Source organism: Cryptomeria japonica, chromosome 4, assembly GCF_030272615.1.
Source record: "Cryptomeria japonica chromosome 4, Sugi_1.0, whole genome shotgun sequence".
Taxonomy (NCBI): domain Eukaryota; kingdom Viridiplantae; phylum Streptophyta; class Pinopsida; order Cupressales; family Cupressaceae; genus Cryptomeria; species Cryptomeria japonica.
In genome coordinates, this window is record NC_081408.1 from 48,590,562 (window position 1) to 48,662,650 (window position 72,089).

A 72,089-nucleotide genomic window follows, 5' to 3' on the forward strand; every position below is an offset into this window, starting at 1 on the left:
TGAGATTGCCCTTTTTACCTGTTCTGCCTCGTAAGCTTATGTTGTAATTATACTACCGATCTACCAAAATGGATTGCAAAATCATTTAAGGGATTAAATGATTCACTTAAAATCTACAGCTCCTATTTTTTCTTCTCCAAATCATCACCAAACAATGAAAAATTTGCAATTGTGGAGAGGATTTTACCTCCGGTTAGAAATGCATCTTTAATTAGGTCCTTATTGATAGTAAGACCAACCTTGTCCTTATCAATATCCTTCATCAATTGCTCTATTCTCTTCTTTCTGTATTCCTTTTCCACATTTAGATAAGCAGCCTCTTGAAAACTTTTCATCTTCTCTTCTACTGCTGTGACAAGTTGCTCCAGTTTGTCAATCAATGTAGGAAGACTGTCTATATCAATCTTAGGTAATAGACTGGACAAAATATCAATAGTAGCCTAAATTGTTTGTGCTTCTTTTCTCTGAGCCTTCATTATTTTCTTTTGTGCCTTAGATTCAATGGCAGATGCAATCTCCATTAGCTCAATTGGACTCAACATGTCCATATTAATCGGTCCTTGGATTCTTACGGTGTCATCCTCCACGTCATCATCAATTATCTTCTTGGATGTAAGTGATTGGGGAGTCTCTTTCTATTCTTTCTCTTCCTATTGCTTCTCTTCTTCCTTTTGCTTCTCTACATCTCTCTCTAGTGACTTCTTTTATGCATTTTCTTTTGTTTTCTCTTCATCTTTCTCCTCTTCCTGCTCCTTGTCCTTCACCGGTGGGGCAATAGTTTGCACATTTTTAGTTTGTGCAATCACCGGTGGCTCTTGTGCTTCAGACTTTTCTGGTTGCTTAGTAGATTGTGCATGACCTATTTTCTCATTCACCGATTGCTCTGTCATTTCTTCATCTTTCTTTTATGCTTTTGTTCTTTCTTCACCTATACCGGTTGAAGTAGCTCCCGATAATACATTCTCTTCATCGGGAATAATGATTGGATCTTCCTTATTTCTTGTATCAAAAACAATCTCATCTGGTATAATATCATTAATGTTCATATTGTCAGGGAAATCTTCTCCTTTAAGTTTCTCCGGTTGTTCTTCTTCTTCAGAAATAAGGCCCAAAAACTTCTTCAAAATTTGCTCAGTTTCAGCATGTACCGACTAAGATTCACCAATTAATAATCTTGTCAACCTTTTCTTTGTAAGAAATAATGGCCTTGTTTTAGAAATAATTACTTGAATGTCTTCCCTAGAGGTTTCCAGTTGTAGATGCATCAATACAAATCCAATCAATTCTTTGTCCTATTTAATAGCAATTTTCCATCTTGCCTCCAATTTATTGTACAAAGAATCAGGATTCAAACCTTGCATTTCTATTAATGCTTTACTATACTTATTCATGAACCAAACAATAGTATATTCTATTTGCATTTTCTCATCTTCATCAAAATTGTTATAATGTCTCTTTACATCAATCAAAATACCATATTTTCTTGTTTTCTCCAAAATCCTTTCAAGTGAAGTGAGTTGGCTTAGCGGTTGCTTGACAGATTTCATAGTAGGAGATCCAACCACTTTGGATATCTTCCTACTGGCACTTAATTCTTTCTTCTCACCTTCAGAATCAGTATCTTCTTCTTCAATAGTTTCAAGTGTCCTCTATGATTGTCGTTTCTTTCTTTTCCTGTACACTTCTTTCACCTTTGGTGCTTCAGGTTTTTCTTCCTTAGGTTCTTCTAATTTGAATCTTAGGAGTAGGAGGGGGCTTCTCCTTTACAACTGCACTCTTTGTTTGTCTACTGGTACTAGTATCGGTCGAGGCACTGGAGAATTCAACCTTCCTCGCTTCAGTTTTTTCTCTGGCCTCAGCAATCGTCTCTTTTGTAAATCCTTGTTGAACATCAAATTGTTCCACTTCTTTTCTTACCTTCTTTGCAATCACCAGTTTTGCCAATTCAGAGTGTACTTCTATTGATTTCTCCTTATATGTCCCAAACCTTGTTGCATTGGGATCTACCAGTTGTGCTAGGAGATGATCAGCATAAGCAATTAGAATATTTGCTTCCACTTCATAACCCATGGGCATCACCCATGATGTCCTAGGGTATGTTGTCTCCATCTGACATGTGTCAATATCCACCATGAAGCAAATACTATCTTCATACCTTTTAACAACCTATTTTGGAATCCTTTCTCTTTCATGCATCCTCTTCTGAAAATATTTAAAATATCCCCAAATTACCTTTGTAAACTCATTACCGATCATCTTGATATTGTTCTTGATCTGTAACATTGTCGGTGTACCTTTTGACCATTGTATAACACTGGTACTGGGAAATGAGTTCTGAAACTAGAAGAAAAAAACCTATCATCAACTATCCAAATTTGAATTTCTATCTTTTATCCTTATTAATAGATTCAAGATTTAGTATCAACTGGGTTCTCAAGGCTTCTGAAAGATCATAGTCTGCATTTTCTTTTATCATCTGATAGGCAGTATGGATTGCAGCTCCGGGAATGCTATTTGTTCTTCTTGAATGATAAACCCTATATCCGATCACCATAGATGCAAATTTCACCTCAGGGTTTTCAATCTCATTAATAGTCATAGCTTGACCATCCCATTTAGACTTTGTCAGTTTAGTTACATCATCCTTAGGAATTGATATTAACATAGGAAATTCACCGGTGGTAGACAATCTGGTGATAGCATGAATAGCTTCCTTTATAATCTTATGCAGTCAATCAAGCCACATAAACTGATCATGTATTTGTCTCAAGACATATATGATATGGTCTTCTTTGAATTCATCAAGAAAGTTCAATGGATGGTGAAAACCCTTGTCAGCAACCCTTCTAAATTGATCCTTTAATATACCCTGTTTATCACACAGTGTTCAGAATTGGTTAAAGATTGCAAGTGTTCCCAAATCCTCCAGTTTGTAGTGAATGTGGGATCTAACATCTTTAACATGCAACACACCATGCAGTATGCTAGATAGGGCTCCAGTTGGGTCGGTTTCAATCGATTTATGTGGATGCCTCTTGAATTCAAGTCAAGGCCTTTCAGTAACATCTACAAAATGTGGTGTATCCATGGTGAAAACTCAAACACGGGATTGAATTCTAGATAAACACCTTTTTCCTCCTTTGCAGCTAGGGTTTATATACCGAAATGCACTTCCCGGTCTGAATGCACTTCACTGATTCACAAATACATAAATCTCTTCAATCCGCAATCAATTTTGCCAATGCAGCAATCAAAAGCTCTTCTCTGCTTGAGTCGCTCTCCAAATGCTCTCAAAAAATGCAAGGTTGTAATGCCCCTACCCTAGTCGGCCTTGTAAAACCCATTTGACCTTGGTTGACTTCCTATGGCATTCTTGAATGGTTGGTTAACCGTGATGCAATGTCGTAGATTAGATAATATAAATAATTGTGCATACCTATTATTGTGCTTTTGCATCGATTCTTGTGTAAATGTAATTGTTTCCTAATTCTTGTTATAAATCTCGAGCTAACGCCTTCATTGAATACGTATATATATATATGTATGCTTGCGTGACTCATGGTTGCAGGAGATTGTAGGTACTATATCGCCTTGATGCGGGGTTCATTTCCTTCAGGATTCGCAGGGTTGAGTATACCTCCTTTATCCTTAGAATTCGGATTAGGTGGTCATAAAACTCTCATCTTGCCTTAGCCTTGATCAGGTGAGCGTTGTGTGTGGTCTGTAGGGTTCCTTTGCCGTTTGGGTTGCGTGTCATGTGATTGGAGGACTTTCTTGGTTTGCGTGCCTTGCATATGGTGAATGGAGTATTTTAACCTAAGTATTTAATTCAATTTAATGTGTTGATTTATGCAATAGTAATTGAGAAATTAAAATAGATAGGTTTCTTTAATATGATTAATCGTTAATTTAAGAGATCGCCTTAATTATATTTGTAGCAAGCTTAAGTATTTAATTTGAATTAATGTGTTCATTTACTCATTATTAGTTGAGAAATTAAAATAAATAGGTTACTTTCATGAGATTAGTCAGTTATCAAAAAAGAGCGCTTTATTTATGTGTAGCGAGTTTAATTTAATAGTTAATTTTAAATAACGAATTTAATTAGTTTATGCGTTTTTAAAAAGGAAGATTTAAAGTCATTTGGAAATAGAAATAACTTAACCACTTTTGCTTTTTGGAAATGAAAGGGTAAATTTTAGTATTTAAAGAAAATCATTTTAATTTGTTAAGTTGATATAGTGTAAAAGGTTGATTTTGGAAATTAATTTAATTTAAATACTTTACCATTGTCAATAGTTCGAAATATAAATGTTGGCTTAATTAATATTGAGAAATTAAAATTAAGATCAAAATAAGAGAGAAGTATATTAATTAGAAATTCAAATGAAATCAATTTAATAGTTGAAAAGAATTATCATTTCTTTTTATTTTAAAAAGGGCTTAATTTTCGAAATTAGAAATTAGGTCAAAAGGGGCTTTCCATTTAACCTAAGCTGAAAAATATTTTTGGGGGTTTTTTTTTTGAATTTTTGGAAAAGAAAGAAAAAAAAAATATGGGGGATGGAGACTTGGAAAAAAAAAGAAAGATGGATTTCTACAGCTGCAGATTTGGGGGCCCATCTTCAAATTCTTCCAGGAATGCTTATAGAGGTAGGATTTTGTTCTTCCCTTTTGTTTTTGACTAAATAAAAAAAAGGGGGGGTATATATATGATTGTTCTTCATGAAATGCTGGTTTTCAAATGACCATGAATACTCTTAGATTCAAGTTCAGTTTTGAGAACATTGTTGTTTTGGGGCAAGATTGTTAAAAGGAGTAGATAAATGAGATTAGATCCATTTGGGTATTTGAAAATTTATGATCTAGTTGAGAATATCTTCCCCATATTATTGTTTTAACATTCTGGAAAAAATAAAAAATAACAATATGTGATTGTGGCTGTGAATGAGATTTGGGTTTTTCTTTTAGCTGGAATTTATTTTAGTTTATATTTTGGGTTTTGATTTTTAATAAGATCTAGGGTTTTTATTTTTTTTATAAAAGAAAAAACGAAGTTTAAAAGAAAAAAAAAATTGTTTATGGGGTTAGGGTTTGATGGCGAAGGAGCCGAAGCCCAACTCGCGCCGCCGCCCCCTTCCCCTCCCTCTCCGCAGGCACACAGCGACCTACGCCAGCAACGGCCGCAGGGACCTGCGCCCACAAGGGACCGTAGGGGCCTGCGCCTGCGGTGGCCGCAGGGAGCTGCGTCACGAAGGCCGCTCGCGGTGACCTCAGTGAGCGGTGTCGCAGGGCAGCCACAAGGGGAAGCTGCGGGCCTCTCCCATGATGGGAGGTGGGTCCCACAGTGGGTCCCCCCATTTCCTTCTTTTTTAATCATTTTATTTTATTTTTAATGTATTTTTTTTATTATTTAAAAATAATAATAATAATAATAGTTTTCCTTTTCTCATCGAAAAAAAACTTCCAATATGCATAATGTATTTTTTTTTTAAAAGAAGCAAAGATCATTTTATTTTTAATGTTAAATATTATTAATATATATTTTATTAACAAGGGTTAATAAATATATATATTAATTAATGTTAAATTTGAAATATTTGGATTGTTCAATCCGTTATTAAAATGTATATATTATTAACGGGATTAATATATATATATATATATATATATATATATATATATAAAATAACAATTAATTGAAGGATCGTGCATTAATAAGTTATTAACTGTCTATATTTTTATTATCCAGGGGCTAATAATTAGATAATGACTAATATTTAAGTTTGGGAAGTTGAATAGATGAGGGAATACCCTTTGGGAATAGATAGAATAGTTTTCTTTTATTGGAGATTTCTGAAATAAATCTAGATAGAACAACTTCTTTTGTTTGAGATTTTGAATTAAATCATATTTATTATTCGGTGATGTTTTAAATTTTATGTATTCACCTTGTCAAGTAATGGCACGACCTTGAAAGGAGTGGTAGGACCTTGTCGTCTAGTTGCTTGTGTTTGGTCTTAGTCGGTCAAGTCCCTAGTTAGGGAACCGTCAGTTATGAAACCCTTGTAATTGCTTTTGATGTATTCAGTAGGATCCGCTTCAAAAGGGATCATTATGTAATTATCGACCGAGGTGGTTGTTGTCTAGTGGTTGTGCTCGCCTATATGGCAAAGATGTAAAAGACATGAAACTTATGTAATCCTAACTATATTAAATGCTTTTGTCACTCTTATTTCATAGTTTAAGTTATCATGTATGGTTGCATTATGTAAGTGTATAATGGGAATTTTAATGAAGCTAAATCTCAAGTGCATGAATTTAGTCATCTTGTCAAATGTAGTAATTAGGGTCATAGAGATTGTAATTATGATTATGGAAAAGTATTGTGTTAATATTAATTAAAAGAAGTAATAATGGAAAGAATCTCACTAGGTTTCAACTATTGGATTAACGTGACATAAAGTTTGAAATTTGAATGTAACGAATGCATAACAAACCTTGGGTTTATGTCATAATATCTAGATTGATAACTAATGGATGAACCTCATTCGGCTACTTACCGTATTATCTTAATAAATGAATATCGCCATGTTAGCTATATTTCACTATATTGGATAAATTTATTTAATTGTTTACGTTTTATCCTAAAGCAAATAATCCTCACCAACTAGTTTTATAATTGGATGAACTCAAATTGGCTACCCATATTATAACCTCAATAAAAGAACTTCTTCATGATAGCTATAATTGAACTAAATTGGGAGAACTCATTTAGTTGTTTATATCTTAACCATAGCAAATGGATTTCGTTATATTACTTTATTTTAAACTAAAAAGAGTGAACTCATTAAGTTAGTTATATTTTAATCCTAATGGATGATCATCACTATGTGCTTATATTTTTAATCCTGAAAGAATGAATATCATCTTGCTAACTATATTTTAATTAAAGGGATGATCTCAAGTGGCTATAGTACATTTTCACCTTAATGAATTGAGCTCCATCTCTTAGTATTATTTTAACTGCAATGAAAGAACTCTTTGGCTATTTACATTTTATCCCCTATAAATGAACTACGACTTATTGGTTGGTTATGTTTAAAATCCAAATGAAGGAACCTCGTTTTATTATTTTCAACTTAATTCTTAATGAATGAACTTCATCTCATTAGCCTTACTTTTAACCATAAAGGATGATCTCAGTGGTGGTTGATTACTTTTAAACCCAAATGAGTGAACTTCGTTGTATTAGTCGCATTGTATCTAAAATGGATGGACTCGTCAAGTTAACCCTACTTAAACCTTAATGGAATTCTTAAGTTAATTATGTTTTAACTTCATTGAGTAAATATCATCTTGTTAGCCTCATCCCTAATCATAATAGATGAAACGCATCCTAAATTCTAAAATGCCAAATCATCAAACATAACATACCCATGTCTTAAGCGTTAACTCGTAATTAAGATATCCAGCTTAATTGGATCAATTGTCGCGAGTTGGGTTAGGAGTATGGTTACGTAATCACGTTGGGAAACTCCTTAGGTTTGTTTAGTCTTCCACTGTGTTATCTAAGCTTTAGATAACTCTAATGTATCATATTGTTGTGTCTTATTTTTTTAACACTCTTAATTATTATGAAAAAAAAAATATTTACACTTCATTTGAGTGTTTTTAACTTAAACCCTTTGGGGTTTCCTGGCGGGGCATTACACTTGGTATCAGAGCCCATGTTGCAACACTAGGATCTCTGGTTTCGCTTGTGCCCTTAGTTGGTGTGTGTGTGTCTACCTTATGTTGTATGCTTGTCCTCCTTGATGTGAGGGTGTGATTGAACAAACCCTACTTGTGTGTAATGCGTGTGTTCACACCTTGTTTCCACCTTCTTGATGTGGGTGTTTTGGAATGATTATAGGTGCTTTGTCTGCTTATTGCGGTCTTGGTCTACGATTCCTCTTATTCTGAAAGAGAGTCGTATGTACCTTCGTTCTTGAATTGTTTTATTCTTTTGACTAATCCGTCTGGGTTGGTTGGTATTGTCTTGAATCTAAAAGTACGAAATGTGCTTGTTATGGTTATGATCTATCTTAGTGTTGTCCACTTGAAGAACTAGTATGGCAAATATTAATGCTTATTATGTAGTAAATTGAATGATTATGACTCTTCCTCTCTCTCTCTCTAGAGATTAAAATGTTGCTGATATGGGTAATTATCTTTTATTTAAGTTTTCTTATTGCAAGAGAAAGGATGATATTTCTTGAGCCTTGTGTGAGCCTTATAATGCTTATGTGTGTTAGATTGTGAAAAGGATTTGGTGTGAAAGTTAATATTAGTTATTGAGAGAAAAATTGTATGTTTGCATTAAGGTTTCTCCATGTGCTTTGTAAGAGTAATATAATTAAAGTCCATCTTAGGTAAGGTGCAGTAATATGCGCATAGTTGATTTTGTGAAATTGCTTGTTGTGAAAGGAATACCACAAGAGAACATGTTATAGTAGCTTCAGGAGTGTATTAATGTGTTCCTCGAATGATTGTTTTATGTGCTTATCCAACTAGTGTGATTTAGGACCTATTTTAGTGACGCACCATTTAACTTGCTTTGGATATAGATAATTGTCTTATTGTGTTTAGAAAGAGTAAATGAAAGACTTGTTAATTTGTATGCATTAATGTGTAATATTTAGTAGATAGCTCCTCATTTATCTTCTTGTCATAATTCGACTTTCAATGTTAGGTTTGATGTATTATTGTATTGTATTACAAATAGTGAGTGTTCTCAAGAAGACTTGTATTACCGAAAAATTGTTTGTCTTGAATTCTTGTTCGAAAAACTAGAACATTTTAGTGCAACAACAATAATTGGTAATGTCATGCTAGGTTGTTTTGGCACCCTCCTAAAAGATAACGAAATGAAAACTGTGCAACTAAAATGATAGACTTATATCTGAGCATATAGTGTGATCTTGTTGATCTTGTGTATTCGTAGGAAATAGTTGATTTTCCAACTCTCTTCCTCCTCTTGCCTAAATTATAGGATTTGTTGTTTTTGAAATACTATTTAGAATGCAGTGATTTAAGAAGAATTCTTATAACGCATATGAAATTGTATGTTGCTTTTGGCTTCTAATTGAAAGAGGAAAGTTTTTCGACTTGGAAAAAAAAATTGCATAGTTAGTAATGTGAATGAAAATGCTTAGTGGAAATTGAGAAAGATATTGGAATGACATTATTTCCTTGTGTAAGTTTGAATTGTTAAGAATTTTAGAACGTGTATCTAGAGTAAACTTTATTTAGTGATTCATGTGTAAAGCATAATTAAAACTACCCTTAAGTAGATGTTAGCGTGGTGTAAAGTCCTCCCCATAAATGTGACTAAACCAATAATGGTGCTATTCCTTGTGTGTTGTAAGAAACCCGTACTTGCTATGTGTGCCCATGGGTTGGTGAAATAATCAACCATGGAGGGTATGTTTGCTTATGAGTATGGAAAATCATACCTATTTATGTGATGTTGCATATTTGTTCCCTTACTGAGTGCCAACCCACGGGTTGTTGATAAGTCAGTATGTGAAGGGGTAGTATTAGGAGTCACCATTCCTTGAATAGAATGAACAGCGTACGAGTAATGTCGACGCGAAGCAACTTTAGCTTCCCTATCTCAAGGAAAAATATAGTTATATAATGAAACTGTATTATAGGTGTACTCAGTACTTTCCCTTGTGATGAACCGATTTATGAGGTTCATGTGTGCCAGCCTAATTCCTATCCTTTATTTTGAGCATATGGATGATAGTTCTTGAGCATATTGATGTATTTTATTAGAGCATTTTTTGCCTTGTCTTCATGAGAGGCGTGTTATTTTCTTACATGAGTTGCCAATTGACTAGTGTTGGTAGACTTGTGGGTAGACCTTAGCCATGTATACCTCTAGCTTATGGCGAGTATCTTGAGAGGAACATCACTATGCAGGGTGTGACCGATGCGTGCCTTATCTGCGAGGTACACTGCCATGTGGGATACATCCATTGCATGCCCTGTCCGCTTGGAGTATTGCCATGCCGTGCTGAGACACGATGCGGGATGTAGTAGACATTTCCATGCGGCCTACTGATTGATATAGGGTAGAGCCATGCCGCGTGATGATGTGATGCGGGGTGATGTCGAGGTGCACACTGCCATGCCATGTGGATGTGTGACTTGGCTACACCACATGATGAGCTATTGTGATAGCTAGACGATTGTTCCTTCCTTCCTCATTGGTGGCTAGCTGCTAGTCACGTAGTGATGTAATGTGCACTTATGATTTTATTTTATTACTTATTTATTTATTTATTTCCGTGTGGGCCAGCAAATTTATTTTTATTTTGACCTTGAAGGTTTAGCCACGATCTTTCAATCTTGTTTTTACTTGATTTGATGTTGCAATTCCAAAATTATTTTCTTGCCTTACTGTTGGTATTGGCGATTATTATCTTTATTCTTCTATACTTGGATGGCTAAACTGGTTTATCCTTATTGTTTTCATATGCTGGTCTTGTGTTGCAATGTGAATTCCTCTCCAAGAACGTAGGAGACGGTCTTGGATGAGTGTATACGAGGAAGTAGACATAGGGAACCTTGAGGATGGAGGTATGTGAGGTTGTGAGACAGCTAGAATCCACTACCTACCTATGAGTGGTGACTATCTCTTGGAGGCTAAACACCTTACGCAACAAGGGATATTCACGAGGGTATTGTATGGAAGGTAGCACCGCTATGGTGTACCCTAGCACCATCAAGCCCTTGAGTGAGATGTTGGATATTGATGATCATGTATTTGTTCTGAGAGCAGGCATAGAGATGTTGATTGTGCATGTTATCTTTGATCGAGCATTAGACATGCTCGCATGTGGCCTTTTGTGTTGTGCAAACTAGTTATGTGGATGGTTATTATGTGTAATCATGGATTAAATGGTATTAACTTGTCACTATGTTATGGGGCATAGTCATTGGAAAGGTTCTTGTATGTCTGGAAAGTGTAAACAATTGAGTTCTTACATTGCTCTTATTTGTTGAAAGTTAACTTGGTTGTAGAAATTGATATTTGAAGCTAGTTCTATGCGATAAAGTTTTGTGAAAGAGATGAATTGGTGAAAGAATTGGATCTTGATGGCATGTTTCCTTGTCATGTTTGATAGATGAGTATGGTAACTATTGTCTATATCTTGTAATGCATTAATTTGGTGTAATGAAAGGAAGGAAAAATTCTCGTTTCTCTACTATGATTGTGTATAAATTCTAGAATATTTTAAGAAGTGTATGATTTTAGATGCATTTTGTTAATGGATAATGACATTCGTAGAGGATTTATACATAATGTTTTAAATTGTTGACAAAATATTTATTGTGCAAATTGATAATTGTTAATTGAGTTTAAGGGCTAATACGCGTTGTATGACTTCCACTTAGCCTTGCGACTTCCAGGAGTAAGTCGAAGCCTGGGGGGAGAATGTAATGCCCCTACCCTAGTCGGCCTTGTAAAACCCATTTGACCTTGGTTGACTTCCTATGGCATTCTTGAATGCTTGGTTAACCGTGATGCAATGTTGTAGATTAGATAATATAAATAATTGTGCATGCCTATTATTGTGTTTTTGCATCGATTCTTGTGTAAATGTAATTGTTTCCTAATTCTTGTTATAAATCTCAAGCTAACGCCTTCATTGAATATGTATATATATGTATGCTTGCGTGACTCATGGTTGCAGGAGATTGCAGGTACTATATCGCCTTGGTGCGAGGTTCATTTCCTTCAGGATTCGCAGGGTTGAGTATACCTCCTTTATCCTTAGAATTCAGATTAGGTGGTCATAAAACTCTCGTCTTGCCTTAGCCTTGATCAGGTGAGTGTCGTGTGATTGGTGGACTTTCTTGGTTTGCGTGCCTTGCGTATGGTGAATGGAGTATTTTAACCTAAGTATTTAATTCAATTTAATGTGTTTATTTACGCAATAGTAATTGAGAAATTAAAATAGATAGGTTTCTTTAATATGATTAATCGTTAATTTAAGAGATCGCCTTAAATATATTTGTAGCAAGCTTGTATTTAATTTGAATTAATGTGTTCATTTACGCATTATTAGTTGAGAAATTAAAATAAATAGGTTACTTTCATGAGATTAGTCAGTTATCAAAAAAGAGCGCTTTATTTATGTGTAGCGAGTTTAATTTAATAGTTAATTTTAAATAATGAATTTAATTAGTTTATGCGTTTTTAAATAGTTCGAAATATAAATGTTGGCTTAATTAATATTGAGAAATTAAAATTAAGATCAAAATAAGAGAGAAGTATATTAATTAGAAAATCAAGTGAAATCAATTTAATAGTTGAAAAGAATTATCATTTTTTTTAATTTTAAAAAGGGCTTAATTTTCAAAATTAGAAATTAGGTCAAAAGGGACTTTCCATTTAACCTAAGTTGAAAAATATTTTTGGGGGTTTTTTTTTGAATTTTTGGAAAAGAAAGAAAAAAAAAATATGGGGGATGGAGACTTGGAAAAAACAAAAAGATGGATTTCTACAGCTGCAGATTTGGGGGCTCATCTTCAAGATCAATTTTGAGAACATTGTTGTTTTGAGGCAAGATTGTTAAAAAGAATAGATAAATGAGATTAGATCCATTTGGGTATTTGAAAATTTATGATCTAGTTGAGAATATCTTCTCCATATTATTGTTTTAACATTCTAGAAAAAAAAATAAAAAAATATGTGACTATGGCTGTGAATGAGATTTGGGTTTTTCTTTTAGCTGGAATTTATTTTAGTTTATATTTTGGGTTTTGATTTTTAATAGGATCTAGGGTTTTTATTTTTTTTAAAAAGAAAAAAAACGGAAAAAACGAAGTTTAAAAGAAAAAAAAAATTGTTTATGGGGTTAGGGTTTGACGGAGGAGGAGCTGAAGCTCGGCTAGCGTCGCCGCCCCCTTCCCCTCCCTCTCTGCATGCACGCAGCGACCTATGCCTACAGCGGCCGCAGGGACCTGCGCCCGAAAGGGACCGTAGGAGCCTACGCCCACGGTGGCCGTAGGGAGCTGCGTCGTAGAGGCCGCCCGCAATGGCCACAGGGCAGCTGCAAGGGGGAGCTGCGGGCCTCTCCCGTGATGGGAGGTGAGTCCCACAGTGGGTCCCCCCATTTCCTTCTTTTTTTATTATTTTATTTTATTTTTAATGTATTTTTTTCATTATTTAAAAAAATAATAATAATAGTTTTCTTTTTCTCATGGAAAATAAAACTTCCAATATGCATAATGTATTGTTTTTTTTTTAAAGAAGCAAAGATCATTTTATTTTTAATGTTAAATATTATTAATATATATTTTATTAACAAGGGTTAATAAATATATATATTAATTAATGTTAAATTTGAAATATTTGGATTGTTCAATCCGTTATTAAAATGTATATATTATTAACGGGATATATATATATATATATATAACAATTAATTGAAGGATCGTGCATTAATAAGTTATTAACTATCTATATTTTTATTATCCAGGGGCTAATAATTAGATAATGACTAATATTTAAGTTTGGGAAGCTGTATAGATGAGGGAATACCCTTTGGGAATAGATAGTATAATTTTCTTTTATTAGAGATTTTTGAAATTTTTCTAGATAGAACTTCTTTTGTTTGAGATTTTGAATTAAATCATATTTATTATTCGGTGATGTTTTAAATTTTATGTATTCGCCTTGTCAAGTAATGGCACAACCTTGAAAGGAGTGGTAGGACCCTGTCGTCTGGTTGCTTGTGTTTGGTCTTAGTCGGTCAAGTCCCTAGTTAAGGAACCGTCAGTTATGAAACCCTTGTAATTGCTTTTGATGTATTCAGTAGGATCCGCTTCAAAAGGGATCATTATGTAATTATCGAACGAGGTGGTTGTTGTCTAGTGGTTGTGCTCGCCTATATGGCAAAGATGTAAAAGACATGAAACTTATGTAATCCTAACTGTATTAAATGTCAGAGGGATCTTGCGGTTGAGCAGACCTAGAGATGTAGCCCTCTAGGGGTGAACTCCGAGATCATATCTGTGTTATGCGATGCTTTTGTCACTCTTATTTCATAGTTTAAGTTATCATGTATGGTTGCATTATGTAAGTGTATAATGGGAATTTTAATGAAGCTAAATCTCAAGTGCATGAATTTAGTCATCTTGTCGAATGTAGTAATTAGGGTCATAGAGATTGTAATTATGATTATGGAAAAGTATTGTGTTAATATTAATTAAAAGAAGTAATAATGGAAAGAATCTCACTAGGTTTCAACTATTGGATTAACGTGACATAAAGTTTGAAATTTGAATGTAACGAATGCATAACAAACCTTGGGTTTATGTCATAATATCTAGATTGATAACTAATGGATGAACCTCATTCGGCTACTTACCGTATTATCTTAATAAATGAATATCGCCATGTTAGCTATATTTCACTATATTGGATAAATTTATTTAATTGTTTACGTTTTATCCTAAAGCAAATAATCCTCACCAACTAGTTTTATAATTGGATGAACTCAAATTGGCTACCCATATTATAACCTCAATAAAAGAACTTCTTCATGATAGCTATAATTGAACTAAATTGGGAGAACTCATTTAGTTGTTTATATCTTAACCATAGCAAATGGATTTCGTTATATTACTTTATTTTAAACTAAAAAGAGTGAACTCATTAAGTTAGTTATATTTTAATCCTAATGGATGATCGTCACTATGTGCTTATATTTTTAATCCTGAAAGAATGAATATCATCTTGCTAACTATATTTTAATTAAAGGGATGATCTCAAGTGGCTATAGTACATTTTCACCTTAATGAATTGAGCTCCATCTCTTAATATTATTTTAACTACAATGAAAGAATTCTTTGGCTATTTACATTTTATCCCCTATAAATGAACTACGACTTACTAGTTGGTTATGTTTAAAATCCAAATGAAGGAACCTCGTTTTATTATTTTCAACTTAATTCTTAATGAATGAACTTCATCTCATTAGCCTTACTTTTAACCATAAAGGATGATCTCAGTGGTGGTTGATTACTTTTAAACCCAAATGAGTGAACTTCGTTGTATTAGTCGCATTGTATCTAAAATGGATGGACTCGTCAAGTTAACCCTACTTAAACCTTAATGGGTGAATTCTTAAGTTAATTATGTTTTAACTTCATTGAGTAAATATCCTCTTGTTAGCCTCATCCCTAATCATAATAGATGAAACGCATCCTAAATTCTAAAATGCCAAATCATCGAACATAACATACCCATGTCTTAAGCGTTAACTCATAATTAAGATATCCAGCTTAATTGGATCAATTGTCGCGAGTTGGGTTAGGAGTATGGTTACGTAATCATGTTGGGAAACTCCTTATGTTCATTCAGTCTTCCGCTATGTTATCTAAGCTTTAGATAACTCTAATGTATCATATTGTTGTGTCTTATTTTTTTAACACTCTTAATTATTATAAAAAAAAAATATTTACACTCCATTTGAGTGTTTTTAACTAAACCCTTTGGGGTTTCATGGCGGGGCATTACAAAGGTAAAAAATGAAACTAAAAAATGTCCTTTTATTTACTTTTTACCAACATTAAATGTTATACCTAGTTGAACAAACCCTAAACACCTTTCAACCCTAAAACTCACTACCGGTTCTCATAACACATCAAACATATCGATTACAACACAAAATCACTTCTCAATATCGTAATACATCAAAGTATGCAGATTTAACTTACCACACACCGTATAGGGTGTCAAAAAATAGATCTGACAAAAGTTTCCCCTAAGCTTTATAACAACTTAGCTTACCAATGAAGAGTTCTCCACACTAGGTGAAGAATGGGAATCTTCTGATGGTTTCTCATCACTCTTCTTTCTCTAGATCTTGTTCATTTATGCTCTGGTCTCTTCCACGTCAACTTTCTTCTTACCTTTTCGGTCAGCAAACCAATTTACCAGTTTGTTCATCCTTGCTCCACAAAACCTAGCAATGTGTCCCAGTTTGTGACAATGAAAACACATGCCATTGCAGATGCTCTCCAAGGTCCAACATTGCCTCTACCAGTTCTTCTCCGGCAATTCATAGCAACATGTCCAAAATTGTGGCAAATTGAACAAATCATATTTTGTCTATACTCCATTTCATAAGGACTAGACCGATTCACATAAGGTCTCTACCAAGTAGGATTTCTCCGGTCATTGAAACTTCTCTGCCATACACTATTAGGTCTTTGATTCATGTAAGTTCTATGATTGTTTACTCCAGAACTGCACTCAACAGCTCTATTCCCATACTTGTTGCAAGTGTAGCAATATCCATTAAAGGTTCTAGGCTTATAACCCTCATAAGCATTGGGTCTATAACCATCAAAAGAACTAGATATGCTTCTACAAACAATAGCAGTATGACCAACCTTCTGACAATTAAAGCATATAGGTTTGTAGGGTTTCTTACCGGTGGTCAACTTTGTCTCAGGTGCAAATTTGTCTCCATGCAAAGTGTCCTTGGTACCAGAAGGCTAACCTTTCTCAAAGGTAGTGTATCCCAAGACTTGTGTCTCATTTCTGCCTCTATGATTGAATCTGCTCATCCAGCATGGTAGTGCTCTTGTTAAATTTAGCAAGTATCTCATTAGCATCAACCAACTCCTTAGTAAGAGCTTCATTCTTCTTCACAAGAATTTCTCTAAGGGACATTGCCATGTCTAGGTCAGCCTTTACTTCTTCCTTTTCTTCTTTTTCCTCTTGAAGGTATGCATTCAAGGTTCCAACCTCTTGGTCGTGCTCTTTTTCTTTGATCTTGTCTTCAGCAGTCCTCTTGGCTTCCAGCTCTTGACTCATCCTAATGGTTAGGGCTTCAAGCTCTCTCCTCAGATTTGACTTCTCATCATTTAGCTTTTCTACCTCATTAGCCAATGCATCAATGTTTACTTCCTCGGATGAACTGCTTTCACTAAGTTCAAATAATTGTTCACTTAGCCTTCTCCTCTTAGCCAATGAAGCTTTATACTTAACCCTCAATTCACCTAGGGCTTCTTCAGATTCTGCAAGCCTATTAGACAGCTCTCTATAAGTCATTCCTTCCCCCATGTTAGCCTTAGGGATCCTTCCCAAGCGGTTGAGCCTTAAGGGAATTAGGTTTTGATACCAATTGATAAATTTATAAGGCACTGAGAGGGGGGGTGAATCAATGCAAGCAAAAATAATATAAATTTGATCACCACTTTAATCAACTTGAAACTTAACAAGCATGCAAGGAAAATAAACACATAAGCTAACACCCAATAAAACATCCACCACATAACACAATGTTTTTCATGTGAAAACCCAAATAGGAAAAACCACAGTGGGAATTAGTACCCACAAGATCAACTATCTACAAAATAGGGATTTGACAGGTAAGGTCTTACAACTGCTCTATTAAGACCACACCCAGTTAAGAGTATCTTAGCCTGGTTAAGAGCTATTACAATAAGTCATGTTAGGAGCTACCTAGCTATGGGATTTACACAACACAAGTTAATGTGCCACCCTGTTAAAGGATTTAAACATTCGAACTTGTGAGGATCCTACCACACCTAGTTAGGAGTGACCTTGTGAGAGGATTTTATCTTGCTGCAACTATTAGGAAACAATAAGTAATTGATCTGCATATAGCACCTATGTGTCTGATTAGATCTCCTTCAATTCTTTTTCTAACACAGACTAAACATCAATACAGAGCTTCACCTTTCGCCGCACAATCAAATTCGCACTATAGAACTCATGTTTGATACATCATCACACAATATACACCTTTTTATAAACAACTCTACTAAGTCGGCTAAAACCTTTGGAACAATTTCCTAAGTTCAATGTATCTAGTCAATCTTGCTCATCACGCTTTTCTTATGTCAAGAAAACATAACACAACATAAAAATATAACAAAAAGACTATCGATTTACCAGTCTAAGTAACTCTTCTCTACCGATTAACCGTTCTTCCTGACTGACTGCTTAGTACATCATAACTCACTTATTCAGTTGAATCTGTTGATACGGTTCTAGTCATAGACTCTCGCCAATGTCATAAACATGCATACCAAACCGCAACACTTAACTCTTCACTGATCTTCTGTACTAGTCGCTTGAACATAGCTCTGTCACTGTTTACTGGTTTCATGTTTAACTGCTATCACTATCGATTAGGCTTTACCGGTTGGACTAAATGACTTAGATGACTAACAAAACATGGTTTACATCAATGACAACACAATACAAGTCATCAATCAACCTATTTCATCAATACCATCATCATCAAGCCAACATTATGTTTATCTATACTACCATCTGCTTTATACAGTTTTAAAAATCCATTTACAACCAATTGCTTTCTTACTAGGTGGTAGATCAACAAGCTCCCAAGTGTTCTTTTTCATCAAAGATTGATACTCTGCATCCATAGCCTCTTTCCAAGGCTTTGATTCAAGTGCCTCCTGAACAGTAGATGGCTCAAAAATTTTAATAACTGAAGTCATTAATGCAAAATTTACCTCATTACGATCCATGTTGTGAGTCCTCGAACCTAAAGGTCAAGTGTTTGGAACTCCATCTAGCTTTGCATCTCGAATGGTACTAGTATACCATTTTGGCAGTGGTTTTGTAACATTGATGGGTGGTGATTGACTATCAACATTCCCATCATCTTTACCATCCATATTGAATATAGGAGCAATATCTTTAGTAGGTGAACATGTAGGAGGAGAACTTACATCATTGTTCTCATCAAAGATTAAATCCCTACTAATATATATCTTCTTTGTATTAGGATCCATAAGGTGATACGCCTTAGACTCACTACTATAACCAAGAAGTATGCATTTCATGGATTTTTCATCAAGCTTCGTTCTCTTCTGTTTAGGAATGCGCATATAAGCAGTGCATCCAAAGACACGAAGATGTGAAATAGAAGGCTTCACCCCTATCCATGCTTCTTTTGGAGTAATGTCATCAAGGGCTTTGGTTGGAGCACGATTTAGAAGATAAACTGCAGTGTGTACAGCTTCAGCCCACTATGCACGTTCTAGCTGTGAATCTTTCAACATATTGCAGACCATCTCCACAATGATGTGATTTCTTCGTTCTACAACACAATTTTGTTGGGGTATGTATGTATGTTGTAGTCCATTGACGTCGAATTTCATTTTCCTTCAGATATGTGGAGAATTTGGTGCTGGTGTATTCCACCCCTCGATCTAAGTGGAGGGCACAAATAGAGTGATTTGTATCTTTCTCCACCTGAGTACGAAACTCTTTGAAATAGGAAAGAGCTTCATCTTTATGCTGCAAACAAAATATCCACATTTTTCTTGTATGATCATCAAAAAAAATCTAAAAGTACTTGTATCCATTGTGACTTGGTGGCATGGGACCGCACAGATCAATATGCACTAGCTGCAAAGGTTGTCTTGCACGATTCTCACTAGGATAGAAAGGTTCTATGTGGTGTTTTCCAGCAATACAACTAGAACAAATAGCACTTGACTTATCAAGTGATGAAAGTCCTCTTACCATGTTATTCTTATATAGTTTGAGAAAGTAACTAATGCTTAAGTGACCAAATCTACAATGCCAAAGCAATTGAAGATCGACGTCCTTAGTCACTAAGGCTTTATTACTAGCAAGAGTATCAAGCCTAAACATTCTACCAACCTCAATAGCACTAGTAACAACCTTATCATTTTGAGACTTATCTTTGATAAAAAAAATATTTTTATCTTGACAACAGAACTTGAGTAACAGAAAGGAGATGTTTGGTAAGTCCTGGCACATAAAAGACATTAGTAACCCTGCACTTATGTATACCAAATTGTAAAGAGATGTCACCAATACCTTTGATGTCACGAGTGGTATCATCTCCAAGAGTTATTGTACCATGATGAGGTCTCAATGTCAGAAACCACTTCTTTGGTCTTGTCATGTGCTTTGTAGCACCTGATGTTAGGGTTTCAAGCAAATCCGAAGCAAATATGAACTAACAATTATATGCAGATTTAAATACAAAAGATGAAGAAATAAAATAGGACACAAATAACACAGAGATTTAACGTGGTTCACCCATAATGGGTTATGTCCACCATACACAGTCGTCCAATCTTTCTTATTATCCAGCAAAAATAGTACATCAACCTTACAATGCCTTAAGCATCCCAACCGCTTATAACATGCGTTTTTAGGGCAAAAACAAAGTCAACCTTTTTAGGGTTTTATTACAATGTCAGTTTTCAAAAAAAAAAAATACCCAAAAAAATTTTCTCAAGGGCTCCCGCCCCCAAACCCCTACCCAAGGCCCAGCCCCAGACCCCGAAAAGGATACGTGCTGAGTGTACAGTACTTTGTTGATCAGTCACCACATTTTATGAACCTGAATCCACATACCATATAGAGGTGGATTGTGAACCATCTTCTGAAGTGTGGGCTAACAACATTCTACCAACCTCAATAGCACTAGTAACAACCTTATCATTTTGAGACTTATCTTTGATAAAACAAATCTTTTTATCTTGACAACAGAACTTGAGTAATAGAAAGGAGATGTTTGGTAAGTCCTGGAACATAAAAGACATTAGTAACCCTGCACTTATGTATACCAAATTGTAAAGAGATGTCACCAATACCTTTGATGTCACGGGAGGTATCATCTCCAAGAGTTATTGTACCATGATGAGGTCTCAATGTGAGAAACCACTTCTTTGGTCTTGTCATGTGCTTCGTAGCACCTGAATCCGCATACCATATAGAGGTGGATTGTGAACCATCTTCTGAAGTGTGGGCTAACAACACATATTCCTCATCTAGAGAATCATTTGCTTCAACAACATTGCTTTTGTAAAGCGGAAAAATCGAACCCTAGTCGTTCTCCCCTCCCCAACTCCAAGGAGAGAGAAGGGAGAGTCACTAGGGTTGATGGTTTTCACTTAGGAGAGACTTTACATTCAAAAGAGGGGTTGAAACCCACAAGATCCAATCCCACGCAATGCAAGATTGGATTCTATATGAGTTTCAAGGGTTAAGACATCAAGGATACCCTCTTTTGTAAAGAATGTAGCTAGAAAGATTGAACTAGGAATGCATGTAAAGTAGGAAAGATTCGCTTATAAACAAAGATAGGGATATGGGATGAAGCTGCGGACCTGGAATTAGCAGTAAAATGTCGAGACGGTGATGTTCTGCAAATTTGAGCGAAAGTTGACGGGACGATGGCACCCGGCGTGCACACGGTCCTCCGAAAAATCCGCGAAACGAAGGAGGATCTGTTCGTCTCTGCACAAGGATTTCAGATCTTCAATTACAGCCGCGTACCTACAACCTACACACAAAAAAGAGAGGACGATTGGGGGGTTAGGGATGAGGGGTTTTCCTTTAGGTCAAACCCCAGTTTTGGAATTAACCAAGAAATGAGAATGTTGTAAATGTAAATATTTGTAATGTAAACAAGTACTGATACCTTGTTGTAAGAATGTTTGTATTCTTACATGCGAAGGTGTAATGTATGTAGTATGTTGTATGTTGTATGTGATCTCCTCTTCAATGGTTGAATCCTTGTCTTGAATGCAACACCTAGCCTTGAATGGAGACTTAGAATGCTCAATTGCTTGAAGGAATGCTTGAATGCTTGAATGTTTGAATATTGCTTCCGCGTCTTGCTCTTGCTTATTACCTTTTTTTTTCACCTCCTCAAATGGGAGAGGAAATGTAGTTTATATACTTGTCAATTAGGGCTGATAGACTGATTTTCCCAACCTTAGGCCGACCAGGAAACATTATTTTCCAATTTGCAAACTTAAAGACCCGAAGCCCCAAAAGAGATCGGGCCCAAAATAGGGCCAGGGACCAGGGAACTGGGCGCCATGGTCCCACCTCCCGGGACAGCAGGGTGCAAGGAGGATCAGGCCAGGGTGCTGAAAAATGCAGTTTTTGGTGTCATAAGCAAGTTTCGGGGTCTCCATTCAGGTTCCGTGTTGCATCGCCATTGTGAAGACCCAAATTCAGTCGAAATTACAAGTGTCACAATTTTAGGACACTACATTTAGCCCCCACTTTAGCGGGAGTATAAGCGTACGCTCATACTTCTGGTAAAGTACAAGGAAACAACATTGAAAAACTTTCACCACATCAAGGAGGCAAGATACACCAAGCCCTCAGTGGACTAAGGATCTTACGACTTCGATTGACAAAGTAAAAGGGAAGATCACGAGGGAGAACCATGACTGTCAGTAGTAAGGTTCCCTCACTATGAGTCATGCAAGAAAGATATCAAAAATTTTCAAGGCAAAGCTAAATTTGTCAAGAAATTTTTAAGTATCTTGAAAAGATATGAACGGGATGTATGCCACCCTACGTTAAAGCGATCGCACACGCCTCACCGGGGGTGATTGCTTTAAGGTAGTGATACATATAAGAAATGAGAAAGGAGCACGTTATCACAAGGATTTAGCCCCCAAGTGTGAGATAAGCCCAAGGATAATAGACACAAAACACAAAGCACAAGGTGACTTCGCTTTCCTCGGGGTCAGTATGCTGTATGATAATTCATGTATATCATATGTATGTATGCATAATTGTTCTTCATTCCCCAATCAAGGAAGGTCACCTAGAAGAAGGGAACACGTGTGTCTTTTGAGTCAACATGAGAGAGACCAAGAGAGATCTCAATGTTTTGCACCATCCTCAAGTAGACAACACTAAGGACAACAAATAGAAGAATGAGAATAACACATAGAAGAAGTAACAAAAGAGAGGAGGAGAGAGTCTGCTATGCTAATAAACTAGTCTAGCACGTCATCTACCCCCCGATCTTGCTGATCAATATTTCGGGAAGGTAGGAAACACGCTAGAGGAGGAACATCCAACACAGCAGATGGAGTTATCACAAGATCCAAACAAGGGCTATGTTCATGTCCCAAACCACGTTGTTCTTGTCTAGGAGCTAGGATAATTGCTTTAGAAAATTCGTTAGATAAATGGTTATCAACATCAACATATTCATATTCACTATCAGAAGAAAGAGGAGTAACATTTTCATCATGAATAAAATTTTCATCTATATCATCATCAAGATTTATAAAAATAGGATCTTTAACTCGCACAGGATCAAAACCATCATGCATCTTATGTTTAGGAGATTTCGGCTCAATCGTCGGCTGAGGAGAAAATGGAATAATGTTGGCTGAAGGTGTTTTTGGGGATTGCAAAGTTTGAGCTCTAAGACGATGCTTTCGTCGGTGTTCACGTGCAGAACGATTCCGTCTAGTCTTAGTAGGAAGTTGAGAAGATTGAGGAGGAGGAATGTTCTCATCCTTTTCACTTGGGTGTTTAGGTTGTGGTCTCTTAGGTTGAATAATAGGAGAAGAGGAAGGTCTCTTCTCTCCATAAGAGGAAGGAGGAGGAACTGCTCCATATAAAGGAGGAATATTTGGTTTAGGAAGGAGACCAAGTCCATCATGACGAGGAGGGATAGGTCTACTTTTAGGAAGTTTATTAGTCATAGGCATAGTCACATCCATAGGGATGGGTTGGGAATCTTCTTGAGGAAAGATATTAGTTTTATCTTTCAAAGGAAGAACTTCCTTCTCAAGAACGATAGGAATGTCAAGTTTGGGTGTTCTAGGTTCACTTAGAGATAGGATCATATCTTTCTTCCACTTTTGATAAGATTTAAAAAGATGATCACTTCGCGGAGGAAGAGATTGGAATTGTTTAGGCCAAAAGTAATCAATAGGAATGCTAGAGGTTCTTTCAGCTGGTTTAAAGAGACTATGATTGATAGTAACAACTTCACCATTATAGGGAAATTTCAAACACTTGTGAATAGGAGAAGCAATAGCTTGCATGGAAGATAGCCAAGGATAGCCTAGCTTCACACGAAATTGTTCGGATGATGGAATAATAGCAAAGCTCATATCAAGGGATTTGTTATGAACCTCAATAGGTAATGTAATAGAACCAATTGCAGGAGAAGAAAATGCATCAAATAGTTTCACAACCACATTTGTTTCATCATAGATCACTTGATTCAATTGCAAAGTAAAAAGAAATTCTTTAGTAATGATATTAACCATACAAGAAGGATCAATAAGCACTCCATGACAAGGTGTATTCTTGACTTTTGCAAATATATATAAAGGACCATCAGGTGCCCTGATAGTTTCACTGGAATCAAAGGTGATGGAAGGTTCTTTAGGGATTTTCTGCTGCTCTACAAAGTTAATCACATTCGGAGTCATAGACACAAGATCATCAGGTGAGACAGAGCAATCAGTAGTATCAATCACATTAGAGGTATGAGAAGGCAATGGATCAGTAAAAATCTTAAGATTTTGGTTAGGAGGAGCTACAGATGTGTTGCCTTTATCATTCACACCAGAAACAGAGATAGTATTATTATAAATCAAATCTTGAATTTTACCCTTTAAAGCAAAACATTTTTCAGTATCATGCCCAGGATGACGATGAAATTGACAAAAAGATTTGTTATCAAAATAGGGTGAGTTAATCTTTTTAGGATCTATTTGCCTTATAGGAGGAAGAGTAAGCACATTTTGTTCCAATAACTTATTCATAATACTATGCAATGATTCATTCAAAGGAGTAAACTTTCTTTCTTTCTTGAAAAACTTAGAAATAGGAGGCACACCTGATGCCGCATTGACATTGTTGTTGATGATGTTTTCATTCAATTTAATGGACTCTCTATTCGGTTTAAACTTCCCAAATGGTTGTTGACTACTATCACCCTTATCACTCGGAGCCATAGGATTTGCTTGTTCCATTTGACTCACAGTCAGTTGATAATTGTGAAGAGTTGCGCACAACTATTGGAAAGAAGTAAACTCAGAAAATAGAAGTTTTTCTCTAATATATTTTTGTAAATTAGAAATAAAGATTCTTTGAATATCATTGTCAGGTACTGGAAAAGAAATTTGAGCATACAAATGCTTATATCTACCAATGAAATCAGTCACTTTTTCTTTAACACCTTGTTTACAATGCATTAAATCAATCAAAGTAACTTTAGGACTTATATTGTTTTGAAATTGTTGAATAAAAGCATTTGCAAGTTGTTCAAAAGAAGTAGTAGAATAGGAAGGCAACGAGCAATACCATTGTAGGGCTTTATCTCTTAATGTTCTAGTAAACAGATTTGCAAGCAACCTTTGGTCATAAGCAAAATCGGTACATATTGTTTGAAAGGTCTTAACATGTGTTAGAGGATCACCCTTACCATTATAAAGCTCCAAATGCGGAATTTCAACATGTTTAGGGGGGATAGCTCGAACAATGTCAAGAGAAAGTGGGCTCACAACATCAAATGTGGGCACACTAAACTTAGATTGATTCATAGAGGCAATTTGTTGTTGTAAAGAAGAAACAGTTTGTGCAAGATTGTTAATGGTCGCTTCAGTCGAAGAGTTCATATTAGACGTGTTAGATTGTGATGGAGGTGTTATGTTATTGAAAGAAGGTAGAGAGTAAGGTGGTGGGACACTATGATAGTTAGTCATAGGAGATGATTGGAAAGGAGGAACACTACAAGGAGTAATGGAAGGGTTAAATGAATTGCCCCCTTGCGTCATGTTTATTTGTGGAGATATAATAGGAACACTCATTGAAGGAATGAATGAAGAAGTCGGATTGAATGAAGGAAGAGGGTTGATTGAAGAAGAGGGATTGCCCCCATGACTAGCGATCATAGGAGGAATGTCTTGTATTGAAGTAGTCATTATGTTTGATGTAAAAGTAGGTATACTAGCAATAGAAGTTGTCAAAGGAATAGAATGATTAACTTGAGTAGGAGGTTGTGTATAACCTAAAGTTTCAGCACAACTCTTCATAGGCATCACATTCGAATCCACAATGTGTGCAATACCACACAAAATATCAATTCCATTCTTATCACTTTGAACCATACGTTTTAGACCCTCAATTAATGAAAGAGCTTCGCTATCGGGGTATTCTTGAGACATCTATTGTCGAAAATCATCAAATTGGTTATCCAATTTTGAAAGTTGTTCTACATAAACCTCATGGAGAGCTTCTTCATCATTAAGAGGATTAGAGGAATTACCCATGTCCTCGTTAAAAAGGCCATTCAAATTAGGTTCCATCTCCTCGGTAATTACACCTTGGAAGGACTTAATTCTAAGGCTTCGTCTAACGAGAATAGTGTAAGTAGGGCTTATTGTTGTAAAACTCATGCACTAAAGAGAGAGAGAAGATTTTGAATTTTAGAGGTAGCAAATTTCAATAAAACCAGCCAATCTTCTAGATTTAAGCTGTTAAATGCAATCAGGACAATCTCCCGAAATTTCGGAAAAAATGTCTGGAACCGTGGCGAACGGAGTGCACACGGTCCTCGCAATTTCTTTCGAAATTTTCAGGGATGAAAGTTATGATGATTTTAAAGCTAATCTGAAAAAATTGAGTGATTTTACGATCTGTAGATAGGCCAAATTAAAGTTGCAATCTCAAAATTGAACCCTACCAAGATTGTTGAAAAATGCAAAATTTGAATTTTTGAAAAAGAGAGGGAAACTGAAATTTTGAATTTTATGATTTTAGAGGGAATGCAGAAAGCAATGCAAGTTTTGAAATTTTAAAAGTTGACTTGATTTCATGCAAAATTCGATTTTGAAAGTGGAAATCAAGGTTGTTGCAATTAAACACTTAATTTCAAAAGTCACAAATTGTAAAAATTTGAATAAAACACTAAAATTTCGAATGAATGCCAACACACTTTTCAGATTTAGGACTGTAAGAAACACAATTTTGATATGAATTTTAATTTCAACAATTTTTGAATGACTAGAAGCCTCAATCCAAGCAATCACTAGACCAACTTTGACTTTAATTTTGAAAGTGTTAAAATTGATAAAATCAGCCAAAATTCTGGATTTTAGTAGAAAAATACAGTAAGATCTAGCTCCCAAAATTTTGGAAAAAATGTCGGAGACGATGGCGCTCGGGGTGCACACGGTCCTCGCAACTTTTTTCCAAATTTTCAGGGATGAAAGATATTGTGATTTTATTGCAGAATCCAAAGTTATAGCCGATTTGGAGGTGTTTTGATCAGTGAAATTATCAGTCAAAGGTTGAATCAAGAAGATTTCAAAAATTAGGGTTTTGACATTTAACCACTTAATTTTCAGAATTAAAGCACAAATATGAATTGACAATTTGCAATAGAAGGGTAGATCTGAAACAAGCATTAACAAGTTTAATTACTTAAAGAGAAAATTTTAGGGTTTTTATGCAATCAACCTCTAAAATTTGCAAAAGATCAAACATGGAAATATAATTAGGAAAGCAAAATTTTCAGATCTAACCATGAATAATCAAAATGAGGATGTTCACGTCGGGTTCACCAAAATGTAAAGCGAAAAAATCGAACCCTAGTCGTTCTCCCCTCCCCAACTCCAAGGAGAGAGAAGGGAGAGTCACTAGGGTTGATGGTTTTCACTTAGGAGAGACTTTACATTCAAAAGAGGGGTTGAAACCCACAAGATCCAATCCCACGCAATGCAAGATTGGATTCTATATGAGTTTCAAGGGTTAAGACATCAAGGATACCCTCTTTTGTAAAGAATGTAGATAGAAAGATTGAACTAGGAATGCATGTAAAGTAGGAAAGATTCGCTTATAAACAGAGATAGGGATATGGGATGAAGCTGCGGACCTGGAATTAGCAGTAAAATGTCGAGACGGTGATGTTCTGCAAATTTGAGCGAAAGTTGACGGGACGATGGCGCCCGGCGTGCACACGGTTCTCCAAAAAATCCACGAAACGAAGGGGGATCTGTTCGTCTCTGCACAAGGATTCCAGATCTTCAATTACAGCCGCGTACCTGCAACCTACACACAGAAAAGAGAGGACGATTGGGGGGTTAGGGATGAGGGGTTTTCCTTTAGGTCAAACCCCGGTTTTGGAATTAACCAAGAAATGAGAATGCTGTAAATGTAAATGTTTGTAATGTAAACAAGTACTGATACCTTGTTGTAAGAATGTTTGTATTCTTACATGCGAAGGTGTAATGTATGTAGTATGTTGTATGTTGTATGTGATCTCCTCTTCAATGGTTGAATCCTTGTCTTGAATGCAACACCTAGCCTTGAATAGAGACTTAGAATGCTTAATTGCTTGAAGGAATGCTTGAATGCTTGAATGCTTGAATGTTTGAATATTGCTTCCGCGTCTTGCTCTTGCTTATTTCCTTTTTTTTTTCACCTCCTCGAATGGGAGAGGAAATGTAGTTTATATACTTGTCAATTAGGGCTGATAGACTGATTTTCCCGACCTTAGGCCGACCAGGAAACATTATTTTCCAATTTGCAAACTTAAAGACCCGAAGCCCCAAAAGAGACCGGGCCCAAAATAGGGCCAGGGACCAGGGCGCTGGGCGCCATGGTCCCACCTCCCGGGACAGCAGGGTGCAAGGAGGATCAGGCCAGGGTGCTGAAAAATGCAGTTTTTGGTGTCATAAGCAAGTTTCGGGGTCTCCATTCAGATTCCGTGTTGCATCGCCATCGTGAAGACCCAAATGCAGTCGAAATTGCAAGTGTCACAATTTTAGGACGCTACAGCTTTGTTGCTTATGTTTGTTCTTCTACTCCCATTGCATTTTGTCGTTGTGAAAGGGCTTCTTTGGATGTGATTTGTTGGAAGATCCTTTGTTGAAGGAGTTATACCAACAATTCTTCACACCATGTCCAACTTTGTCACAGATTGGACACTTCTTCTGAGGTCTGGATGAGTTGCCAGATGTGGGTGGTCCACCAAATTGGTTCATAGGCTTCTTACCTTTATGATGAGTTGTCATGGCATGATCCTCCTCTTCATGTTCATGCCTTAGACATTCTTCTTTTTGAAGTAGATTCACCAACTTCTCAAAAGTGGGTGTTGTCACAAAGACTTTATATTTGGGAGGCAATGCCTGCAGAACAACAGGCACCAAAAATGCATCTTCAGTCTTTTCTCCCAATGCTTGTAATGAAGCTCTCAATTCTGCAATCCTTTTGAGAAAGGATTCTAACTATTCTCCATTTTTCATCTTCAAATTGTGTAGTTGACTCTACAAATTCAGGATTTGATTTTGATTTTGATTCTTCGCCTCATACACCGTGTTCAATTTTTCCCATGCGTCTTTGGATGTGGATGAGTCATAGATAAAGGGTTCGACATCATCAGACACACTGAATAGTATGATCAATTTGGCCTTTCTGTCAACTTGGTCAATTTTTTTCTGTTCATCAACATCTGTTTTATGGTGCGATGTGGCACCACTAACCACATCCCAAACTTCCTCAAACTCAAGTTGAGTTTTGAGTTTGGTCTTCCACGCTGAATAGTTATTCCCACGTAGTAACTGAGAGTTTGGAAGAAGAAATTTTGGAGAACTACTAGCCATTTTGTCAAAGAAAGAAAAATACACCCCCCTTTGAAAAAATTATACAATTTTGTTTAAAATATAAGAATAAATATAAACTTCTTACATCCAATAATATCTTTGGGAACTTTCTATTTTTCCAATTAGCATGTGGACCCCATGCAAAAACATAGAACCTCTGCCAACGGGTATGAATGCATGTTGCTTAGGCATAGTCTTGTACCTCGATTTTCAAAAGACAACAAGGTAATCAAAAACACAGCCACGGGACGGTCAAGAACAAAAGATAGCAAGAGTACCACAATACACAGGTGAGGGGATCGAGAATTATTCCCTTTGATGTGAGCACGATCTGTCCGCTCTGGAAGAGTAGTGTCCCTCCAAATATATCGATATGCATGTTGTTCCACTATGGCTCATGTGGGAAGAGAGGAAAATGTATCCCCCCACATTGCTATCTCTTTTGCCCCCAATACCTTCGGTCGAACACCTCAATTGCAAGCACGAGGATTCTCTGTCAATTGCTTGACAGACATAGACTTCCAAAATAATCAGTAATCAAGGCGCCAATGTAGAAACACTGAGTCAATGGAAAAAATCTTGCAAACGCAATTAACTTGCAAGCACAAATGCACCAAATCAGGGGCCAAACAAAGTCGATAGCAGATATTATCATGGACTCAAATCAATAAATTCCCAAGTACTAGGCCAAGCGAGTTGTCAACAACTAATCCCTTGCCCCAAATCGATGAAGACAAAATGTGCCCATCATGTCACTGAGACAACATCCTATCAAGCATATGACTGATGCAAATCTTTGTATGTCATAGGAAAAGATGAACTCTGGCCAGCAATATCATGTCACCACCAAATGAGAAACGCAATGAGAAGAGGCATGCCTATGAGACGACCAACCTATAGGTGCAAGCAGAGTGCACCAGATGATGTAAACTGCATCCAAAATATTGTAGACCAATATGCATTGAGAGTTATGGCCGCTCCTGCCTTCAGTATGTTGTGTATAAAATTGAGAATTATCTGCAAGTCGTGTTGTATTTCATAGCCACACTTCGAGAATGGTCTGGATCAAAGCATGGACCAAGAATGCACCATCACATCTACTTTCTATGCCTTCGCCATTCACATCGTCAAATCCTTTATGAGGAGAATGAAGGCTTGACACTTTTCTCACACCCCCTTATAACCTTGCTCTAATACCATATTAGAACTTGCAGAGCAATCGAATACTTCATTGGCACTATGGGAAGATATTTATACATAAGAATGACTGCAACAATATGCTTAATCTGGCACTCACGGGTTAAACAAAATAACAAATACAAGTGCCTAAATAGACTAACAACCCATAACAAATTACAAACAAATAAACAAACCAAACAAACAAGACTACAAGAATGATGTGATATCCAATAAATTATCTACTTTGGAACAACATTGCTTTGAATAAGCTGGTAGATATCTTATCGTACGTCTTGTTTGAGCAGCTTGAAGATCATTTGAAGCAGTCACCTAAAGAAATTGTTGGAAAAAATGGTCTGGGAAGCTATGGAGAAAAGGTGTATTAGTGCTCAAAGAAGGTTATCTGAAAGCATAAAGGAAATAAGAGAATGTGTTGTAGATGTGGCCGGAGTATACAAGTCCCATCTCTGGTGGCCTGCTGCTATTGAAAATTTCAAAGCTAAAATTGACTCCATTAAGTCCAAGTTGAACTCTCTTGGTAAAACATTTGATATTTTCACTGATATTAATGATGTATAGAGAAAAACGATAAATTATTTCCAATCTAAGCTTTTATTTATTATAAGGCAAAGTAAAGATGTAGTAAATACTTTCTGGAAAGTAAAAGTGATAGTTGAAGTTAAATAGAACATTTCTATGGTAACCTTGTTGAAGCTGAAAGTGTGTGCAAAATCTTTTCCATTCTTGATTCTTTATCGGATGTTATTGACTTGCTAGTGGAGAACAATAGTTTGTGTGTCAACCTAAGAATGGTCGTGAACTCTTGGAAGACCTTTCTTTCAGAATTTAAAGAGAGGTATAAGAGATTTTTTTATGTGAAGTGCAATTGAAACTTTTTTTTCTTTTTGGGAAATATAGTTTTGTGGTAACTTTTGTTGTTACCCTTTGTTCTTGATGTCAAAGGGGAAGAAATATAGACATTTTATAAGGGGGGGAGATATGGAGTGATATGGAACAAATGTATAGATAAAGCAAAGAACGGAAAATGTGTTTCTAAGGGGGAGAAAAGTGGTTATATGTGTTTTACCATCAATGACAAAGGGGAGATTGTTAGAAATATATGTTTGGTTGTCATTGATGTCAAACTTGGTGATCCGGATTGGTCCAAATATAGTGAGTGATATCCATGTATGAGGGTGTTGTAGAACAATGGAAGATAGGTATGTGTGTATGAAGATAAACTTTGTTGTTATGTCAGGAAGCTTATGTTACAGTTGTTGCATATATGTTGCAGATGTATTTTTCAGAAGGTTGATGCTCTGAAATGTGTGTTGTTAGTATGTAGATATGTTTTCATGTTGGCCTAGTTTTGAATTTGATCATGGCAATTGATTTGGTGCTCCGGAAGTGTATTCAACATTGATGATGTTCAACAGTATTTGTAGTGCTTCGAATTCCTCTGTATTTTGGTTTTTGATGATGATCTTTTGAAAATACATTATTCATGATCTTAATTTCTTTATGTCAAGTTGGATCATTTTTTTGTGCTTTGAAAGCGTCCTTGCAAAAGTTCGAGGATTTTATCATTCTGAGTCTAGCCAACCTTGAATGTTTTTTATATTTTTGTTTTTACTCTAGTGAATGTAACATGTGATCAGATCTTTGAAATATTCTTGAAAGAAATCATGTAGAAGACCAATGAAGTATATGGTTTGCTTGTTATGGTGGGTGTATTGGTGCAAGTATGAGTGAAAGTGTTCATGTGTTGTGGTTGTTGATGTGTTGAAGGAGAAAAGCAGAATTAGTGCAACAATGGGTTAGAGCAAGTGTATTGTAATTGAGTTGCAGAGATTTTTTACCCGATCTACTGCAAGCAATTGTTTAAGATATATGAGCTTATCAGGAATTGAACCTATGCATATGTAGATGTAATTTTTTCAATTCATTTTTTTGTCTCTATCTCTTGGCAGTGAGCCATCCGGCAGTAAGTTGTTATAATCCGGGTAGTAAGCTATTGTAATCCGGGCAGTGAGCCCTGTGACAATGAGCCTTGTAATCCCATATAACCCTCTTTGTGGCTTTTGCCATTTGATTTTTCCACCTATAAAAATATGGTGTCTCTCTTATGGTTGTGTATCTCTTACATTTCAATTATGTTGCATGCATTTCTTTTGAGTTGAGATCAATTGACAATAACCTGAGTTTTAGAAGTTCTATTTTTAATTTTAAAAGGGGAATACTGATTCACCCCCCTCTTAGTGTTATGGACTATTCAACAAGGTCTACTATCCAATTTTCCAAAACCATCAAAACAGGTTAATTAGTTGCTAGAGAAATCTAAAGAAGTTGATTGAGTAATTGGTTCTCAAGTTGCAAAGAAAACATCATGGTTGAAGACATTCATAATGGCCAAGTTTGAAATTCTCATTCCATATTGGTCAAAATGTTCATGAGTTTGGCATGTATGAAGTAGGAGCATCTGGGTGCACATGTGATCCTCATCAACCAAAAACATTTCTTTGAGATTTTTGGTTTTCTTTTCTTCTTATGTTGTTGCCTTGTGTTGGTTGTTGATAGTTTAATTTGGGGAATATTTTGTCTCAAGGGTAATCCCGCTTAAATAAGCTATTTATTCAAGCAATCTTCCAAGTTTCTGAATCAGTTGTAAAGTTTGATAAACAACCAATGGCTAACAACTTTATTTGTTAGCCAAGTGCTTGGTTTAGCAACTTGAAATATCGCCAAAAGGCTTTGATTAGTAAAATGTTGGTCACGTCCTTGGTTTGCCAACTTGAAATCTCACCAAAAAGGCTTATAATGGTAAGTTTATTGGTTCGCCAACTTCAAATTTTGTCAAACAGCTTGTTTTTGCCCAATGGAGTTCACAAACTCATAAGTTCACTGAATCTCCATTTTACCAAAAAAAATAGCATCATCAAGAGGAAGATAAATGGAGGACAAGTGAAAGTGTTTTTTAGGTTAGTGTTTCAGCCAATATTCATGTTTGTGAACTCATAATTTCGCTAAAGCTCAATTTTACCAAAAGGCAGTTGATGACAGTTGAAGACCAACAAACCTCAAATCAAATGCCACCACATGGTTGATTTTAATTGAACTAAAATATATGGCGGTTCAACTTCCTCTCTAAATATATAAGTTGTTGAATGTCAATAGAGAGGGAGAGGAGAATAGAGAACAAGTGGAGAACAAAGAAACAAAAGAGGAGAGGGGGTTGTAAGCTCATATAGAGGCACAAATAAGATCATATAGAAAGAGAAATTGTGTTGTGTAAATGGATTATTTCCCTGAATTTTAATGGAACCTTAGTTGAATATAAAAGTGGATGTTTAAAGTTCTTGGGCAATAAATTTTGTTCTATGTTTTGAAGTAGAGTGTTGTGTTTGATTTTGTTGCTTGTTTTGGCTTATCCTCAGACTTGATTTCACCAATAGATTTTCCACATTTTCAATGCTAAAAAAACATGAATCTTAGACAATTAAAGGAGTCTCTTATAATTTTAGTAAAGCATTTTGCTCCAACCTCCATTCTGGGTCACTCAAATTGTTGAAAGGATATTAACAACCTACAATATTGATGACTCCTTATGGATTGTTTCAAATTTGTATAAGAGTGAAATAGAATCAAATAACCTTTATCATTTTATTTTCCAAATCCATGAGGGATCGTTAAAATTTTATAAGAAAATTGTAGGGATTTTCAATATATTTTCAATGATGTAAAGATTTCTGAAAATAGAGGTTAAAGATAAAAGTTGAGCCAAAATTATGAAAGATTACTTCACGTCAAAATATTACTTTTAATACTTTTCAAGTTGCAAAAATACCTATGGAAGACCATCAAAAATTTACAATAAAAAAAGTTGTAACTTTGTTTGACATCTTTTTAGCAATTCAAATGACACCCAAAACGGACGCCAAAGTAAAAATTAGTTCTAACATTATGCAAATTCCTCAATAAGAGGCAATTTGGGGTAAATTTATCTTATGAGGATGTTCCCTCCACTTATATCAATTAAAGCCTCCAAATGCTATATGGAAAGAGTTAGGGTTTAAAATAAAACATGATATAAAATGGTTAGGATCAAGGTTAGGTTGCTTAATATAATTAAATAAAGCAATGCCTTGTGAGTTAGGGAACTCCACTCAATTAGAGACTAAATCAATATGATTTGAAGCATCCAAAGACAAAACATCATATGCAAAACACATTTGAAATAACCAAGCCAATTTTGATTGTTAAGAAGGATCAATAAGGTTAGAAAGGAAAACACCTAAATTGTGCTTAAGGAAAAGAGGACTAATGGTCATGGAGGTGTGTGTACCTTATGTGGATAGTGATCTAGTGATATGTTTAATGTGCCAACATTATAATCCCATCCCCCACTAGCTACAACATTGTTCTAGCGCAAATCAACATGCAAGTAATACTTATGGTTGAAGAAAACATCATGCTAGTTACAAGGGCCTCAAGCTCCTCGTCAAATTCAAAATTTGTCTTTTCCTTGCCTCCCTATGCCCATTTTTCTCTATCTTTAGACTTCTTTCTTGTGGACTTTTATCATTGACTCTTTGACCACCATGTGGGTTTCCTTTCTTTTTCTAATTATTTTTCCTTGTTTCTCTCAATTGTTTTATTTTTATGTACTCATTTTTTTGGTTTCTATTGCTCTTCATTTTCGTTTGTTCCCTCACTATATTAAATATATTTAATTTTTGTATTAATTTTAACCTTTTTTATTTTTTTCTAGCACTCTTTTTGTGTGCTTTCTTTTGGGACCTACAATAGACATTCTTATCTCTAATGACTAGCTACCTGATGTTTCTTGAGTTTGAAGGATTGTATGCTCATTGCTAGTTTTTGTTCCTCTTAGTTACAATCAGTTAAAAAATATGTGGACAAAAATATAAGAAGCTTCAAATTTATTGTAATTTAACAATGTTTACCAAGTGGAAATAAAATCAACTATAACAACAAAAAGAGAACACCATAGAAAGTAGAACACATAACGTTGTGATAACTTGGAGAAACCCTTTCAAGAAAAAACTCAACCAAGAAGTGATGAATGACTTGTAGTATCAGCAATATGTGATTACAACACAACACTTGAAACTCATCTCAAGTCTTCAATCCAATAGCATAACATCTACAAAGCAAAAATTGAACAAACTCTATTAAATCACTAGCACAAACCCCCAATACATAGAAACTCCTTGAAGAGGTAAACAACCATGGTATCACAAAACAACTTGTTGCAAACCATCTTGAAAAAATCCATGCCATCTTCCTTGAAATCATCAATTCCATCTAAAATAGCCACATTTATAGATGCCCATACAATTGTTATAAGGCATCTCTCCTACATGGGTGCCTAGGGAAGGAATCTACCATACCTTGTGTCATAAATGTTGTCATAGATGTGATGATATCTTGTGACAATTGTCATAAACATGAAAAATAAGTGATTCCCAAGATGGGCACCAAAAATGAGTAGCTCAATAGTTTTGTTATTAGTATGTGTTAATGCATTAGTAGCTTCTGCAAGATAAGACTCTCTTAACTCATTAATCTCCTCTATCTTGTTATTAGTTTACTCATTCATGATTTATGTTTATCAGACTATAACATTGGTCATAATTATGATATTGATATTGGATAATGATAGATTGACGACCTGCTTAACTATGTTAAGTGTCAATCTAAATGCTATCGGGCTATTAACCCGATAGCATATTAATGTCGATTCATATCGGCATTAATATGCTATCGGGGTATTAACCCGATAGCATATAATGCTAACAGCTATTGTTATTGTTTACGTTATATTAATCCATTATTATATGCTTTGATACCGATTCATTATCGGGTATGTTTTATATCTGTAACAATTAACAAATGATACCGATTCATGATCGGATATGTTTATAAGCACTGTTACCATTAACAATGATACCAATTCATTATCGGGCATGTTTATAAGCGTTGTTATCATTAGTGATACCGATTCATTATCGGGTATGTTTATAGCACCGATTAGTTATGGATCGGTTGATGTTAGTAAGGGTCACGACCAAGTGACATCTTGGTCGGACATGTCTAAAAGACATGTCCGATCAAGGTGCCACTTGATCGTGGCCATCCTACTATTTATACATCATTCCAATCAAAGGAGATGACATTGAAATCGATACATGTTCATCCTCCTTACCTACAGTAAAAGAAAGATAGCAATATTAGTATTATAGGCATAATATCAAAATTAAAATACACCATCCTGCATATAACTTGTCCATTAAATTGGAAATTACAATACATTTACATGGTATCAAAGCCAAGTTGATCGAACTTGAGGCTATTTAATTTCGTGAAACAAATTTAAGAACAAGTTTATATACTACATCACATTTCTTCAAATGGCCAGTGCTATCAGATTTGAAGACAGACTCGGAGGTGGCGATGATTTTTCAGCCTGGAAATTCAGAATTCAAATGATCTTAAAGGAGAACAAAGTGGATTCATTTGTTCAAACTAAAAATGCTCAACCCGAAAATGAACCTGACAAAACAGCATGGATCAAGGGAAATGAAAAGGTAATAAAAATAATAGTTGATGGGGTGAGAAACAACATAATGCCCATCATAAGAAAACATCAGATAGCCTATAAAATGTTCAAAGCTCTTGAAAGCACATTCGAGATATCAAATGCAAGTCGAACTCTAGCATTAAAACAAAAAATAAATCATATCACCATGAACAAAGGAGAGACAATCAATGCCTACTTTATGCGGATATCAGTTCTAAAAGATGAACTTGCAACTTTGGACTATGAGATCCAAAGCAAAGAGTTAACACTCGTTGCTTTAGATGGGTTGCCTAGTGGATGGAGCACATTCGTCCAAGGCATCAGTGCAAGGTCCAAATATCCCAAGTTTGAAAGATTAAGGGATGACTGTCTCCAAGAAGAATCAAGATTGAACAAGATGGGAATGAAACACAAGAATATAGATGAAGACCTGCAAGTTCTAAACACCAACTCCACCAAGCAAAACAAGAAAAGGCAGTTTAGAAAGAGAAAAGGTTGTCAAAGCAAGAATACTTCAAAGAATGTTACAAATGTGATCAATGTAATGCCCCGCCAGGAAACCCCGAAGGGATTAAGCTATAACTTAAGAATGGAGTGCAATAAAAAAAAAAATTTAAAGTTACACCACATTAAGATACAACAAGATATCAAAGATTCAGATTACATAGCGGAAGACATCAACTAACACCTAAAGAGTTTTCCAACGAGATTACTTAAATTTCACAATTCACTTAACTCACACAATTAAACCAATAAGTTGATTATCTTAATAACGAGATAATTCTTAATCAGGATAATTTCTTTCAAAAGATGGAAATATAATTCACAAGATAAGGTTCATCCATTAAGATTTATTCATACCCATCATCCATACTTTTCATTGAAATATAAGTCATGCATCTAATATTCTAACACACTAGAATTTCATCATAAACATATGAGATATTTTCATGCATACTTAATTTCCTTAACAACAACTGAATATATTCCATTACTCTAAGTTACATTCTTTCACAATCCAATTTACTGCATTTTAAAAGATGATTGCATACATGCATCTACGATAAATCTCATCTAAACCACTTATGCATTCAATCAAAATGGCATTCATACATGCTAACACTAAACATGAAATATAAGAAATAAAAGCATCACATAACACCAAGATGATCTCGGAGTTCACCCCTACAGGGCTACATCTCCAGGTCTGCTCAACTGCAAGACCCCTCTGATAATTAATAAAGTTAAGAATACATGAGGTTACACCATTACAATCCGGCCATCAAGGCGAAACATAATCAATATACAAACGACCGCATCGGTCAATAAATACATAAACGATCCCTGAAAAGAAAAGGATCCAGCTGAACATAATCAAATCTAATACAAAGGTCCATTGAACATTCACAAAACTGAGTCATCACCACCCAAGGTCTAAAATGATACCAGGTACTCACAAGGGGATAAGCAACAGGACGACTCCACAAAAGTGCTCCTATCAAGACCATACAACAACACCCAAGTGAACGTAGAGACAAGTGTCATCACACAACCTGGTATGGCTACCCTGGCAGGTCTTCATAGGTTATGGCCCCATACATTGGGCTACCCTGGCAACCCAATCCGTACCTCCGGCCCATCCAAGCCTCATGTGGACCCACACATCCTCTCGTGAAGACAAGGATGATGGTTTGCAATTTCAAGCCTTCTCACAGCATGTCGAGTCTATGTTAGCACTCGTCCCATGTGTGAGGCACAATTATCTTACTTAGAGATGACATTCTAATCTACTATTAGGTTATCACTTATTAGACTCACTTTCGACAAGTTACCCAGCAACCACTTTGGGCGCGGCCCCCAATCGAAAGCCACTTCCCCATACGACACTAGACTATTCTCAAGCAACCTCAGACATCACGTACACACATGGTCAAGCCAACGGAATTCAAAAAGGAGGGAATAACCATCTGGTCAAACATGACTCAAAAGAGGTACACTACTGACGGTACTCTAACCAGAGACCTGACCAACTATGGTCAACCACGAATCATCATTCGACACCCACACAAAGGATATGACCAAATACGACACTACCACAAAACAACAGTCAACTCGGAACCAAGGACTAAAACAGGTACCCCAAATCAATCCATACGACAGGGTCCTATCAAACAAAGCACGACTTGCCATTATTTAAACAAAAGTGAATACAGAAATTAAACTCGCATAGATAATATCTAGCAGATACAATCTTTTCTGAATTGATCTAAACGTTAAAAGTCGATCAAGTTTTCTACATGATCTATATTAGATTGCAGTTATCTACCTCATCTAGGTATAGGTTGTTCTTGGTTTTCTAACTCTCTAAGGTTCATTGCATCGAACACACATAATAAGCCATAATGAGTTCTTAAACCAATTTCACATTAATAAAATCAGTATGTAGATAATCATTTCCAAAATCCAAAAATTACTTCCTTACGCACACATAGAAGAATCCAAAATTAACTATTAATTAATGAATATATTTATTAATCCACGATTAATTAAATATAACAAATTAATAATTAATAACGGAATTAACAAATTAAGTATTTAATTAGAAAAATATTCATTAATAATAAAATAAAATTTGAGCATTAATTAATGTACACTTTCCATTATACAAATAATTAATAACAAATTAATCACAGTTTATTACTTAATGAATATTTAATCATAATTAAAAATAAACTTAATTAAAAATACATTTATTATAATATTAAATTATAATATATATATATATATTTTTAAACATATAAAAAAAACACGTTTCTGTTTTTTTATCCGAAAAAAAAGACATAAATATGGGGGAGGGTACCCCCCCTTGGGAGCTCACGCTACTTCCCAATGGGAGCACGCAACCCCCATGGGAGCGCTGTTGTTCCCAAAGGGAGCATGCAGCCCCCATGGGAAGCGCTGCTGCCCAAAGGGACACGCAGCACTCCTCCACTTGGTGGGGAACTCTTCCACGTGGTTGGGGTTTCAACATTTTTTTTTTTTCATTTTTTTTTTTCAAATGTTTACTGTGTAAAACACAGTCTAATAAACCAGTCTCCCAGAGACTTAAAAAGAATTTTTTATTTTTTTTAAATTTATTTACTGTGAATAAAAAAACACAGTCAGTCTCCCAGAGACTTAAAACAAATAATTTTTTTTTTAAACAACACAGAGATTTTCAGAATATGAGAGGTTTTCAAAATTGAAAGGATAATCTTTTTGGGCATAAGAAAGCTCATTTTCCATGCAAGGATGCAAGCAATAAACCAATACCAACTAATTCCACAATGATTCATAACCTTGGGGCAATCAATGGAGAAATTAAAACCAAATAGCATGAAGAATATCCAATGCCCATTTTTTTTTTTTTTTAAATTTAAATAATATCTAATTGATAACCAGAATTCCTACCTCAGTAAGCATTCCTGGAAAGGATCTGATGAAGAGCCCCAACCTGCAGCTCAAGAAATCCTTCTCCTTCCAAAATCCCCAAATCTTTCCTCCAAAATATTTTCCAAGAATATATTTTTCTCCAAAAAATTTCATCCCCAATATTTTCCAAAAGTCTAGGTTATATGGAAAAGTTTGACAAAAAAAATCTCATTTTTTGATTTAAAATTTTTATTTAAAATAATTCTCAAAAATAATTCTTTTCCAACTATATCAATAAATTAAATTGCTTTTCAATTTAAAATTGATTTTCTCACTCAACTGTAATTTAACCTTTCTATTTCAAAAATGTCAAGAAGATAAAATTAATTCTATTTCAATTAAAATTAAATCTTTCTTTTCGTAGGCATAAACATAATACATTTAATATTTAAATTTAACCATTTAATTGAACTTGCTCCCAATTTAAATCGAGCAATTCAGATTAACGATAAATCACATAAAGAAATCCTGTTTAATTTAGTCCATTAATCTTTAATGCACAAACACATATTTAATCATATTAAATACTAAGGACTAATTAATCAATTTAACCATACACACCAAACATGCAAACCAAGAAGGTCAACTAGACAGACGACTCGCAAACCCAAACAAAAAAGGAATACCGACGACGACTGACAATGCTTACTTGAGCATGACTATGGTCAACTAGGGTCTTACGACCACCTAATCCAACTCTAAGAATAAAAGAGGTAGACTCAAACCTGCAAATCCAGGTGAAGAGGAACCTCGCACTCATGCGGCGTTGTACCTAAAATCTCCTGCAACCAAGAGTCATACATGCATACATATATAAACTTAATGAAAGCATTAGCCCGATATTAATACCATGAAATAGGAACACTAAACAACTTGCATACAACTAGTGCGAAAACACATTAACGGATATGCACTAAATCAACACATCTGACTATAATCATTATATTATGATAAACTAACTAAGGTTAAACTGAGATTAGAAATTGATTAGGGCAGGGGTACTACAATCAGTTCGAACACTTCGTTGCAAAATGCCCAGAAAGAACCAAGAAACATGCTACATTTGTCAAAGCAGGAAAGACTAAAGGGGAAGATGACTCCAGAAAATACGTATTCTACTCAGCACTCACAAGTCAAGCTTCTAACAAAATCAACTCATGGGTGATTGATAGTGGTTCATCCAGGCACATCACTGGGTTTAGAGAAGTACTTGATTCCATGACAGTGGAGAGTGATAAGGACGTAACCATCGGAGATGACTCCACACATCCAGTTAGAGGAGTAGGAACCTGCACCATCAAATTGAAGACAGGCATAACCTTGCGGCTTGAAGGAGTACTATATGTCCTCGGCATCAAAAGAAATCTAGTCTCTATATCGGCACTGGAAGATAACGGATACAGAGTAACATTCATGGACAACAGAGTATTGGCTTGGCCAAGGAACTCCTCCATCAAGAAGGCAAAGACCATTGGACAGAGACAGAGCTATTTGTATGAGCTATGCACGGAACCCAATCTAGCCCTAATCCATGAAGCCACTAATGCAAATGAAGTTAGGCATAGAAGATTAGGCCATCTGAATTTTAGGGCTTTATCTTCAATGGAAAACCTTGTCACAGGCCTACCCAAGTTAAAGCAAGATCATTCAGGGGCATGCAAAGGATGTGCCCTAGGTAAGAATACCAAAGGTGCATTCCAAAATAGTACTAGGAAAACTAGCAAAATTCTAGAATTAGTTCATTCTGATGTATGCGGACCTATGTCTGTATCCTCTCTAGGGGGATTCTTGTATTATGTAATATTTGTTGATGACTACTCTAGGAAGACTTGGATCTACTTTCTGAAAATTAAAAAATCAGAAGAGATCCTCTCTAGGTTTAAAGATTTTAAATCACTAACTGAAAACCACTCAGGAAACAAAGTTAAAACCCTAAGAACCGACAATGGGGGAAATACACATCAGATTCATTTAAAGAATTTTGTAGAGATAATGGGATCAAGAGGGAGCTTACTATACCTTATAACCCCCAACAAAATGGGGTAGCAGAAAGGAAAAATAGGACTATAGTTGAAGTTGCCGAGGCCATGATCCTAGATCAAAACCTTAACACAAATCTCTGGGCTGAAGCATCCAGCACTACTGTATATTTACAGAACAGGTGCCCTCACTCCCATCTTGAGGACAAAACTCTTGAGGAAGTATTCACTAAGATTAAGCCTGATATTAGCCACCTTAGGATATTTGGATGTCCTGTCTATATCCATATACCTAAAGAAAAGAGACTAAAACTAGAGCCTTCTAGAAAAAGAGGATTGCTTGTAGGATATAGTGAAACCTCCAAAGCCTATAGAGTCTATGTACCTGGTCAAAGAAATATTGAACTAAGTAGGGATGTAATATTTGAAGAGGACCTGGCTTTCAAAAGAGCTCAGAACTTCATAGAACCTAAAATCTATGTACCTACCTCTAACTTAGATGAAAATCTTGCCCCTGAGTTTCAAAGGGAGAATGTAGATGAAATTGAAAATGAAAATGAAAACTCACCTAGAAATCTCAAGAAAAGACCACTATGGGCCACCAAAATAGTAGAAGAAACTCAGAGGTTTGCTGCTCCTTCTGGAACCTTCAGAGAAAGCAAAAGACCTAATAAATTTACTAGCTATGTTGTTCTTATGAATGATTTATCTAAAAACGAACCTGACAATGTAACAGATGCCCTTAAACATCAAGTATGGAAGGATGCTATGTCTGAAGAGTATCAATCCATAATGAAAAATGATGTATGGAAAATTGTTCCTAGGCCAACTAAGAAGTCTGTTGTTTCTTCTAAATGGCTCTTCAAGATCAAACAAGCAGCAGATGGCAGCATTGAAAAATATAAGGCAAGATTTGTAGCCAAAGGATTTTCTCAAAAGGAAGGAATAGACTATGAAGAAACATTTGCTCCTGTAGCCAGATATGCCTCAGTAAGGGCTGTACTAGCCATTGCAGCAACAAAGGGATGGAAGGTACATCAAATGGATGTAAAGACAACTTTTCTTAATGGAGAAATATCTGAAGAAGTATACCTAGAGCAACCTGAAGGGTTTGAGACCCATCATGCAGAATCTCATGTGTGCAGACTCAAGAAAGCTCTATATGGGCTCAAACAGGCTCCCAGGGCCTGGTATGAAAGAATCAACACATATCTATCAAAACTAGGCTTCTCTAAAAATGATGCAGATCCTAATCTCTACTACAAACAGAATAAAGGTGATATGCTAATAATGATTTTATATGTTGATGATTTATTAATCACAGGAGAAGATCACCTTATAGATCAATGCAAGAAAGAGCTATCCAAAGAATTTGATATGAAGGACTGGGAATTCCTTCATTATTTCCTAGGGTTGGAAGTATGGCAGAATCCTGACAACATTGTTCTAAACCAAGGCAAGTATACATTAGACATCCTGAAGAGATTTGGAATTCTCAACTGTAGACCTATGGTCGCTCCAATGGAAACCAGTCTTCATAAACTTAAAGAAGCAGCAGTACAATCACCTTCTACTGACCCCACTCTATACAGGCAAATGATTGGGTCTCTTATGTATCTAGTAAATACAAGACCAGATATCTGCTATGCAGTAAATGCCTTGAGTCAGTTTATGTGTGAGCCAAAGGAGATACACCTAGTAGCAGTAAAACACATTATGAGATATTTACAAGGCACCTTAAACCTTGGTCTCAAGTATAAGAAAATTGATCTTAATCTACACGGATTCTCAGATTCAGATTGGGCTAGAAGTGTGACTGATCGAAAAAGCACCTCTGGATGTTGCTTCAGTTTGGGATCCGCCATGATATCCTAGATCAGCAGAAAGCAGTCTTCTGTAGCGCAAAATTCCACCGAGGCCGAATACGTTGCAGCCTCCATGGCTGCCCGAGAAGCGGTGTGGCTTAGAAAGTTGTTTGTGGGATTGTTTGGTAATTCGATGAAACCTACTATCATCCATTGCGGCAATCAAAGTTGCATAAAATTTTCAGTGAATCCAGTGTTCCATGATAAATCCAAACATGTTGAGATCCCATACCATTATGTACGAGACATCATAGACAAAAATGTGATCAAATTAGAATATGTTAGTACAGGAGATCAGACTGTAGATATTCTGACCAAACCACTTTCCAGAGTGAAGGTTGATCACCTCAGAAAGGGTTTCGGTATGATAGAAAGGTAATCTGCTTTGTAAATAAGATGTTGAAAATGTAAACTTCTTTTGTCATGTTGAGACATTCTGGGTTTTACCCCCTGTGTTCATATCTAAGAGGTGACGATCTCTCATATTATGAACACTTGTATGCAGACATCATAAGGTGACGATCTTATAATTCTCAAACCAGTTATCATGTTGGATCTCTGGTATGTCATGGATGTGCCATGATGGTGTTGTGATAAAACATTTGAATGAAATGTTTGTGCACATATCACAACCTGGATAAGATGAGAATTTAACCATCCTCATATGTTTATCCTCAGTATTGCATGTTTAGGCAATACTGATATCACGTGTTTAGGTGATATCTTGTCATAATAAAATGATGAATCTTTTATATCACATGGTTGGGTGGTACTCTATGTCACATACTTAGAGTAATGTTTTATATTTGTATCCTATGTTCTGATGGCGCTTCATATTATATGTACAGATGATATATATTCTTGGAGACTGACATTTTTGAAAAAGAAATGTGATACAGGTTACTTTATCTTCGAAAAGCTAAGAGGGAGTGTTAATGCATTAGTAGCTTCTGCAAGATAAGACTCTCCTAACTCATTAATCTCCTATATTCTGTTATTAGTTTACTCATTCATGTTTTATGTTTATCAGACTATAACATTGGTCATAATTATGATATTGATATTGGATAATGATAGATTGACGACTTGCTTAACTATGTTAAGCGTCAATCTAAATGCTATCGGGCTATTAACCCGATAGCATATTAATGTCGATTCATATCGGCATTAATATGCTATCGGGGTATTAACCCGATAGCATATAATGCTAACAGCTATTGTTATTGTTTACGTTATATTAATCCATTATTATATGCTTTGATACCGATTCATTATCGGGTATGTTTTATATCTGTAACAATTAACAAATGATACCGATTCATGATCGGATATGTTTATAAGCACTGTTACCATTAACAATGATACCAATTCATTATCGGGCATGTTTATAAGCGTTGTTATCATTAATGATACTAATTCATTATCGGGTATGTTTATAGCACCGATTAGTTATGGATCGGTTGATGTTAGTAAGGGTCATGACCAAGTGACATCTTGGTCGGACATGTCTAAAAGACATGTCCGATTAAGGTGCCACTTGATCATGGCCATCCTACTATTTATACATCATTCCAATCAAAGGAGATGACATTGAAATCGATACATGTTCATCCTCCTTACCTGCAGTAAAAGAAAGATAGCAATATTAGTGTCATAGGCATAATATCAAAATTAAAATACACCATCCTGCATATAACTTGTCCATTAAATTGGAAATTACAATACATTTACAGTATGATCTATGCCCAATGAGAAGTAAATAACTCCCTTTCAATAAATAGACAATTATCAAGGCCAGTAAAACCATGTTTACCATACGAGTAAAACATTAATTGCCATTGCTGATGAAACCCTTCATCCCTTATGGGTGAATTACAAACAATAATAGAAACAACTAGTTACATGGATTTACAAGGTCGATAGCACCTAAAACCCAACACAAGCTGACTAGATGAAGGGTCTAGGTCCCTTATAATATGTTTAGTTTTTTGTTAAATGTGACCCTTATATTTTTTTACACTTTATACCAATCTTCTGGTAGCTTCTTAAAAAAAAAAAATCATGCTAATTTTTTGGTGACCAATATTACAAAGCAATTTGTATGAGCATACCCTTTAGGTATTCCAAATACCAAATTTTGTTTACCCCAACTAGGGGAGATATGTATTTGCATGTGTATACATACCTATTCTAATTAAGATAATTTGTGTAACATAATCACAACTAGACCTATAAGTACCCATTTTTGTATGTCATAACATGGGTCAACATTTTTTTGTGGTTAGTTTAGTTTTGCATTTTTTGTGCAAAAGTGACCCTGCAAAGGGAAGAACTATGTTCCCTTGAGAGCCAATTTTACTACATACATTCAAATATTTCCAACTAGTGAAGATATCTAATTATAGAAATGGTAAAAGTAGATGATAGGGAATTTTTTAGGACGCCAGTGCAGCGCATAGTCGTGTACAGATTGTGAACAGAAAACTCGTAATACAAAGAAAACACATCTCTATGTTTCAGAGAATCTGCGAAACCCAGAATCAAGAATATACCAAGCAATATACAATAGAGATACAAAGAAATACAATAAATATTTAAATTAAAAAAATGGATAACAAATAAATACAGCAAACCTTCGTGCAGTAAAGAAAACACATCTCTATGTTTCAGAGAATCTGCGAAACCCAGAATCAAGAAGATACCAAGCAATATACAATAAAGATTTAAATTTAAAAAATGGATAACAAATAAATATAGCAAACCTTTGTGCAATTGAATGCCCTTTAAAAACCTACACACATACAGAAGAGGAAAATTATTGGGGTTGTATAGGGGCTTGCCTCAGTCAAACCCCAACTTTGGTGTTCCCACCTCTATGGACAACCAGATAGATAGATAAATCAAAAAGATGAAAAGATAGAATGATCAAATGATCAAATAGATAGGAAATGTGATAAATCCCAAGATGCTCAAAAACAAGATAGATAGAATGATAGAAATATATTACCAAAGAGGATTGAGAAAGCCAAGAGTTGCAAAAGATTATTGTGAGAGCTTAGAGTATTGTAGCAAACTAGAGATTGTTATAGTAAGTGAGAGAGAGAGCAAGAGAAAGTTGTGAGAGCCAAGAGAAAGAGAGAGAGAACCCCTAGAGGGATTGAATGGAGAGAAAGAAAACTAGAGATTGTTATAGCAAGTGAGAGAGAGAGCAAGAGAAAGTTGTGAGAGCCAAGAAAAAGAGAGAGAGAACCTCTGGAGGGATTGAATGGAGAGAAAAGAAAAGATTGAAAAAAGAGAAGGGGAAGGAAAAAGGGGCCTAGCGAGCCATTTAGAAGATTTTGTGTCATTCTCGTCGATCAAAGTAGATGACAAGTATCAAAACGCGCAAAACTGACATTTGAACATTAAGATTTCATAGGATGAATGCGCAGTGCGCTAGTATCCAAACGAATCACACTCAAAAATGACAAGTGGCAAAAAAAACCTACTGCTAATGTAAAACTGTAGCTGAAGAATAGCTATTGAAAAGGTCTACTAAGAATCTTGAGAGGGAGATGGCTGCTGAAAAGGTCTACCAAGCATCTCCAGAGGGAAAAGGCTAATGCAAGGGCTAAAATGAGCCTACTCGAATGCTAGGGGAATGAACACTAAAGTGGCTATAAAAAAGTAGGTGGAATTGCAAAGGGGTATGCAATTTTTTACTCTACAATAACATGGGTCAACATTTTTTTGTGTCCAATGATGATTACATACCCGTCCTAATCCATTATTCCACATAAAAATGGCAAATGATCTCAATTCCTAGAACATCTCAAATTAGTCTAATATAATACACTCGTCTTACCATGTTTTCTATTTGATATATCAACTTATTTGTGCATTTCTTTTCAACTAAGAGTTCTCAAGATTAGTTGGGTTGGTGTTCAAGGCAATTCCCAACAAACTAATTTTGGTTGATAATAGTATTTTTTACGTTATTTTCCAAGCCATTTATGAAACTACCCATTTATTTAGGTGGTTACAAAATTATCCAATAAATTTCAAGACTGCCTCATCAATTTTGTATGCATCATAAAAAACAAATAAGAATAGAGTATTGATTTATACAATAACAACACTACAAATAAACAATTAAACTAAAGGGATTAGCATTAAAAAATAGTGTCTTTTAAAGTTACTTCATTTGAAGATACTTTTTATGGATGAAAAGACTCCCAATATCATTTATGTAAAAGGCACAAGCCCAATGTTAGATAGAAGAGTGTTAAGATGATAATAAGAGTTAAAAATTGACTTTTATTTCAACTTTCAATTGGTTGTAGTAAAAATTATTAGTGCAAAACATTGAGTGGGTATGGCAAAGGGAAATTATTGTAATGTGCTCCATCCAAGCTCTTTGTAGCTGCCTTAATTGAAGGAAGGATAGAACATTGACCATTTGCCACTTCCAATTGGTCTTCTTACTTTGGGATTTCCTAGTCGAAAGTTTCATATATCAATCTTATTGTGGTCATTTTATATTTTTTTCATTTTGTTTTGTGCAACTACTAATTTGTCAAACCTTCATATATCAATCTTATTGTAGTCATTTTATATTTTTATATTTTTTTCATTATTGTTTTTTATTAAAAGAGCAGCAAGAACAAGGGTGTTGACCCTTAAAATGACAGCCCAAAGGCAATAAGAGAGACAACAAAATAGGGGAGAAACCCCAAAAAACACAGTCGAACGGGCCAAAAGAAAAACTTGTCAAACCAACAACAACCCAAAACCCAACTCAAGGAAGGGGAGAGGAACCTGAACCTTGACAAGGAGGGGTTTGGGGGAAGGGAGGAGACTTCCCCTTCCACCTGCGATAAACTACAGTCCAAGCAATATTGTCATTCGAACCATCAAAAGAGAGGTCAAGCAGGGACCCTGTCAGGTTACAATCAGAGGCAACAGTAGAGTGATGTTGCAAAACAAGTTGTTGTTGTAGAGGAACATCAAAAGTAGATTCGGTAGGAGTAGAACGAAGCTGCAAAACATGAGCAACATGAATTGAAGCCACAGGGACGGAAACAACAACATTGATAGCAACTTCAGCAGCAGTAAGAGGCACAACATCATCCCAAGAGGGGGTCTCATCCTCCTGAGAGGAGTCAACAGAATCAGAGTCAGAAGCATAGATAGTCAAGTGATCAGCTATAGCATCCTTCCACCAATTACAAGCACTTATGTGACGTGGAAGAGAGCAATCTGAAGCTAGATGACCTATAGAGAAGCATTTCCGACAACGAAAGGGGAGGCCCTCAAAATCCAACGATTGAGCCCAAGGCCTATGCCCAACCAAAAAAACCACATCCCCAAAGAGAGGTGAGAAGATGTCAATATCGATTAAAAGATGTTGGCAAAAGTGGAGTGGCCCATGAAAGACATGGCATCATCAACCTTCAAGAAACAACCAATAGAGTCACTTCGTAGCGGCCAATAGAGTTACCAATGGGTTTCATTATTGTTTTGTGCAACAACTAATTTGTTTTATTGAAAGCGAAGCAACTCAAGAGCACTACTTTTAATGCTAACTTACATTTTTAATCTATTAAATTGAATTTTAATTCAAGTGGAACAAGGAACCATCTCTCAATTTCTAGTGGAAGCTTAGATTCCATCTTGCCTTGGTTACAAGAATACCATCTTGCAATACTAATGTATGCAAATATCATTTCTCTCTCACCCACTCACTCACTCATATATATAATTGTTGAAACTAGATTTGATCTAGGATGGTCATATGTTGCCCAAGTTATCATTAATTCATAGCCTGTTGCAAGAGAAAATCCCCATAATGTTAAGAGGATAAATAAAATATCTAAATCATGCGCGTAAGCTCTGCTATTGTAGGTGGATGTTTAAACAAATTGTCAAAAACAAACACTAAATTACAAACTAAAACAAGTACTTAATATTAAAAACTAAACAAAATCTTTCAAGAATGATTCAAGCATATTTAAGTTAAAGTCATAAATATTAATAACAGTCTACCTACCACACCACAAAAATTCAATGCAGTTGCAAAATAGTTTTCTCAAAACATTTGGAGACTTTTGTAAGCTATCAAAGCCAAGAGAAAGGATTTATTTACCAAGATACTATTTTGGTTGTGTTTAACAATGTGATATGCAAGTGGTACACTAGGACCACAAAGTGAGAGCAAAAGTCAATCATCCCGACTAGGGACCACTAGAGGCCCCAAAAGCTTGTGGAAAGTGATGCTAACAAAAGCCTTCTCACTAGGGCATAGATTTTGTTTACATTCAATTCCATAAGATGTTGACAAGTTTGTATCTCATAGCACCTTGGAAAAATACCCACAATACAGTAAGAAATTCAACTAATTCATCTATAGTTAGAATGCTACTACAATATCTCGTTCTTTCATGACATTGTAAGAACCTAATCTAAGTTGAGTACATGGAAATTTCTAACCATGTAAATTCTATAATGTTGTCATGTAAGCATCAAAAAGGCTGTTGAAACTAACGAAAATTTAGGGCAGAATTATATAGGTATGCAAATATTTTAGACAAATAATATTGTGCTTCTTGTTTTTCAATCAAATACATCACAGTCATATAGGAGTTCGATCTCTTACATTATAGTAAACTTTTGAATATATTTTGCAAATATATTAAGTTGTTTAAACAACTCAACACATTCGTACCACTAATAGAATAACTTGTATAACAAACCTACCAAATTATTATTTTATGCATCCAATGATGCAATATTCCTTACAATATCCAATACTGCTAGAATATCTCGTTCTTTCATGACATTAGAAGTACTAAATCTAAGCCAAGTACATAATTTCTGACCATGTAAATTCTTAATGTTGTCATGTAAGCATCAAAAAGGTTGCCAAAAAATTTAGGTAGAATAATAGAAGCATGCAAATATTTTAGACAAATAATATCGTGCTTCTTGTTTTTTGATCAAATACATATTCAATTGAATAGGAGTTTAATCTCCAACATTATGTAAACTCTCAAACAACTTTCCCAGATATATTGAGTTATTTTAACAACTCAACACATTCATACCACTAATACAATAACCTGTATAACAAACTAACAAACCTACCAAGTTATTATTTTATGCATCTTATGATGCAATATTCCTAACACCCCTCTCCCCCACCCCCATATTGCATCGTTCTCCAAATGGGGATAGTGGAAGAACATTATGTGATGACCACGTTTAGTAGTTCATCATAACATATGAGTCAAGACATACACATCTACTCTTGACAAGCAAAAGTGGAACTAACATCACTATGCTCACTATATTTTCATCTAAGAAGGGGGACACACACATTTACACATGGGACCAAGGATAGGGATGAACACATCTATCCAAAATTTTACATCAAGTTTGGATAGGGACAAATACATCTATCCAACATTATAGTTATGAACGGGGATATACACTTTTGCTCACAACAATTACAAAAGGGGACAAACGCATCCAATCATAATTACCCAACAAATGTGATTGGTAACACACTTCCAATCACATACACCATGGATTGTTAATGGGGACAAACACATCCATTCACATACAACCAAGAATTGTGATTGGGGACATACACATCCAACCACTTACGTCATCTTGTGAATGGGGACAAACACATCCATTCACAAACGCAAACATTTGATTTGAATTAGAAAACATATTCTTCCTCAGTGTTTTTGTGTGGAGGGTCTTCAATAACCACTTCAAAAAGGCATTCTTCACCATCATCTGCAACCAATGCCTTATATGTATTTATCTTGTCATAGCGGAGATCCTTAGCATGTTGAATGCAATTCATAATAATGTGTCCCTGTTATTGCAATAGTAACACAAATTTCTATCCTTGAAAAAATAGTTTCCCTTTGATGTAGAAGAACTGGATTTGAAGGAATGGTTGGGCTTGTTTTTCCCAAACATTGCAGTTTCTTTTTGTAGATGATTCCATTTTCTTAGCTCCTTGATCAATAAAAAGTGGATATTGTATCTTCTAGGCTAGCATTTATTTTGCATCATCATCTTCTACTACAGAATTTAACCTAACTAGTTTATTCGATAAGGAACAAAACATACTGATATGTTGTACAATGTTGTTACTGTTAGACAGTTCAAATAACCGGAAGACAACTAGGAGGGGGGATGAATCAATTGTCACAAATTACCAGAACCATTAGCAATTAAAACTTTAATACCTGAACCCAAAACATTAATATCAGAATCACAATTAAACCAATTAAGCATAAACAATAATCACAAAATAAATACCATCCACATGACACCAAGATTTATACGTGGAAAACCTGGTAAAGGGAAAAACCACGGTGGGAAGCCTACCCACAGTCATATAATACTTCTACAGTAAGTATATGAATTGCAATTAAGGGGCTTGCACTTGCAGGAAGACCAATAGCCTAGAGCGCACTGCTCATCACAAAAGGAGTCTCACTGACTACATAGAAATCCATACTACAATCCAAAGAAGTGTTGAATTGCAAAAGATATCATCTCCTATGCCTGAGTACAGTTCTGGAAAAACTCAATACTGGAGGACTTAATCTTCTTACACAAACCCAATTTGATCTCCAATGATCGACCGAATTCTCTGTCTGAATGATATTACATTATTGGCACATTACATCCCTTTTCTATTACCATATATCCTATTCCATGATGATCTACAATGAGATCTTACATCTATATATACAAACCCTCGACCATAAATAATTATGTTAGCCACCAGACAATAAGCCAATTACATAATTATAAACCATGTCAGCCTAAGAACAAACAAATAATATCCAACACATAAGACATCCTGGAAACGTATCAAGAATTTCAATCCACAGGCTTCATTAAATCGATCCATAACCTAGACCAACCGGGACCCAATATAGGTCTACACGCTACAACAATGATCTCCATCCACCAAGTCTTGAACATGATCACCATCAGCATCCTGAAACTCTACCAGAAACTATACCAGCATCACTTATGCAATTCATCAAAGATCTTCATCAAAAGCTCTGTCGGTGAAACCCTCGCCAGAACTAGAAGCCGGGCTTCTAAGAAAACATGATAGCATCCGATCACAAGACCAAAACCAACTTACTGAATATGAGCATGACTATCATGAATAAGCCAATTCCATAACAAAACTATACCGGATCATGCCGATCCAAACCAACCAGAAACTACGCATCTACTGGGACCAAAAGGGTGTCGGTAAAGCATCCAAACAACTAGTGTTGGCATCAATGACAAAACATCAATGCAACACATAATCAATTCCTCCAAATGGCCAACAATCTCCCCCTTTGACATTGATGGCAACACTAGATGTGAAAAACATCTAAGTACCAAGAAATGTCAAACAAGTCTCCCCCCATGGAAGACAACCAACAATCTCCCACATTCAGATGTAGCAATGAGGTTCTGAAACAAAGACCAAACTCCCCCTATGAATGATATCTCTTTAAAGCTCTGAATCTCTCTCCTTTTCTTTTTCTTATTAATATCTTTCCCTCTTTTACTTTTCCTTTTTTTTCACATCAATATCTCTCCCCCTCTGACATCAATGCCAGAAATCTGACAAAAATATCAAAGCAAAAACATAAACCACTAAATCACAAAGCTGACTACTCCCCCTGAGGAGTAGCATCCCCACATCAGTACCGGAATAAATAGTATCTCTAATAATACATACCGGACTGATGTCAAACCACATCAATCAAGTCTCTACCGAAGGAGCAAAAAATCCCAATCTATCTCTTAAGTACTCAAACAATTCATTGGGCAAAGGTTTAGTGAAAATATCTGCAATCTGCTCTTTAGTGTTCACATAAACCAGTTTAACTTCATTTGCTTCCACATTTTCCTTCAAAAAGTTGTACTTGATAGATATGTGTTTTGTCTTAGAATGAAATACCGGATTCTTTGATATATCAATAGCAGCAAAGTTATCACAGTGAATAACTACTGGTGCATCACAAACCACGTTTATATCCTTCAACATTTGCTTCATCCATAAAAATTGTGTACAGTTAGTAGCAGCATCAACATACTCATCTTCAGCAGTAGATAAAGAAGTACATGATTGTTTCTTGTTGATCCATGAAACCAACTTCTTTCCAAGAAAGAAAGCTCCATCGGAAGTATTTTTTTGGTCATCAACATCTCCAGCCCAATCAGCATTTGTATATGCACATAAAGTAAAGTTATCATCCTTAGGGTACCACAAACCATATCCTGATGTACCTTGCAAGTATCTAAAAATCCTTTTCACCGCACTCTCATGATTCTTTATAGGATCACTCTGAAATCTTGAAACAATACAAACAACATTCATTATGTCAAGCCTAGTCTGAGTCAAATAAAGCAGACCTCCAAGCATAGATTTGTATCTTATAGGATTTACCAGTGCAGAAACATCTTTTCTTGTCAACTTCTCACTTGTAACCATAGAAGTACTTACCGGTTTAGAATCTCCCATACCAAATTTCTTCAACAATTCCTTAGCATACTTAGTTTGACAGATAAAAATACCGTTTTCAGTCTGAGTAATCTACAAACCTAAGAAAAAAATTATCTCACCAATCATAGACATCTCAAACTCTTTCTCCATATTCTTAGAAATACATAACTTATCTTCACCTCCAAAAATAATGTCATCAACAAATACTTAAATAATCAGTATGTCATTATTAGTGATCTTATAATATAAATTCATGTTCGCACTATCCTTAGTAAAACCAAATTTTAAAAGATATTTATCCATCCTTGCATATCAAGTTCTAGATGACTATTTCAATTCATATAAAGCTTTGCTTAACCTACAAACCATGTTTGTATCATCTGATAGTGAAAAACCATCAGGTTGCTCAATATAAACTTCATCATCAAGATCCCCCATTCAAAAATGCACACTTGACATCCATCCGATAAACCTTGTAGTTTTTATGTGTGTGTGGGGGAAAAAGTGACACTAAGCAAACATGCCCTAATCTCACTTTCAATCACACATTTGTGGAATACGAAAGAGCCTAGAGGTATCACACAATTGGCTACTTCTTTTTGTGGAAGAGAGAGCCACGGGCTACCTATTAGGATTTCTATTCCTTTGTTGCAGATGATAGATAGAATGATGCAAGTTCAATTCCTAACCCCAAAGTGCAAGTATGAACTAATAACAAGATTGCAGAATTGAACTTAGATAATGGAAAGCTGTAAACACAAGGACAAGATAAGAATGTAAATGCATACCCGGTGTTAAAATATGAGTGAAAATGTTCGGGACGGGGGCGCGGGCGCCACTGTCCTGATTCTGCCCCTGAAACTGCTGTTTTTGCAACCTGAAAAGCTGTCAGAAAGTTGTTGAAAGTTGCTGTCTGACAGAAGGACCAGGGCGCCCAACGCCCCTGTCCTGGCAGGACCAGGGTGCCCCACGCCCCTGTCCTGGTCTTTTGCTCTACAATTTGGTGTGGAGTGCTGTCTCGACCTGCTTTTCCCGGATCTGTAACCTGTGGCGTCGTCCGAGTCCCGAAACCTGCACTTATATCTGAAAAGGGTGTTTAGGCGGCTATATAGGGTTTTGCCTTAGTCAAACCCCCACTTCGGTGATTTCCACCTCCACGAATAGCCAAGTTGTATTGTAAAAGTAATGTGTGTGCAGACCTTGTGTGTGTGCAAGATCTAAAATGCAAGTAAGCAAACTAGAGCAACCTAGAAAGTAAACCCTAATTGCTTGTAAATGATAATGTAAATGCTCTAAATCAAGATGCAAAGTGATCTAAAGCATGAATAAATGATATATTGAAGCTTATGCAAAGACATGAAAACAACATGAAATCATACCCAACCCTCAAGGGAGGGGTACAAGCCAATCTTCAGTCGGTAATCTCCTATTGTTCTTCAATGTCTTCCAAGCCCTAAATAGATGAATGAAATTGATGAATGCTTAGTGGATGGATGTTGAATATTGTTGAAGTCTTCAAAGATCTGCTCTTTCGCTGCATAGAAGGTCCTTGAAACCAAAATTCGGATCCCTTCTAATGAAGAAAGAGAGCTCTTATGTATGAAACCCTAGGTCTTAATTCCAACTTTTGGCCGACCTAGAGATTGAATCTCCTACCAATTTCTTGGGGTTAGGCTTTATTTTATGATTGGATCGTGCTCCTAAAATTTTGGGAAAAATGTCCGGGACCATGTGCACGCCGGGCGCCATGGTCCCGACAACTTTTCACCAAATTTTCAGGGCCGTCGGATATGATGATTTTAGAGAGAATCCCGAAGTTACAGCTGATTTCGAGATGTTTTGACCCCCGAAATCAAGCCCCCAAGTTCAAAATAGGACCTAATCAGGGTTTTTGATTAAATGATGTATTGGAAGAATAAAATGAAAGGGGCACACTTTAATGAAAAGGGCCCAACTTTATGATATGGGAGATGATAAAATAGAACCCTAGACCTAATTAATTTAATTAATTAAGTGCTAAAGGGGAAATGCAATGCAAAATGCAAAATGCGCCAAGGCGGGTGCTAAACTAGGTGTGAAATTGTACCACCCTAGCAAGTGCATACAATTTACGACGCTACATTTAGCCTCCACTTTAGCGGTCATATGAACACTACGTGCATATGCAAGCTAAAGTACAGAAAAGTAAACATTATTTGAAAAAGGATATATCCATAAGTCTGTCAAACGAAGCCCCCAGCGGTATCTGCAGTACACAGTTAGGAACCGCACCCTACAAAGCACACGTTAGATCACAAAATCACCTAATGCTTACTAAGGAAAGTGATGAAAATTCGAGGGTAGCTATATGCCCCCCCTGTTTCGGCTTGCTAATTTTAGTGAGTTGAAACAGGGTATCATGTTTACCACTTCGAATTGTTAAAGAATATTGATGACAAATGCTCACAAGAAGATTTGATATGAGATCAAAAACTAATGGAGAATCATTTGGTAAGAAAGAGGACTAAATCTCAATTCCAACACAACAAAGAGTGTGAGGATTTGAGAGTTCTCTAACACAAGATGAAAGATGTAAATGGAAACAAAATGGAAAGAGAAGAAAAGAAAGGAAAAAAAGCATGAATACACACATTGGTGATCCATGAGAAGAATAGTGAGAGAGAAAACATGGACTTCTCGCCCCTAGATCTTGTCTAGGTGATCCATGTAAGGGAGGAGAGTGAGAAAGTCTAGCCTTATGCCGCTAGTTCCACTCAACCTCGTGCATGTGTGTGTAAGGGAGGTTAGAAGCACCTCATAGGAGTCTATGCCCGAGTATGCTACAACTTGTATATGTATAGTACAAAAGCGTGACATCTCGCTCTAAGAGTCTGTGCTCTGGTTTCGAGAATGACCCATTGCTCAAAAAGTGTAATGTTTATGTCATAAGCAAAGTAGAACAAGGATACCTACCTTCATCACAAAAACAGATACCCCAAAAATGCAACAATGTCATAGATCCAAGCAAGAGAGTTTTGCACTCTTTAAGCAAGGATAAGATAGTTGAAAAAGGGATATCTTGTAATATGTGTAAAGGAGATCCTTAGAGGAGAAGAGATCTTTGTACAAAAGACACCTATCCCCGAGAGGAATTGTCTTAGACAAATATAACATCTTCTAGAATAAGACAAAGAAGAGAATAAGAATGCCATACTTCCTTCTTTTGCGAGGTGAAAGTGATTCTTAATGAAGGATGATGCTCCTTTTAACCCAATTGGGAGAGTGAATTCATTATGGATGTATTTTACCAAGTGCAAAAGAGGTTGTAGTCAAGGACTTACACCTCTTGTAAGAGAGAATCCTTGAACAAACAACAACAAATGCATACAAGGAATAACATCAAGTAATAAAGTTCACACCATCCACGAAATAGGAAAAAGTGGATCCTTAGATAAAATAAGGAGAGATCATTGCCTCCCAAGGATAAGGACAATGAGAAAGACTTACACAATCTTCTAGGGAGAGATTTAGACATAAGCAAAATGTACTACATACTCACATGAGTTCATGCAAGCAAGACATTAGTGTATGTAAAATGTTCCTCACAAGAAGTGGGTAGGATAAGAAAGAGAATACACATCTTCTCCCATATCTAGGAAAAGAGGATTCTAAAGAAAAGATGATCAACATTTCCACACTAGTACCCCAAAGGGAAATTTTGACCATAAAAAGAAGAGATGTATGAAATCACTCTTGTCCCCATAGGAACAAGAGATAACATAGAAAATTAGGCTATTATGTTGCTTCAAAAATATGATTGCACTTGAAATTGTACCATCATGAATGACAATGAGCCCCCAGTAAATGAGCTACCAATGTCACATAATGATGAGCAACATAATAGCCATTAATGTTATTTAAAGACATGATAGATTGAATGAGGTATTTGAATATGACATGCTAAATGCTCAACTATAAGTGAGATCAAAAACATGTATACAATGATAAAAATTGAAGAAGAAAAGTCACAAGAAATCTTAGAAGAGGGATGAGTGTAATTTATTAGAGCCTTATCCCTAGAGGAAAGGACTTTATGATGAATAGGAGATAAAGATTCATAAGTGGATTTAGAAATTTGAGGGGATTCATAAAGAGATTTGTTCATTGCCAAGATTTCCTTATGAGGGGAGAGGGAGTTGATAGAAGTAGAAGATGATTTAGTTGAAGTGAGATCATCATCACTACTAAATATAGCATTCACATTGAGAGATGGTCTTTTAGATGCTTTGGTGGGCTTAGAAAGATTATATCCAAGTCCAAATGAATATTCATGCATGTTATGTTCTAAAGGAACTTTAATTCCTTGTTCATTTGCGCCACAACCATTTCCACTATAGCCACTCTTACCCAAAATATGAAAACCACGACCATAACGATTAGCCATTTCAGAAAGAAAAGGTGGTTTTTCATAAGACAAAGAATCAAATTCTTCAGAATTAGAAGTGTGAGGAGAAGAAGTTTGAGAAGCGGCCACAAAATTATTACTCATAGGTTCAGGTAAGACTGATTGATCTCTAGTTTCTTCCTTCTTTTTACCTTTAAGATCTCTTGGAGGAACCCTATACTCACCTACAAAGGTGGGATTAAAGTCAAGAGATCCCCAATCGTCTTCTGCGAGAACCTTCTCAAGATCAAAAGCCTTTTCATGTGTAGACTCAAGTCGAGAAGAATCTTCTTCAGGAACTTCAAGCTCATCCAAAGAATTTTGACTATCAGAGGATGATGATCCATCCATAGGTATCTTGTTTAACGAGTCATCACTAGAAGAGGAAGGCCTAGAAGAACTCCCTTTGGAAGTAGATGTTTGCAAACAAGCCTGAAGATTAGTATCACCTATCAAGGTATATGTCTTATTGTTATAAATAAATTTAACTTGTCTATGCAATGTAGAGGGGACAGCTTGCATACTGTGAATCCAAGGTCTCCCTAATAACAAGTTGTATGTTAGATTTCCCGACATAACATGGATAGGAGTAGGCAAAGTAACAGGTCCCACTGTGATGGGTAAGGTGATAATACCTAATGAAGACTTAGCCACATTATCAAAGCCTCGAATGGGACGAGAGTCGGGCTCAATAAGGGATGTATCCACATTCATCTTATGCAATAGATTAATGCTACATACATTAAGGCCAGAGCCATTATCTACCAGTGTTCGTCTTATAGCAGTGTCATTTATGATAACCACAATCATCAAGGGATCATATTGATGTTGAATTTCACTAGTAGGCAATTCATCTTGAGTAAACACAATTTGAGCTTTAGGATTCATCACAGAGTTAACCAAAGATACTATATTACTAGATGTATTAGGTGGATGAACATTCAAATCTTTCAAGGCATCTTGTAACATTCCATGATGAACGGAAGAAGTTTGGATCAAATCCCAAAGGGATATCTTAGCAGGGGTAGCTTTAAGTTGTTATATGAGATCATATTCCTTACTAAGCATTTGTGAAATACTTGGAGCTTGCGGAAGAATAGGTTGGGAAGGAGGAAGTGAAGTTGGGATAACTGGAGGAGGATTAGGTTGCCTATTGTTTCTAGTATTATAAGTATGGGCAACCGCATGATAACTCTCTCTAGTCATTTGCTTAGCATACTCATAAGGGCTCTTAGTAGAATAACCTCCTTGCACAGTAATAATAGGTTTCTTAGGAGTGCAAAAAGAATCATTAGCATAACCGCCTTGAACCACTAAGATAGGCTTATTTAAAGGTTGAGAAGGACAAGCACCTTGGACAGTGAAGAGAGGTTTGTTAGGTGTTTCATTCACATGTATCAAATTGATTGAGGATGGTTTAGAGGAATGAACACAAGTATTGGAAAAATTATTGATAGTCTTCTCTTGCACTAAAATCTTATCACGGATTAAATCAATTTTAGGAGAGAGACAAGGGGTAGGCATTGATGTTCCAGTAGGAAGAGGAAAGGTCATATCATCCTCTATCATCAAAGGATCTACATGGGGAATAAACTCTCTAGGAGAAGGATCAACATTACTCTCTAAAGTCTCACTTTTGAGAGGGAGATCTTTGAAAGACATGTTAACCATCTTGCTTTGAACTAGGGTCTCCTTATGAGTAGAACCAAGTTGAGGAGAGGGAGATGCTTTATTTTTAGAGGGAGAATAATTGAGATTCAAGGAAGGTGAGAAACTATCAAAGGAGTTTTCAATCTTGATTTCATCCCCCTTGGCTAGGGGTAGAGAATAATCTATACCTTCTTCTAATGGTTCATCCCAAATAGTGAAGTTGTTGAAAGGAATGTTTGAAGTATTGTCAATTTCAGGAGAGGAGATAACATTGTTTATTAATTCCTCATCCTTAGGAGGGAGAGAATCAATAGATGTGTTAAACTCATCCTCTTTCCTCAAAATATGTTCAATATGATCTTTAGGGGAGAGAGAATTAAGGAAATTGCTTATTATTTCATCTTCTTTCTCTAAGGGATGCTTATGGGTAAGACAAACTTTAGGAAAAGGGTAAGCATTTATCATTAATTCATCATCTCTAGTGGGAATTTTGTTGGAAAAGGAAATGCCATCACTAGGAAATGTAGGGATCATGTCATCTTCTTGCACAAAAGGATCCTTATGGAGGGAGTGTTTTTTAGGAGGAACATGAACATATTTCTCCAAAGATTCATGCTTAGGAAGGAGATCTTTGAAAGAAGTGTTCATAACCTCTTGTTGCACCAACATGCCCCCTTGGAAGGACCAAATTTAGGAGAAAATAAGTCATTGTCCATCAATACCTTTTCACTTAGAGAGGCATCATGTAGGGAAGGTGAAGTATCATTAAGAAAGGTGTTTATGATATCATTCTCTTCCTCTAGGATAGATAAATAGGAAGGGCACATTTTAGGAGAATTGTCAAGATCACTCTTAAAGTCTTCATCCTTAGAGCATGGGAGAGTCTCAAAGGGATTGGAAGCAACTCTTTTAGGCACTAAAATGTTGTTATAGATGGGGGGAGGTTCTTTAGGAGAAGGAAAAATTGAAACAAGGGAAGCTAACCCATTATCAAATGAATGCATCATGACATCAATTTTCCTCTTTCAAATGATAACATATGCAAAATAGAAGGAAATGTTTAATTAAATGTAGATTTAGAAAATGAAATTTATGATTCAAATGAGTTCCTAAATCAGATTTGAAATTATTGATCCCAATTAAGCTATCCACAAGTTCAAATTAGGGTTTTAGCAAAAATTTCCTCTAAATTTTTGAATCTTGCAAGAAATTAAAACTTGTAAATGCAAATTTGAATTTGAAATAGCATAAACACTCAAATTTGAAAACATAAATCAGAATTAGAGAAGATTGGAGTTCACGTCGGGTTCACCAAAAATGTGTGGGGGAAAAAGTGACACTAAGCAAACATGCCCTAATCTCACTTTCAATCACACATTTGTGGAATACGAAAGAGCCTAGAGGTATCACACAATTGGCTACTTCTTTTTGTGGAAGAGAGAGCCACGGGCTACCTATTAGGATTTCTATTCCTTTGTTGCAAATGATAGATAGAATGATGCAAGTTCAATTCCTAACCCCAAAGTGCAAGTATGAACTAATAACAAGATTGCAGAATTGAACTTAGATAATGGAAAGCTGTAAACACAAGGACAAGATAAGAATGTAAATGCATACCCGGTGTTAAAATATGAGTGAAAATGTACGGGACGGGGGCGCGGGCGCCACTGTCCTGATTCTGCCCCTGAAACTGTTGTTTTTGCAACCTGAAAAGCTGTCAGAAAGTTGCTGAAAGTTGTTGTCTGACAGAAGGACCAGGGCGCCCAGCGCCCCTGTCCTGGCAGGACCAGGGCGCCCCACGCCCCTGTCCTGGTCTTTTGCTCTGCAATTTGGTGTGGAGTGCTGTCTCGACCTGCTTTTCCCGGATCTGTAACCTGTGGCGTCGTCCGAGTCCCGAAACCTGCACTTATATCTGAAAAGGGTGTTTGGGCGGCTATATAGGGTTTTGCCTTAGTCAAACCCCCGCTTCGGTGATTTCCACCTCCACGAATAGCCAAGTTGTATTGTAAAAGTAATGTGTGTGCAGACCTTGTGTGTGTGCAAGATCTAAAATGCAAGTAAGCAAACTAGAGCAACCTAGAAAGTAAACCCTAATTGCTTGTAAATGATAATGTAAATGCTCTAAATCAAGATGCAAAGTGATCTAAAGCATGAATAAATGATATATTGAAGCTTATGCAAAGACATGAAAACAACATGAAATCATACCCAACCCTCAAGGGAGGGGTACAAGCCAATCTTCAGTCGGTAATCTCCTATTGTTCTTCAATGTCTTCCAAGCCCTAAATAGATGAATGAAATTGATGAATGCTTAATGGATGGATGTTGAATGTTGTTGAAGTCTTCAAAGATCTGCTCTTTCGCTGCATAGAAGGTCCTTGAAACCAAAATTCGGATCCCTTCTAATGAAGAAAGAGAGCTCTTATGTATGAAACCCTAGGTCTTAATTCCAACTTTTGGCCGACCTAGAGATTGAATCTCCCGCCAATTTCTTGGGGTTAGGCTTTATTTTATGATTGGATCGTGCTCCTAAAATTTTGGTAAAAATGTCCGGGACCATGTGCACGTCGGGCGCCATGGTCCCGACAACTTTTCACCAAATTTTCAGAGCCGTCGGATATGATGATTTTAGAGAGAATCCCGAAGTTACAGCTGATTTCGAGATGTTTTGACCCCCAAAATCAAGCCCCCAAGTTCAAAATAGGACCTAATCAGGGTTTTTGATTAAATGATGTATTGGAAGAATAAAATGAAAGGGGCACACTTTAATGAAAAGGGCCCAACTTTATGATATGGGAGATGATAAAATAGAACCCTAGACCTAATTAATTTAATTAATTAAGTGCTAAAGGGGAAATGCAATGCAAAATGCAAAATGCGCCAAGGCGGGTGCTAAACTAGGTGTGAAATTGTACCACCCTAGCAAGTGCGTACAATTTACGACGCTACAATAAGCAACATAGGCAAGAAATAATCTTACAGCTTCAATCCTAGCTACCGGTGCAAAAGTCTCTCCATAATCAATTCCTTCCTTTTGAGAATATCATTTACAAACCAATCTAACCTTATTCCTTATAACTTGATCATCCTCATTCAACTTGTTCCTAAAAACCCATTTAGTTCCAATAACATTCTTATTTTTAGGTCGGGGAACAAAGTCCATGTGTTATTCTTCTCAATCTAATCTAATTCTTCTTCCATATCTTTCAACCAATATTCATATTTACATGCTTCAATTACTAATACTGGTTCAACTTGTAAAATTAAGCATACCTCATTAGTTGTCAGTCTTCTTCTTGTCATTACTCCATTTCTCTTATCCTCAATGATTTGATCTTCTGAATGATTCAATCTCACATACCTAGGAGTCCTCTGACTCTCTGTTCCTCTTCCCAGTTCTTCAGTTACTGTTGAATTTTCTGATACTGTCGGAGTAACTAGTTCAACACTTTGTTCCGATAAAGGTGCTACCGGTTCAGATATAATCATTTCCACTGTTGATTCCTTCTCATAAACTCTTATTTGACTTATGTTCAGCTCATCTACTTTGACATTTGCACTCTCCACAATTCTCTGCAATCTCTTGTTATAACATCTATATGCTTTGCTTTCATTAGAATAACCAAAAAATGTCTTCATCACATCTAGGATCAAATTTGCCAATGATATCATCTCTCCTAATATAGCATTTACTACCAAATATTCTGAAATACTTAACTGTAGGTGTATTGTCAAACCATAATTCATAAAGTGTCTTACCGGTTTCTCCTTTGATACGTACTCTATTGAATGTATAAACCGTTGTGTTCATTGCTTCTCTCCAGTATATATGAGGTGGACTCGATTCCATCATCATTGTTCTAGCAGCATCCAAGATGTTATGTTCTTCCTTTCCACAACTCAGTTTTGTTGAGGTGTCTAGGGAGCATAAAATTGTCTTTTTATACCATGCTTCTCACAAAAGTTATTAAACTCACCGGATGTGAATTCTCCACCATGATCTGACCACAAAGATGTAATCTTCAATCATGTCTCAGTTTCCACTTTAGCCTTAAAGATTTTAAACTTTTCAAATGTCTCAGATTTTTCCTTTAGAAAAGTAACCCACATCATTTTAGAATAATCATCAATGATTAGCATGAAATATCTATCACCCTGAAAAACTTTTTACTCTAACAGCTCCATACAAATCAGTATGAATAAGATCAAGAGCATTATTAGATTTATCTTGTATAATCCTAAAAGAGGTTCCAACATGTTTCCCCATTTGACATTCTTTACATACCGGATTATAGGGCTTCATAATCTTAGGTATATCTCTAACTACCTTAATTGAACTGATCTTTACAATGCAATCAAAATTTACATGACACAATCTTTTATGCCATAGCCAACTCTCATCAATCTGTGTAATCAAACAATTCTTCTCATCATATTTCAAATGAAATATATTACCTTTTGTTTGTGTACCGGTTGCAATCTTCAAACTAGATCTGTTAATGATTTTGCATTTTCCATCCTTGAACAGTAATTGAAATCTCTTATCCACTAATTGTCCTACACTCAAAACATTATGCCTTAAACCTTCAACATAATAAACATTGTTAGTATTGTTCTTACCATCCAATGATATAGTTCATTTTTCCTTTGATCATACATGCTTTGTCATCTCCAAATCTAACTAGACCGCCATCAAATTCTTGCAAAGATAGAAACTTCCCTTTATCTCTAGTCATATGATGTGAACAACCACTGTCAATTACCCATTCATCCTTGTCTTCAATTTTAGCAACAAGTGCCTTCTCTTCAAGTACATTCTCTTTCAATGCCGGAACATCTTCCCTAATAGCCAAGAACACCCATTCCTTTCCATTGTCGAAACCGCTAGCAAAGTCTTCTACTGGTTCATCATTGGAATCAGTAATGCCTTCCTCATCTGCTATGTAGCATGATTTGTCTCTATTTTTCTTGTAGTTATACTTGTTTTGATATACAGGGTTAGCCTTAAAATATTTTTTAACTCTTTCTTCAAATCTTGAATTCCTTTTAGGACATCTAGATGCAAAATGACTAATCTTATTACATGCAAAACATTTAAAAGGTGTTTTTCCTTCATACTTACTTCCTACCAGTCCTTTAGGTACTCTTCTAGCAAATAGTGTTTCAAGTTGCTCAAACTCATCATCTTCTCTCTTCATATCTTCCAATTCCTTTGCATATTAAATTTTCCAATCTTGCTTACCGGTTGCAAATGTAGATGCATGAAAAGCAGGTTTAGTCTTCACATCTCCAGAAGATCCAAATTCTTCAAGCTCAAAAGCAGACAATTTCCCAACCAAGGTACCTCTATTGGCAGATGTATTAGTCATTGTTCTCAACTCATTAATAGCAATAGCCTTCATTTTGTAAGCTTGTGGTAGGGCTCTCATAACTTTAGAAATAATTTCATCTTGGCTTAGAGTTCCACCACAACATTGAATTCTCATAACAATCTCATTTACCCTTTCCATGAATGCAGTAATCTTTTCATCTTCTTCCATCTTCAAGTTTTCATCTCACTCGGTAACCATTAAATTTAGCAATCTTCACTGTAGGGTCACCTTCATTAAGAGTCTCCAACTTATCCCATATAGCCTTTCCAGATGATTTGTCGGTTAATCTCATCATTTGTTGATCAAAAAGTGCCCACAAGAGGGCTTCTCTGGCTCTACAATCATTCTCAAGCTCCTTATCCAGGTTTTCCAAAGGAGGATTCTCAAATGCTGGATTATGAGGCGTGACATCATTCTGTGTGATCTCACAAATCTCCTTGCCAAGACATTTCAGATGAGTCTCCATCTGAAATTTTTCATACTGTGTAATTTGTTCCATCAAGCCTAGGAATATCTCTTCGAAAGATAGCTCCAGATGAACTGGATGAACTTGAACTGTTAGACACCATAAGATCTTCCTCAAGCAGTTAAGCTTTCTGCAGAGAGGACCAAAGCTCTGATACCAATTGTTAGACAGTTCAAATAACTAGAAGACAACTGAGATGGGTCAGGTGAATCAGTTGTCTCAGATTACCGGAACCATTAGCAATTAAACCTTTAATACCAGAACCCAAAACATTAATACCAGAATAGCAGTTAAAACAATTAAGCATAAACAATAATCATAGAATAAATACCATCCACATGACACCAAGATTTATACGTGGAAAACCTGGTAAAAAGAAATACCACAGTGGGAAGCCTACCCACAATCAAATAATACTTCTGCAGTAAGTATGTGAATTACAATTGAGGGGTTTGCACTTGCAGGAAGGTCAATAGCCTAGAGCGCACTGCTCATCACAAAAGGAGTCTCACTCACTACATAGAAATCAAGACTACAATCCGAAGAAGTGTTGAACTGCAAAAGATAGCATCTCCTATGCCTGAGTACAGTTCTAGTTAAGCTCAATACCGGAAGACTAAATCCTCTTACATAAACCCAATTCGATCTCCATTGATCGACCAAATCCTCTGTCTAAAAGATATTACATTATTCGCACATTATATCCCTTTTCTATTATCATATATCATATTCCATGATGATCTACAATGAGATCTTACATCTATATATACAAACCCTCAACCATAAACAATTATGTCGGCCACCAGACAATAAACCAATTACATAATTATAAACCAAGTCGGCCTTAGACCAAACAAATAATATCCAACACATAAGACATCCTAGAAATGTATCGATAAGTTCAATCCACACACTTCATTAAACCGATCCATAACCTAGACCAACCAGGACCCAGTATATGTCCACACGCTACAACAATGATCTCCATCCGCCAAGTCTTGAACATGATCACCATCAGCATCCTGAAACTCTACCAGAAACTGTACCAACATCACTTATGCAATTCATCAAAGATCTTCATCAAAAGCTCTATCGGTAAAACCCTCGCCAAAACTAGAAGCCAAGCTTCTAGGCAAACAAGATAGACCAAAAGCAACTAACTGAATATGAGCATGAGTATCATGAATAAGCCAATTCCATAACCAAACTATACCGGAGCCTACCGGATCATGTCGGATCCAAACCAACCATAAACTACTCATATACCAAAACCAGAAGGGTGTCGGTAAAAAATCCAAATAGCTAGTGTTGGCGTCAAAGAATCCAAACAGCTAGTGTTGGCATCAATGACAAAATATCAATGCAACACATAATCAATTCCTCCAAATGGCCAACAGTTACCTTCCATAGTTTTTAGTCCAAACAATTTTTGCTTTAAGCTCATTTTCGTACTCGATGTTTTTCCTCCGAACAAAGCATTCAAATCATCCCACATTTCCTTTCAACTCTTCAATAAGTTAATGTGGAGATATGCATCTGAAAGTCCAAGGCCAATCAATGCGATTGCTCTTCAATCCTTTGTTGTTCATTTTCTACTTTCATCAACCTCAATTGGCCTTATTGTTGCTCCACTTACCACATCCCATAGATCATTTTCAATAAGGATCAACTATAACTTAATTTTCCATGCGTGAAACTCTGAACCTTCAAATTTTACAATAAATGTGTTATTTCCCTCCATTAAAAAAATACATGACACCCTCTCCCCCCCACCCCCTTAATCTAAAGAAAATTGAAGGTGTTGGGCTCCACCAATAATGCACCTTAAATTTGACAACATACAATATCTGTAATAAAAATTTGATTTCAATTGAAAAACTTATCATTAGACACTAAATCTAAGTCATTACTAATGACTTGTGAAAAAGGACCTCTATGAACAAAATGGCTTTGACTTGTTTTAACAAACAATATTTCATTTGAATTGATTGGAAATATTAATTTGCAAGGAAAACAATATCGAAACTATGGATACTTGACAAAAAGGATAAATCTCATAAACCAAATTATACTACCACAATACCTTAAAGAATCAGAAAACTCCAGATAGCATTTTTGTGCAACTCCCAAAATAAAATAAAATTTGTGCAACTCCCAAACAGCATCAACCTGAAGGAAGATTGGTGGAAGTGAATGAATTGAGAGGACCGCAAGAGGTGCAAGAGGCAGGCTTAAATATTATAGTGTACTTGCATAATGGGCCTATCCTTGGTCATAGTAGTCTTCTCACCATGAACATCAAATCTTTATGCCCCTTCGGATGATCTGGCTACTTCACAAACCTTACAACTGATCTGGCTCTTAGCAACACACAATTATCATACACTACATTTCCCTTTTCACTTTTCCAAATTAATATTCTTTCTTTACTGAGGCAATTGTCGTAGCTCCAAATTGAGCACCCTTCTTCAACTTGAGGGCCACTTTGTTGAGGTAGATATCGATCTAATACACCAAATAGCCAACACATTAACCAAGAGAAATCACCATGGGTATTGTCTATGGCTACTTCCTCCAATGGTCAATCTAATATGGTTGTGGAAGCAAAGAGAGAATCTAAAAACACGGGCGATGATAAAATGAAAGTGGAATTCAAAAGTTGTATTAGCCCTTGGCAAAGATCAAATCAATAAATGGTCACTACACGAGATCCATAGCAAATGCAAATCTTCACAAATTTAATGCAAAATAATACATCAAAAATTCTTCATGAAATTCCAGTAATATCCCAATGCATAATCAAGATGAAAAGGAGCAAAGGCCAATGGCAAGAGGAAAGAAAGGACCAATTTACAAAAATTGATTCTCAACTATTGAAAATATGTTGCAAATGGTGGTGCAACTAAAATTGTGGAGCTAACATATGAAGGCATATAGAGTGGCATGGAATAAGATGAGCAAGTGCATAAAATAACTAGCATGTTACTTCTTTGTTTTCAATCTCCTCAATGACCACTTCAAACTCAACATTTGATCTACGGATCCCACACTCAGCACACCAACTTGTCAATCACAGCTCTAATACCATGACAAAAATTTTGTGCAGCATAGAAAAAGCATGCAAATATTTTAGACAAATAATATCGTGCTTCTTGTTTTTCAATCAAATACATCAGACTTTTATGGGAGTTCAGTCTCTACATTATAAGAAACTCTTGAAACAACTTTTCCAAATATATTGAGTTGTTTTAATCATAGTAACAAAAATCATTTAGGGAAAAAATCGGCAAACCAAAAGTATAAGTTTTGAAAAAATCGGCAAAAAATCAGGAAAAAATCGGATTTAAAAGAAAACATAAAAAATTGTAGAAAAAGAGACAAAAACTATTTTTTTTTAATAACTTTAGGGCATTTCCATAGCATAGAGATATAAAAAGCAAATAAAATAGAGTTTAACCCGTGAATTGTAGAAAATAATTTTTTGTTGTTTATATTCATATTACTGATTACATAGGCAAATAATCAGTTAACTTTTTAAGAGGGCAGTCACCAAATACACCAAATAGTTGTCTAAGTCAAATCAAATATTAACTAAGTCTATGAAGTAACTGAGATCAAAAGTTAACAGACAAATAATAAAAGTGAAAGCCATTTTGAAGTGATCCACGAATTTCATTGTGATTGAGGCAAGGAGTTTTGTAGGGTTGAATCCAAAATTTTAGAAAGCTTATCAAATCATATTCCACAATCACAATGCTTTATATCATAGTAACAAAAATCATTTGGAGAAAAAATCAGCAAACCAAAAGTATAAGATTTTTTGAAAAAATGGGTAAGAAATTGGATATTAAAAAATTGTAAAAATTTGTAGAAAAATAGACACAAACTACTTTTTTTTTTTAAAGTTAAGGGCATTTCCATAGCATAGAGATATAGAGAGTAAATAAAATAGAGTTTAACCCATGAATTGTTAAAAATAGATTTTGTTGTTTATATTCATGTTGTTGATTACATAGGAAAATATTCATTTAACTTTTTAAAGGGGCAGTCACCAAATACACCAAATAGTTGTCTAAGTCTGAGATCAAAGATTAGCTAAGTCTATGAAGTAGCTAAGATCAAAATTTATCAAACTAAGATCCAACTTGATAACTCAATGATGAACCACTAGTACCAAACCGGTACTGAGAGGGGGGGTGAATCAGTACAAACACCAATACAGTCATGTTGACGTGTATTTTGTACACTATCAAACACAGAATAAAATACCTAAAGGTACCTTATCCTCTCTTGAGTAAAGCCTCTGATTGCTGAAGATATCGCAAAAAAGGATCAATCAGGATGACTTCAAGGTTCTTGTATGTAGGGTCTCTACGTGTGGATAAGCTCTTTGTGGTATGATGTGATTTGCTAGAATCACAAGGGGACTTACACTTGATGCCTGAACTTCTGATTTGCTTTGAATATTGCTGGAACACAGGATTTTCACTAGCTTAGATTTGAAAAAAGGAAAAAAGATGAGGGCGAGGAAAGGATCTAATCCTAACACTAAGAATGTAAGAGCAATGAATGATCTTTGATGAAATTCTAACTAAGTCTTGTTTTGACATCATAGGAACATCTCCACAAGGTTAGTGCGATCTTCGAAGGAAAGCTTTATGATGTTCAAATCATCACTGCAGGCATAGACACCATCAGGTTGATGCATATCGATGAAGAAGCGACAATTGAAGTTAAGCTGAAGCTGAATGATTCCAGTTGACTACGCAAGGCAAGTCTGCAATCAACAAACTGCTAGTAGTATGGATATACGAATTTCACCATCAATCAAGCACATTTCTTCCACTCATCTAATCATAAAATCAAACATGAGAAGTATAAAGACCATGCAAATTGTCGAATCGACCCATAAATTTCACCATTTCTTCAATGAAGTTACAAGTCTTTTACAACAACATCTTGGCAACAATCTTTGCCTTCTCTCTCTACTCTACTCTAATTGCTATTCTCTCTCTATCTTCTAACTGCTTCCAACTATTCCTAACTATTCTAACTATTGCTAATTCTCTTTACA